Consider the following 72089-nt stretch of genomic DNA (forward strand, 5'->3'; position numbering starts at 1 on the left):
AAAGCCTGAGAGATTGCAGAGGGGAAGGGATCTTGCTGTAAGGGTTATGACTTTTCCAGATCAGGAACACCTCAACTCTGGGATCCGGAATAAATACAGGTCAGACACTGGTCAGGCAAATACAGAGGCCTGAGGTTTAGAGGTGTGATCCCCTTTTTAGGTATACGTCGCTTGGCTTGAGCTAGCACATTAAAAACAGCGGGGGTAGCACAGGCGGTCGCTTGGGCTAGCTGCCAAGTACATAACCTGGGAGTCCGCATGGGCACATTCGTGGGCCGCTAGTCCAAGCCACTGCATGTGCCTCCCCAGCTGTACTACTATTTTTAGCTCAAGCAGAGATAGCATGGTTACCTCTAAGAGCTGGGAATCACACCTGCCAGCTCAAATGTACCCTGTATGAAAGGTACTATTAGGTCTGCAGGAAACTGCTTGATAGTGTTGGTAGTGGGTGGGGTGTGTACTACTGCGGCTTCCCTGTCTCTGGCCTTGATGGTTCAACCTTATCCAATCCAAGTCCATTCAGAATGCTGTTGCTGGTATTGGCTTGTTGTTCTGACCACATCATCCACTTTGCATCATGCCATTGGATCTCCCTTCTCCGACACATTCTTGTATTTACTTTTTAGGCCCTCTGTAGTCTAGTCCCATCCAAGCTGCCATTTCTATCATCTTACAGACATACGAAACCCATCTTAGCTCTGCCAATGTGCCTGCCTCAATTACTGCTTATCTACTTCTCCTACAAGTACTTTCATGCCTTCTCCCATGATGGCCCTTAAGAGTAGGAAACTCTGTCACAATCTGTAAAGCCATCACCTTATCCTCCTTTAAATCATTCCTTGAGACTTGCCTCTGCCACGAAGCCTACCAAAGCTGCCATTTGAAACTGGCTAGGCTTGTGGCAAGATGGGATTCCATCTCTTTATGCAAAGCGTGCTTTTAAAAATGTTCCCTCCTCCCTTTCTTCCTTTGTCTATTCCATCCTCTTGTTGCATCTTGGGTCATGAGGAACAGAGCCTGTGTTTTTTACCACGTTTGCACAATCCCTAGTAGAGTGAGGCCTTGCTCCTTCATTGGGACACGTAGGTGTCGCTGCCATGCAGATAATAATGGTAGTATTGTGCAAAATAGTGAAGAACTGGCACCAGCTGAGTAGTAGCTGAACTCTGTAGGATTCTTTATTTAAAGAATGGATTAATGTATTCATTAATTAATTTATAATCATTATTAAACTATTATTATTAAATACATTATTATTTATTTCTTTAATTTAATTTATTAAACTTTTAGAGATCTGTTGGGCCCATTCCCAACTTTACAGACTTGTCAAGATTTTCAGATGAACTCAGCTCCTTTGTAGGTGCCAGAAGAAGTGACTAGAGCACAACATTTTGGGAGCTGAGATTTTTTTTAATTTTTTTTTAAAATCTGTCCATAAGTGTCACAATGAGAGCTGGTGGGTTCTGAGTACTTCTGAAAAGCTGCCCCTTATTTAGCTGCCTAAATGGGAGCTGATCTTGTGAAAATTGAGCCTCATGTGGAGGAAGAGAGCTTGAGTGTAGCAGAAGGGAATGTACGAGCTAGATGACGTTTTAGATTATATAAATACTTTGTAGGTAAAGGTTTTCTGAGCAATGATCATGTAAGCCTTGAAAACAATTCCTCTCTCATGCCATGATAGACCCTAGTTTCTCTGTATAATTTTCCCCATATATATATATATATATATATATATATATATATATATATATATATATATATATATATATATATATATATATATCCCCAGATTATAAACAGTCTCTCGTGTGGTTTTAGTGTGAAAAGAAAACTGCTTCCCCAGCTACTGAGCACTCTGCTTTGTTATCTCTCTCGCTAGACTCATTTTCACCCATCCCTTCCTGTAATGCTTTCAGACCCCAAACTGCCCCCCACACCCTAGTTCTTTGTCTGTGGGAGGAGGCAGAGTGTGGATTTAGTGATAACTGTGAAGATGAATGTGTTGGATAGCTTTGGTTGCTAATTTATTATTTTAAGTACTTATTGTGCTTTGAAGGCTCCTATAGGATTTAGTCTCCAGCTAAAAGACAAAGATCTAAGGGATGCCTGTATAATTTTCCTCATCCTGTAACAGTACAGTATGTCGTTTTGGCCTAAGTAGATGCATATGTCATAAACCTCACAGAATTTAACTGAATACAAAACATTCCCATTTATACAAATACTTGCATATTTAAGTGAACTTCAGGAAACTAATACACTGAATCTCTCAAGAATCTGAAAGTCGCCTGCTGTTTCCTCAGACTCTGTTCCAAAGGAATTAACTTCCTTTGTCGTAGAGAATTTTTCCATTGCAAGTCACCATTTTATTTTAAACCTAAACAGAATTGAAAGGGGATTTCAGTTTCCAGGGCCGTCAATCTGATGCTTTTCACAAAACACTAAATTACTTTATGGCAAAGGACTAGCTATGTTTTGTCTCAAATTATTGTATTTTCCCATTAATCCAATTAGGTTTTCACATTTAATCAGCTACGTTCTTTTAAAACTAGGAACACGAATTACTGAATATAAGCTTTCAACTCCACTAACGTATTAACATGCAGAACTATATGTTTTCTTGAGGCCAGATTCTACCAGCCTTACTCAGGCTGAGAAGTACCTCGCTCTGTAAGTAGTTTATGGGAGTACTTGTAGAGGAAGATGCAGGTCCAGCACCAAATTTAAATGCGTGATTTATTTCAGTGTAGTCAATGGGACTACTTGAAGCTGAATGTTATGGATGTGCATACATGCTCTGCTGGATCAAGACTTTAAGTACTACTACTGATAAATAAGGGTGTCCGAATCTAATCCTAAATTGGGGCCTGATCGTGTAGCCACTTATTGTTAGTTGTTGTGCCTATTACTCTAAGTATTCCCATTTAAGTTAATGGAACTACTTAGGGTTGCAAGAACTGGAAGGATTAGTCCCTTAAGGTCCCAAACTTGCCAATACTTCCGCATGTGCTTTGCTTTAAGCACATGGGGGCCCTATAACGGAACTAGTTAGGAGTTGGAAATTAAGCATATATGCAAACATTGGCCGAATTGGTCTTTTAATTTGTAGCTACTGGGGAAGCTTGTTAATATACCCATTGTACTGTAATTTCAGATAACTTTTTAAAAACAAAAAGAAAAGGAGTACTTGTGGCACCTTAGAGACTAACAAATTTATTTGAGCATAAGCTTTCGTGAGCTACAGCTCACTTCATCGGATGCATTCCTACGAGTTTTTTCATGAAGTTGATAGATTTCCACTCCATACGGCTAAATTCAGTGCCTTGCATAATGACAGGTTTCAGAGTAGCAGCCGTGTTAGTCTGTATTCGCAAAAAGAAAACGAGGACTTGTGGCACCTTAGAGACTAACAAATTTATTTGAGCATAAACTTTGCATCCGATGAAGTGAGCTGTAGCTCACGAAAGCTTATGCTCAAATAAATTTGTTAGTCTCTAAGGTGCCACAAGTCCTCCTTTTCTTTTTGTGAATACAGACTAACACGGCTGCGACTCTGATACCTTTTTAAAAACAGCAATCATGTCTACTGCAATCCACAAATATTTACTGGAATCAGGGCAGCATATATTAGTAGAAATCAACATGCTTGCCTGATCTAGTACTGTATATTTTTCTGCAGCCAACATATATTTAACTCCCAACCTGCCTTGCCCCCGAATATTGTATGTTTCAACTCAGGTTAGGCATAGGTATGTAAGGTTTATCCTTAATGTGCAAAATTCCCTTACTCCATCTCTTATGAACTGTACTTTCTCTTCCCACTTACACAGATGTGGTTTCTGACAATCACCCTATATATACTTATGCACTCCAATCCCCTCACCATGTATCTTTATCTAGCTAATATTTTCCAGTTACTGAGTCACTGTCTGGCAAAACAACCTGACATACACTGATTTTTCTGCTATAGTCACCATCTCATGGACCTCTGTTAAGTTTCCTTAAAGTTCATAGCCTTCCAGAACCAATATTTTTTATGTTCACTGTTATTTATTTTCACTATCCTCTTTTTTTTTTTTGGCGATGAATATATGTGCATGGCCACCAGTACTTTGTCCCTGATTCCCCATGGACTTGATGCTTGTGTAAATTGGCCAGTTTAGACCAGCTAAGTATCTGTGCCTTTATACAGCTAAGAAATCTACTGAGTTTCCCAGAAGTGTGGGGAAGAGCTGGAAATTGAACCTAGATTTCCAGAATCATAATTGAGTGTCTTAACCACAAGCCCATTCTTCTTCTCTACCTTGTAAATGGTTGCTAAAAAGTGTTTTTCTCATGTCAGAGCATTTTGGGGCTGCTATTCTTTTGAAAGGGGTTCAAGCCAATCTGGTTGTGCTTCTTTCTTAGCAATAATATGAAATGTTCTTTTAAGAAACACTACCCCCCCACCCTGCTTTCAACTTGGAGGGTGGGGGTTTCATCCCCAAGGTAGTAACACAGTAGGCTCTGGAGTTACATCACAGATGAACTTAGCCTACTGCCTTTGTAGTCTTTGCGTTGCTGCCAAATGAATGGTGTTGGTGTGATGACTGTGGCACATGTTTAAAGGGTGCCTGTCCTGAGTTGTAATAAGATACCAGCTTAAATGGAGGCTGCTAATGCCTGTTGAGATCTTTGTATACCAGTTCCATTGTTGCTGCATGAAAATGGCAGTGAATGTGTTTTTCTTTATCACTGTGTGGTCCAAGGCAGATTCTATCAAGAGATATTGCAGGTGATCCCACAGCTGGGGAGCTTGCAGACAACCTGGGGCTCTGCTGTTGCTTAGTTCTTACTATTATCTGATTTGTATTCACAGACTGGAAGCAAACCGTGTTGCTTATGTTTCCATCTTTTCTTATGTGGGTTTCTGTAGCCCAGTCATGACATGCCAGGCATATACTGTTCATTTGGGCTGTGGTATGTGTTTTGTTTATAGCATGTGTCTGTGATTATGCTGAGCTAGGAAATACAAGAGGAGGGCTACACTTGCAGATGTAGAGCGCTTTGAGTTAAACCAGCCTTCGTAGAATGCAGTAGGGAAAACGCTGCAGTCTGTTCACACTGACAGCTGCCAGCGCACTGGCGTGGCCACATTTGCGACACTTGCAGCGGCATTGGGAGCAGTGCATTATGGGCAGCTATCCCACAGAGCACCTCTTCCCATTCTGGTGCTGTGGCTTCTGGGAAGAGGGTGAGGGGTGCGGGGCATTCTGGGTCCTGTCCCAACGCCCCGTGATGCATCGGTTCACATCCCAGCAATCCCTGTGCTTCCGTCCACTTTTGGCGCCATCTTTCAACGTTTTTTGTACTGCGTGCACTGTCTTCCCTTTTGGTCTGCGGGAATGGAGCCCAAACTTCTAAGGAGTATGCTGACGAGTCTCGCCAGCATGTCATGTTTGGCAGTCGAGTTACTCCTTAAGATCCAAACTGACAGTGAGGACTCCAACGATGATATTGATGCGAGTAACACATATGACACGAGATTGCTTGTGGCATTCACGGACATGCTCACCACCGTGGAGCGCCGCTTTTGGGCTCGGGAAACAAGCTCTGAGTGGTGGGATCACATCGTCATGCAAGTCTGGGATGATGAGCAGTGGCTGCAGAACTTTTGGATGAGAAAAGCCACTTTCATGGGACTGTGTGATGAGCTTGCCCCCACCCTGCGGCTCAAGGACATGAGACTGGGAGCTATCCTGACGGTGGAGAAACAGGTGGCTATTGCAATCTGGAGGCTGGCAATTACAGACAGCTACCGATCAGTCACTAACCAGTTTGGAGTGGGGAAGTCGACCTTTGGAATCATGTTGATGCAAGTTTGCAGGGCCATTAATTGCATCCTGCTCAGAAGAACTGTGACTCTGGGTAACGTGCATGACATTGTGGCTGCTTTTGCACAAATGGGTTTCCCTAGTTGCAGAGGGGCGATAGATGGCACACATATTCCAATTCTGGCACCAGCCCACGTAGCCTCCAAGTATGTTAATCAGAAGGGGTATTTCTCTGTGGTTCTGCAGGAGCTTGTGTATCACCATGGGCATTTCATTGACATTAACGCAGGCTGGCCCGGAAGGGGCATGACGCACGCATCTTTCGGAACACTGGCCTGTTCAGGAAGGTGCAAGCCGGAACTTTTTTCCCAGACCAGAAGATCACCATAAGGGAAGTCAGAATGCCCACTGTGATCCATGGAGACACCACTTACCCTTTAATGCCGTGGCTCATGAAACCCTACACAGGGAGCCTTGACAGCAGCAAGGAGCGGTTCAACAACAGGCTGAGCCAGTGCAGAATGACTGTGGAGTGTGCTTTTGGCCGTTTAAAGTGCTGCTGGCGCTCTCTGTATGGGAAGCTGGACCTGGCCGATGACAGCATCCCCGCTGTTATATCCATGTGCTGTACCCTCCATAACGTTTGTGAAGAGAAGGGTGATCGATTAATTCAGGCATGGAAGTTGGAGGGTCAACACCTGGAGGCTGAATTTGAACAGCCAGAGAGCAGGGCTATTAGAGGGGCCCAGCGTGGGGCTGCAAGGATTAGGGATGCCTTGAGGGAGCAATTTAAGGCTGAAAGCCACCGGTAATGTTTGGTGCCGTGCAGTGGTTCCAATGTTAGTAGGAATCTGTGTTTGCTATGCTGACTTGCAGTGCCTGTTGCTTTCCTGGACTAACGTATCTTTTACTTTATGTAATAAATAATAAAGAATGTTTTCAAAGCCAAAAAATCCATTTATTGAAAGGAAAATTCATTTATTGAAAAGAAACACAACCACTTGGGAAACAGAAAGGGCAAGAGGGTGGGGTGGGGAATGGTACAATCACAGATTTGCGAATGTCCTGTTATCATACTCAGCCTTCCTGTCTGGAGTGGTGTGCAATGAGTGCTGCACTTCAGGATGGCTACACTGCATGGTGATGGGGGTTGAGTGCAGTGGGTAAGGGTCGTCGTTTTCAGGGCTAGGTGGTGAAGCCAGAGGTGTTGGAGGCAGCTGGTGGTGATAAGAACCTGGATGTTGGGGAAAGTGGGTTGGAGGTGACATGGGGGCACAAGGGAAAGACTTTTGGGACAAGGGCTGCAGGGGGAGGGGAGGGCGTGGTAATGCTCCGCCTGCATGGCTATGAGTGCCTGGATCAAGTCTGTTTGGTGCCCCATGATGCTTACCAGCTGATCCGTGCTTTGCTGCCGGAGCTCTGTGCTTTTGTGCCGGTGCTCTTCATTCTGCTGGCGGATCCTCCTGAGCTTTTAGATTCTCATTAAGGGACTGCTGCATTACTTCATGCAATATGTCTTTTTTGCTTCTATGTGGCCTCTTCCTAATTCTTTGGAGTCTTTCGGCCAGTGATAAAACGGACGGCTGAGATCTCAAGGTTGCAGCTGTAAAGGCAAAATGCAACACTTAACAGAGGCAGCATTGTTCACACCAAACAGAGTAATGATTCCCCTGTACTTAAGGGCAAGCACAGTCCACACAACAGCATAATATGCCCATCCCAAAGTGAGCGCGCACAACCCACGGGAGCCCCAAAATGGTGAGTGAGCATAGGGTCAAGGGGGACTGATTGTTTCACAGCCGTACTGTCCTCTGGGTTTCTGTGCCTTGGGGAGAGCCAATAGCAGCAGGGGGGCCCTACACTGAACACTGTCCTCACATTTTCCACAGGAGTTCGTCCTGGAAAATATCTCGCTGCTGAGGGTGACCTGGGAAGCAAGGGAAGGTCTTCTACTGCAATGCAGATTCCGCCCTGGCCCATATGCAGCTTGCCTGTGTGCAGCAATGGTCCCCCCACCCCTCATGGCACAGTACATGGACATGTTAGCCTGACTGGGACAAGGACCACAGTGGCTCTCCCGAGAAACCTGCGCAAGCGCATCGCCCACGTTCTGGATGAGACCTTTGAAGAGATTACTGAGGCTGATTACTGCGATGTGAGAGAGCACATCAACGCCCTATTCCACATCTAGGCATGCATGCAGCCCTAACCCTCCTCACCCCAAGAGCCCGCACCAAATAACTTCCTTCCCAAAATAAAAGCCGCTTACCGGGAACCTCCTCTGGTGTTTGTCCTTCCCCAAGCACTGGCTGCCATGACATGCTACCTTCCTCCTGGCTTGAGAACAGCTCCTGGCTGCATGCATCTAGGGATTCCAGGGTGTCTTCCTCCTCCTCAGCACCCTCGCTCCTGCTTTCCTCTTCCTCCTCCTCCTGCCTTGTTGAACTGGGCTCTGAAGTGTCCATGGTGGTCCTCAGAGTGGAGGTGGGGTCTCCCCCAAGTATCGCGTCCAGCTCTTTGTAGGAATGGCAGGTCGCGGGGGCACCACCGGTGGTTTGCCTCGCAGGCTTTGTGGTAGGCATTCTGCAGCCTCTTCACTTTAACCCTGCACTGCAGAGCGTCCCAGTCATGACCCCTTTCCATCATGTCCCTTGATATCGTAATTCCTACGGCTGGAGCACAGCTGGGACTGGACAGCTTCTTCCCTCCAAGCACTGATGGGGATCGCCTGGCGTATCGAGGCATGGTCACCTGCAAAGAGTCACTGAGAGCACTCCATGCCTGGCTGAGCAAACAGGAAGGAGATTTTCAAAACTCCCAGAGAATTAAAAGGGCGGGTCTGCTGGTTGGTCACCTGAGGGCAGGGCAGTAGAGTTCAAAGTGATGACCAGAGTGGCTAGAACAGGCATTGTGGGACACTTCTGGAGGCCGATCAGAGTGCACTAACAGACCAGGGCGTCCACACTGGCGCCGCGGAGTTCCGGTGGGGGCACACCAAACGTTATTTCACTTGCCGAGGTGGAGTACCAGGAGTGCTCTAGCTGCAGCGTCCGGGTGCTCTACGTGCAGTGGTGAGCTGGACCTGGTTCCCACTGGTTCGCTAGAACCGGTTGTTAAATTTAGAAGCCCTTTTAGAACCGGTTGTTCTGCGAGGGACAACCAGTTCTACAAGGGCTTCTAAATTTAACTGGCAAAATGTGGCACCTTAGGTGCCGACTCCATGGTGCTTTAGCACCCAAGGGGAAAATTTGGTGGCTGCAGAGCACCCACCGGTAGCTCCCCGCTCCGCCCCCCCCTGCTTCTCTGCCCCTCCCCAGCAGGTCCCTCTGGCTCTTAGGGGTGGGGTGGGCACCCACTACGGTGGCCCACAAGACCCTCCTGCCTGGTTCTGGCCAGTCAGGGGACAGGGGATGGGGGTCCTGGGGGGGGCGTCAAGGAATGCGGGGGGTTGGATGGGGCAGGAGTCCCAGGGGGCGGGGGTGGGCAACAACCCCCTCGTGGGGTGAGGAGGGAACCAGTTGTTAAGATTTTGGCAGCTCATCACTGTCTATGTGCCTTGCCAGTGGACGTGTCATGAGTTAGGGTGCCTGGGGCTGCTTTAATGCACTCTAACTCGCAAATGTAGCCATGCCCCTTACCAATTGGATGTATGACGAGCCCAAATGATCATAGGTTTTTTCCCCCATCAAAACCTATACTATCTTTCTTCACACCCTCATCTCATTCAGAGATGAGTTTTGTATTCAAATGAACCTTAAAGATAACACCTTCCCTCGCCCCCACTCCCCGGTCTGTCTTCCTTTTAAAAGATTTAGTATTTATGAAAACTGCTAGATTGACACTGCTGGAAAATGAAATCCCTTGTTTATTCAGGGAATGAGCATATTGTGGGCAAAAGTGATACACTCTCTCCTGCAATATGGTTTGACATTGAATGTGGGGGAAACTGAGGTACAAGAACCGATCTTAGCTACTTACATGGCCCTCGTTACCTGAGCATTTGGGTGCTTCATGATTTTTAATGTATTTACTAGGACTGGCTGGAAAACAACAATTTTGTTTTGTAAAAATGTTGAGGTTTTGCAATCTGTTTTCATTCTGATGTGGAATGAAATGGGACCTTTAAAATTTTTTATTTTTGCTAAAAAGCATGAGAGACGCACGCACACAGAGACTGACATTCTCTGTCCCCCTCTTTAGCCTGGTGGCCAGGGCACTTCCTGGGATGTGGGAAACCCAAGTTTTAGTCCTTGCTCTGAATAAGGCAAAGCAAGGACTTAAACCTGACTCTCCTACACTGAGGTGAGTGCCTGCCTTAGCCACCAGGTTATTGGCTACTGTAAGGTGGGTCACCAAATTCCAGCCAGAACATGAGAAGCACTTTAATCAAAACCAGTAGCTTTCCACCAAATGGCATTTTTTCTAGTGCCCAGCTCTAGCATTTATCCTCCCAACATGACTGTGAGGTAATTAAGTACGATAGTCTCCATTTTACAGAACCACAGAGATACTAAGTAGCCCAGACTACACAGGAAGTTGGTGGTAGAGTAGGAATTTGAACCTAGCTCTTCCCAGGCATGGGTTATTGCCTGGTCTACTGGACATCCTTCCTCCCGCTCTGCTGATAAATCGGTCCAAATGCCCAGTATCTTCACTGAGATTACCCTGCCAACAAAAGTGCCAATTGTGGTGATTTTAAAAAAAAAATATAGCACGAAGAAGGCAGCCCAGAGTGATTGGATGCTGGCTGCCTGGGAGTTAGCTAACGTTTTTCAAAGCAGCGTTCTGAAGGTCACATCTGTCATGATGAGCTGTTCTTTAAGCATGTGAAGTTTTGTTTAAAATGTTGTTTTGGATTGCAATAGAGAATCTGTTTGTGTTCTTTTTTTTAAAGCTATTTCATGTGAACTGACCAATGAATTTATCTTGTTGAATAAGCAAAATTTGAAGAAGTAAAATAGGGAAAGTTGATATTTAAATATTTAATGTAATTACAAAACTATAAAAAAGTTAAAATTAAACAGGAAATTTAGAATAGCAAAAATATTTATTTGCCTCCCTGTCCCCCAAATTTCACATGTTGCTCATCATATTGGATTATTTACACTGCAAGCTCTTTAGGGCATGAAATTTTTCTCAGTAGGTGTTTCTACCGTGCCTAGCACAACAGGGCTCTGATCTCAGTTGTGGCATAATACAAATAATAGATGCTGTAATACAAACAATAAGGGTTTGTAAGATGGTTGGGGCAGAGATCATGTCTGTCTCTCTTCATATAGTACGTATCATGACACAGCCCTGATCTTCAGCTGAAATACTGGGTGCTATGATAATGATATAGAAATTAAATAATACATGTTGGAGTTTAATGATCGCCTGAGAAGATAGAAAAGATAGGTAACCACCACCCTCAGAAAAGAACTTGTGTTTGGGGAGCTGACTGTAGCAAAGCAGTAACATTTCCTTGAAGAGCATGTCTCATTGTAGCTATGCTGAGCTAGGAAAGGTCCCCACCATTAACCCATCACAGATTGCAAAATAGGTATAGTTAAGGAAACATTGGTGAACCAGCTTTGTACTTCAAAACCATTTCCAGTCTGTTAGTTATGATGCATCATGCATCAAAACTCCAGGGGTCACACACATTCTGGTCAGTTGTCACATGTAGGCAGGTTGGAGAAGTACTGTTATTCCCTGAGGTCTAGATATTGTGGAGGGAGTCCCTCCTATCTCCTGAGCCACAGAATCTGTTGTCCCTGGCACTTGTGTTTGAGGGCTCCTTGTGCCAGCCCTATCAGAGCCTGTGCAAAGACCAGGGACAGTCTAGCCCCTAATGTACTGTATATGTCTGTGCATAGAATTTCACCAAATCCCAAACCATAGAAAAACAAAATGAAAGATTAACATTACAACTTGAAAAGTGCTTAAAGAGTGACTCAGTGAGTTCTTTCCTGAGTACTTCAAGCCCAAGGGCTATGGAAAACGTCCTATTTATAGCATTAATGCCTTTTTATTGAGTGCTTTATGTCGTTTAATTTAAAAAAGCCACCCACAAGTGATTAAGGAAAATAAGTGAAGAGAAAAGGCCCCGTTTATTTCAAATATGATGAAAATGACTGTAAAATAAAGGCCTACATGAGCACTGGTGAATGATGTCTTTCAAATGAGACCTAAAACCAAGGTCCTGAGTACTTGTGGCTATTAACTACCCCGTGGCATTTTTGCAGAGCGTAGGGGTGTTTCAGCCTGGCATTCTGGCCAAATTCCAGTTTGGGTAATTACATTTCATGTTACCCAAATTCTCCCTGCGGTTACAGCTGGAATACGGCATTCTCTTTTGTTTTCTCTCCCAAGCTGTTGTATAGTGTTGCTGTGTACTGTTAAACAGCTGCTGAGTTCTACCTTGCAGGTGGTTGCATGTCGGTGGTGAAAGAAGTGATCCTTGTGTATAGTTTGCATACCATTTTATAAACTGCTTTTTGGATTCTTTGTGACAAGTGGTACTGTATAAATGCAGGACTATTACCATTTAAGTAACTTCTATCATTTAGCTGGAGGGGAAAATACTACTCTTATACTCTGTCTAGTACACAGAACTGGAATTTAAGAGGTGTAGGAAGAAATAGCCTGTAATGTTGTAGGCGATCATTTAAAGTATATCAGTACTGTTCCTTTGAAAACTGACTACCTATATGAGTCCTGTAAATCAAGAGTATAATTAAGCAGGCACCTCTACTCCACTGCAACAACGAATATTAAATGAGGGATTACCAATTTTACTGCTTCTCCCATAATACTCTCAGTGTCTTTCATAGAATCATAGAATATCAGGGTTCGAAGGGACCTCAGGAGGTCATCTAGTCCAACCCCCTGCTCAAAGCAGGACCAATCCCCAACTAAGTCATCCCAGCCAGGGCTTTGTCAAACCTGACCTTAAAAACTTCAAAAGAAGGAGATTTCACCACCTTTCTCCACCCTTCCTGTCCCTTATAGGTGGACTGCTCGTCCTGAGCTGGGCCACAAAACCACTACTCTCTCCTCATTTGAATCCCTCCTTTTGCCCCATTCATACTGTGGTGCCTTCAGGAAATGAGCCAACAACAACATTTTTGACTTTTATTTTTATCAATATAAACAAAATTCATTACTGTACTGTACAGGTCACTATCCTAGCTGAGTAAACATTAAATCTTCCTATTGTGCCACTGTCCTTGCTCAGTGACACTTGTCTGTTTTGTTGTATTCCTTAATTTAATTGTGGAGACAAGGTGGGTGAATAATATCTTTTATTGGACCAATGTCTGCTGGTGAAAGAGACAAGATTTTGAGCTACACAGAGTTCTTCTTCAGGACCTCTGTGGCTCAAAAGCTTGTTTGTTTCACAAGCAGACGTTGGTCCAATAAAAGATATTACCTCATCCATTGTCTCTCTCTAATATTGTTGGACCAACACAGCTACAACAACACTGCAAAGAACAATGGAAGGTATTTAATTTAATTGTGTCATGTCCGAAACTAGATTGCTGGGGCATGGATCCGGTCATTTTATCAGTAGAGTGAGAACACGATGAGGCACTTAAAATATTTTGTTTGTTTGTTAAAAGTGAACTCTCGCTACTGTGTTTTCTTAATATGCTGTGACATATTAAGCCAACAGACTTAATGTGACCATATTTTCAAAATTATAAAATAGGAAAACTGTTTTGGTGGGTTTTTTTTAGGGTTGTGAAATAGTCCTATGAAAGTACACATAAAAAGGTGTGCCAATGTTGCTATTAACAGCTGTTGATTCAACAGCAACATGGGTATGTTTCTTAGAATGGGGGATTTTTGTCCCAGTAATGGAATGTTCTCAATGAGTGTACTATGAAACACTGAACAAGAGTTGTTAACATTCTCTTTGAACAAAAGAAGAGCGTTAACGGCATCTATACTTATTCAGCTTTTCTGTTCACTCCAAACACCATTCAACACACTGAACACTCACTCCACTGAGTGATTTGTTCCTGCTAAGTGCAGAGCATGTTCTGTTTGGTATAGTGATATGCCTGGAGCAAATGTTGCACTTATGAAAGAACTAACAGCGTTTTGATTGATGAAATGAAAAACTAGACCATTGCAGGTGTCCTGAAAAGTTCCTGGGACACCAAAACATTGAATGTAAAACCAGGACGATCCCAGTAAAACCATGACACAAGGTTACTTTAATCATGGTTACCATTAACCAGAGCTGAATACAGTCTCCAACAGAAAGAAGGCATACATCTCAGGCATCCACTATGAACAGCACAGAACAGAGTGAGAATTGTGGTCTACATCTTTATAGAGGGAATTTGTAGAAGAATAGTCCTGAGTCTTATGGGGATATGCTGAAATGTCTGACTTAAATGAATTAATTACATTTAGCAGACAGCAGAGGATGGATGCACAACAATTTTGATTGATTCTACATGTACTTTTTTGTTGTGCTTGGCAAAAGTGATGGCACAAAATCAAATAAACAATCTTATACACACACTGCAGTGCAAACAAAATAAAATGAACCCCCTGTCCTCTTTTATGTTTAAAAGCTGGACCTTCTGTGCCTCATGTTGCTTTGCTGTAGTGCCCACGAAGTCCAGTAATGGGGTACACCGTAAGAAACCGATGTCCTGGGAAAGGGTTATTTTATTTAGATGCAGTGACTCTGTGTTCTGTATCAGAAGTTCAGCTCTTTCTTTTCTAAATTGCAAAAATGTTTTCTTTCTCAAAGCAACATCTGTTATTTAGCAAGATGCAAATTTCCATAAATAATCCCAGATTTTTGGTGAGTGAAGCTATAAACAACTGTTCCACGTGAAGAAATGCAAGGCCCCCAATTCAGCTGCCTGTTTGCATGCGGAGGGACAGCTGCAACCAAGCAAGGGAGGGAATGCCACCTCTGCAGCATGTGTCCCCTTACCTTAGTCTCCACAGAAGATTCTCTGGGGGTATGTAGAGGGATCCAGCTCTGTAATATTTTGCTCTGGGGCAGGACATAGGTGTTACTTGGGTTTCTCCTATTCCCTCCTGAAAGTTCCCAAGGCAGTCACTTGCCCTGGGTAGCAGAGTGAAGGTATGGGACATGTGGGTGGAAGTAGTCCCTTTCCCATTCCCCCTTGTGGATCACCCAAGAACTGTGAGGTCAGGGTGTAGAGTTGTTAACTTGTCTTGCAGTGGGACAAACCACACACCCTGTTTGGCAACAAGAATAGGAAATGTGTTTAAACACAGTGAGATTCCTTTATAGGTTATTCCTGCAGTCAAGGTCATACAGTCATACAATAGGAGGGTTTTTTAAAGCATCTTTGATTCGCAGGTGGTTTAAAAAATTGTCGTGCAACAAAGAAAGATTTGCAAAGAAATAAACAGCAACGTGTATAGTGCCTCCAGGATCTCTAGCCCATATATCCTGCAAAATTCCCTCCTCTGCTCTGGGCTCCCTCCCGTAAAGATGCTGTGCCTTTAGCATATGAATATATATCTCTAAAAACAATTTCCTTTTTAATAGTTTTGTTTGTTCCCCTTGCCAACATATTTTCTGGCAGACTGTGGTGGCTGTCCCCTTAAACAATAGAAAATGACAAACAAAACCATGCCTTCAGCTAGTTTTATTTTTTTTATTTTTGAAAAAAATTCCGGAAACTTAAATTTCCTTAATGGCTCTCTAAACAAAGACACTAGCCTTTCTGCAGAAGCTGTTTAACAAAGGCTGAACTTCAATATCACTGCTTAAAAAGTTGTAGCATGAGAGAGGATTAATCTAGCTGGCCTGTACTGCTGTTCAAACTGAAGTGAATATTTCCTTATCATATTCCTCATCTTTATTTTTTTTCTCCTTCCCTTGGCTGATAGCTGATGGCTCTAGATACCCTTTCTGCACTCAAAAAGAAAAGGAGTACTTGTGGCACCTTAGAGACTAACAAATGCACTCAGGGTATCTTGTGAAAAATTGTTTTTGTAGCTTAATCTCAATGCTGTTCCCTGGTTCTTCAGTGAATCCGTTCCTTGTATATGGTTGCTGCATTGCCCTACTCCTCTAGGGCCCAATCCTGCTCCTGGCCAATGTGAGTGTTGCCACTTACTTCACTGGGAACCGGAACAGGCTCTTGCATAGTGACTTAAGAATGTGGCTGTGATTAGCCAGGGTCTGTGATCTTTAGTCCGCCACACCAACCGCCTGACATTTAAGATCCTGCTCAATAATTCTGTGTAAGAGAAATCCAGAGCAAACACAATCAAAATACGTTTTGCTTTTGTACAGCCTGACAGCAGACACTGGGCCATCTGAGAGTGATTGCATTTTAAAGGTTAAACTTTTTAATGAGAAAACAAACTTTTCCCACTGTAAGCTGCTGGAGGATCCTCTGATTTTCATTTCTGCTGGCTAAAAGGGAGCTGGGTCAGTGACTTTCAACAATTGATCCTGGGACCTTCTGGTTATTTCCAATCCCAGGTGGCCCCCTCCTGAGTAGATTTTGAATGTTTAGGGAAATGGATAGCTGAGACTTTAGCTCTGCTGCTAAATTTTGTTTGTTTTTATTGTTACACTTTCCTCCGTTTGTCGAGATTGTACACCCTCTGGGGCAAGGTCTGTTTTCTTACCTACTTCTCTCTACAGTGCCCAGCGCAATGGGCCCTGATCTTTGGGGTTTCTAGAGACTGGTGTAATTAAAAGAATAGTAATAATTTGACTCTACTGCAGTTTGTCCTGCCAAGCAAAGAAAATGGTAGATGTAAATCTACTGAACTATAAAAAGGAAATAAATGCCACCATTTAACACACACTAACTTTATACACAAAGGGTCACCTTCTTGTAGCTTTGCCTTTGTTGGGGCTTTTTTTTTCTACCTTCAAAATGGAGAATATAATTTTATCCCTGAAATGTAGGTCACTTTGAATTCAAAGCATCCGACTACACCCACTACTCAGCTACATAGGTGTCCAAGAGACAATAACTGTAAGGACAAAAAGAGAGGCATGCTTTGGATAATGTGGCTCTAAAATCTTTAGAATATGTTGTCAATTTTTAACAGCGGTTCTGTGAAGATAAAAACAGAAAGTCCATCCAATGGAATAATGAATTCTGGGTTCTGTTTCCAGGTTTGCTACAGGCTCACTGTGCACATAGGGGCCTCAGATCAGGTGGGAGTGAGACTGTGTTCTCCTGATTTCCAGTCCAGTGGCCTGTCTCCTAGGCCCTGTTGCCTCTCTACACATTTCTCTCTGCATACACGAGTTTTGTTTTTTCATAGAAATGTTTTGATTTTGGTCCAGTAATGGAGAATGAATGAGTCACTGTGAACCGTCCTGATTCTAAGTTGAACTCCAGTTCCTGCAAAATGCAGGAGTCCATGCTCAGCAACCACAGCTGACAAAAACATTATTGCCATTGGTTAAGTGGGTTGGACAGTGAGATAAGCACTCTAAATATATCTATTACCTTATCAGACATTGAGCAGTGTCTCCTGCCTTTCCACAGAGTGACAAAAAGCCCTCCTTCCATTTCAGTTTTAATTTTCATAAAGTATTAATTTGTTACAATTATTAGTTCTTTGATAAACCTGACATATTGTTAGGAATAATTCTATTGTAAGCAATGGCTGCTTTCCTTTTTTGCTTAGTTGGTGTTCTCCCCCAACCACCCTCCCAAACGCAAAAAATGAAAATCTTAATGAGAAAGGTTGCTCATTTTCTGCAGCATTGGTGGGTCAAATCTGTGTATGATATCACCTGCCAGCATATCTGAGTATCCCATTTAACCTTCCAGCTGCAATTCAAGGCCTAACTTATTAAACCCTAATTGGCATTGGACCTCATTACCTAGGAGAATTCCCTCTCTTGCTGTGCCATACTGACACAGTGGAGATCAGGAGTGGTGATGTCCACTGGATAGAAATGAGAAGGGGCTGCTAGTAGAGTGCTTTGTTTGCAATCCTCAGTTTTGCCTCTTTACTTCCCCCAGCCGCTTGATTTGCCAGAGCCGGGATTTGTTAACCTTCCAGGCATGCTTCCAAGTCCATCTTTTCTATTTCTTTTTTCAGGCTATTGAGGAAAAAACTGTCCAACATATCATAGAATCATAGAATATCAGGGTTGGAAGGGACCTCAGGAGGTCATCTAGTCCAACCCCCTGCTCAAAGCAGGACCAATCCCCAATTAAATCATCCCAGCCAGGGCTTTGTCAAGTCTGACCTTAAAAACTTCTAAGGAAGGAGATTCTACCACCTCCCTAGGTAGCGCATTCCAGTGTTTCACCACCCTCCTAGTGAAAAAAGTTTTTCCTAATATCCAACCTAAACCTCTGCCACTGCAACTTGAGACCATTACTCCTTGTCCTGTCCTCTTCTACCACTGAGAATAGTCTAGAACCATCCTCTCTGGAACCACCTCTCAGGTAGTTGAAAGCAGCTATCAAATCCCCCCTCATTCTTCTCTTCTGCAGACTAAACAATCCCAGTTCCCTCAGCCTCTCCTCATAAGTCATGTGTTCCAGACCCCTAATCATTTTTGTTGCCCTTCGCTGGACTCTCTCCAATTTATCCACATCCTTCTTGTAGTCTGGGGCCCAAAACTGGACACAGTACTCCAGATGAGGCCTCACCAATGTTGAATAGAGGGGGACGATCACGTCCCTCGATCTGCTCGCTATGCCCCTACTTATACATCCCAAAATGCCATTGGCCTTCTTGGCAACAAGGGCACACTGCTGACTCATATCCAGCTTCTCATCCACTGTCACCCCTAGGTCCTTTTCCGCAGAACCGCTGCCTAGCCATTCGGTCCCTAGTCTGTAGCTGTGCATTGGGTTCTTCCGTCCCAAGTGCAGGACCCTGCACTTATCCTTATTGAACCTCATCAGATTTCTTTTGGCCCAATCCTCCAATTTGTCTAGGTCCCTCTGTATCCTATCCCTGCCCTCCAGAGTATCTACCACTCCTCCCAGTTTAGTATCATCCGCAAATTTGCTGAGTGCAATCCACACCATCCTCCAGATCATTTATGAAGATATTGAACAAAACCGGCCCCAGGACTGACCCCTGGGGCACTCCACTTGACACCGGCTGCCAACTAGACAAGGAGCCATTGATCACTACCCATTGAGCCCGACAATCTAGCCAACTTTCTACCCACCTTATAGTGCATTCATCCAGCCCATACTTCTTTAACTTGCTGACAAGAATACTGTGGGAGACCATGTCAAAAGCTTTGCTAAAGTCAAGAAACAATACATCCACTGCTTTCCCTTCATCCACAGAACCAGTAATCTCATCATAGAAGGCGATTAGATTAGTTAGGCATGACCTTCCCTTGGTGAATCCATGCTGACTGTTCCTGATCACTTTCCTCTCATGTAAGTGCTTCAGGATTGATTCTTTGAGGACCTGCTCCATGATTTTTCCAGGGACTGAGGTGAGGCTGACTGGCCTGTAGTTCCCAGGATCCTCCTTCTTCCCTTTTTAAAAGATTGGCACTACATTAGCCTTTTTCCAGTCATCCGGGACTTCCCCGTTCGCCACGAGTTTTCAAAGATAATGGCCAATGGCTCTTGCAATCACAGCCGCCAATTCCTTTAGCACTCTAGGATGTAACTCGTCCGGCCCCATGGACTTGTGCACGTCCAGCTTTTCTAAATAGTCCCTAACCACTTCTTTCTCCACAGAGGGCTGGTCATCTATTCCCCATGTTGTGATGCCCAGCGCAGCAGTCTGGGAGCTGACCTTGTTCGTGAAGACAGAGGCAAAAAAAGCATTGAGTACATTAGCTTTTTCCACATCCTCGGTCACTAGGTTGCCTCCCTCATTCATTAAGGGGCCCAAACTTTCCTTGGCTTTCTTCTTGTTGGCAACATACCTGAAGAAACCCTTCTTGTTACTCTTGACATCTCTCGCTAGCTGCAGCTCCAGGTGCGATTTGGCCCTCCTGATTTCATTCCTACATGCCCGAGCAATATTTTTATACTCTTCCCTGGTCATATGTCCAACCTTCCACTTCTTGTAAGCTTCTTTTTTATGTTTAAGATCCGCTAGGATTTCACTGTTAAGCCAAGCTGGTCGCCTGCCATATTTACTATTCTTTCGACACATCGGGATGGTTTGTCCCTGTAACCTCAACAGGGATTCCTTGAAATACAGCCAGCTCTCCTGGACTCCTTTCCCCTTCATGTTAGTCCCCCAGGGGATCCTACCCATCTGTTCCCTGAGGGAGTCGAAGTCTGCTTTCCTGAAGTCCAGGGTCCGTATCCTGCTGCTTACCTTTCTTCCCTGTGTCAGGATCCTGAACTCAACCAACTCATGGTCACTGCCTCCCAGATTCCCATCCACTTTTGCTTCCCCCACTAATTCTTCCTGGTTTGTGAGCAGCAGGTCAAGAAAAGCTCCCCCCCTAGTTGGCTCCTCTAGCACTTGCACCAGGAAATTGAATGAGAACATGAATATGAATGAGAATCTTTCAGTTCATTTCCATGAGCTTTGGATCAGGCCCCTTGGCCAGAATTTTCAACCTTGGGTGCCTAAAGCCACTTGATTTTCTGAGGTGATGACAATTGTGATTGCTTATCAGCTCTAGAAACAATGGTCCATTTTTGTTTCAGTTCCTAAAGATGGGTTTAGGTGCTTAAGTTTGAATATATTGACCAATCTCATCAGAGAAATACTTCATCTATTGGCAACAAAGTGTGCTCCTCTGTAGGGATCCTAAGTTTAGGAGTTGTTTCAGGGAGATTCTTGGTCAGTTAAGTATATCTGTTTAAAAAAAAAGTCATTGAATGCAATGTTGGTGGTAGGCTTTGTTGCTAAGAATTTAAGTGTCACTGCCCATCTGTGTATCACTAAATGTTTTAGGGCGCTTAGATTCTGCGAGAGTACGGTGGCTGTCCTATCTGCTGAAAGATAAATTCTGGCACCCCACAGGAACAGGTTTCATGTTTGTTTTATTAGCAGAGCTGTAACAGCTAACAGCTTGTGCACTCGTACAGCTTTAGCATTAATATGTCTCCACTACCAACAGTGCTGGGGCTCTCTGATTACAACAGTATGGAGCTCTTAATGAGACACCAATTACCAGTGTTGTTAGCAGATATATAGACTGGAACTGGTGTCAGTGGAAGGATACTCACAGCGATGGTAGCTGTCCCCTTTTGGGGGGTAATCATAGTAATAATTAGCCACTTTCTTGGGGATAGTAAGTGAAGAGTAGTTGGCCACTTTAAGGAAAGGGTATTGCAAGACTTTAAGGTGCAAATAGTGACCTCGGATGGAAGGGGTATAGGTGCATTTATGGCACTTAGTTAGACAAAACTGACATTTGCAAGTACAGATGAGAAAATTGGCTTTAATGCAATAAGATTTATACTTGAATCTTCATCCAATACTTGAGCCATACCAAAATGGACTCTTTCATGAGATCTGAAGATGTTCCAGTCACTTATTCTGAATGGAAAAATGCTATTACATCATAATAGAGCCTATTACAATCGGGTCTGTTATGATGGAAAAAATATTTTCTCATACTGTACTAGTCACTACCATAAGAACAGCTTCTATCTGTTTGAAAATCACAAGTCTTTTGAGAAAGCCATTTCTCTTGAGACTTCCAACCAGTTTTTCCCAGATCATGAGACATGGATAGTTTGGATAACCAAGCTTCTCAGGGTACCTTGTTACCCCCAGTTTGTTGCCATCCAGCAACAGAGAATATTGCTTATGCTTAACTGGTGTGATCATGGCAGGATCTACACGCAGTTTGCTGGTGAGCTCAGGGTCACACTCCAAGCACTTGGAAATAGAGAGTCTCAAGTGAGAAGGTTGGGAACAGACAAAGAAAAGGTTACAGGTTGCTGTTTTCTGTTTGTTTGTTTTTGGTTAAGGAAACAGAACAAAAAGAATGTATAAAATGAGCAAAAAGCAAAAGGGGGTGCAGCATTGGAAAACCAGCCTGAGGCAGCCTTCAGCAAAACAGCCATGAAATGAGAGTTCGCCAAGCAGAAAAGGAATTAGAATTCCAGACATGGACAGAAGAGAAACAGGTAGGAGAGAGCCCTGGAAGCTGAGAACATAAGAATATAAGAATGGCCATGCTGGGTCAGATCGATAGTCCATCTAGCCCGGTATCCTGTCTTCCAACAGTGGCCAGTGCCAGATGCTTCAGAGGGAATAAATAAAATATGGCAATTTTTTGAGTGATCCATGCCCTGTTGTCCAGTCCCAGCTTCTGGCAGTCAAAGGTTAAGGGACACCCAGAGCATGGGGTTGCATCCCTTGACTGTCTTGGCTAATAGCCATTGTTGGACCTATCCTTCATGAACTTACCTAAGTCTTTTTCTTGAACCCAGTTATACTTTTCGCCTTCGCTAGAAGCTGAGAAGCAGAAAGAAGAAGCAGAAATAGCTGCCCATCAGTGAACCATGGAGCTGAAGTCTGAGGGGTGAGAGTATGAATGCAAAATGCTGGAGACAAATACAGAACCCTCAAGCTTCAAGCAATCCTCTCCAAAGAATGCATGGCTGGGACAAACTGTGCCCTACTTACAAGGAAACCAATTGCATTGAGGAATATTTGACTTCCTTAGAAAGAACCTGCAGTGCTCTGAAAGTCAGATAATGACTGTCCTGCTCTCTAAATTGATGGGTAAAGCATTGTAAGTGCCTTTAATAATATGGATGTAAATGAAGCGATGAAATATGATTTTAAATTATCCCTGTTGTTATAAAGGTTTTAAATTACACCAGAGACCTACTGCCTCAGGTCCAGAAATCTTTAAAAAGTTGGTATATTAAATCATGGGGAATTTGTGCATAAAATGGAGGATTATTTGAAAAAGTGGATTAAGAGTAAAGGGGCAACCACCTGGGATAAACTGGTGGATTTAATAGCTGAAGAGCAGTCTTTTGAGGTTTGCACTGAAGAAGTGTGAACCGCAGTGTGAGAGAGAACTTCTGGGTCAGTTGAAGAAGCTGCTGAAATAGCTGACTTGCACACACAAGCAAGGAGAAGAAAACCAAAAGGGAAGGAACTGATTCTGAATTAAATCATGCAAGATGGTGTATATGCTGTTCCCTTGGGCACAGAAGACCTGGTATCACTGTGAATGTTCTGTGGATAAGGGGCTGGATGCTACAGAGAAATGGGTACACTTATTGTTAACAGGCAAGGCAAAGTAAGGTCTGGGATAACCCCAAGGAGATTATTTGGGTAGCTAACAGGCTAGTGGTACTAGGGAACTGACACCCAGTTAAGCACAAGCACTTCTTCCTCTCGTTGGAGGTAAGTGGGGGTGGGGGGTAACAAGGTGTCCCACAGTCCTAGGTACCCAAAGAAACCTCACACAAGCCTTTGAACTTTAGGAAACTTACCCAATCCAACCTTCCGCACTTGTTAGTTTCACTCATCACTGTTCAGAAGCTGTGGAGAGGTAAGGAAGCCATTTGTTTTTATCATCTAGCTAGTGCATACATGAAGAGTCTCTTCGAGTACGGCTTGTATACTGCAAAATGTTCGGAGCTTTGTGCCTCATTCAGCCTAGTATGTTCAAAACAGCTTAAGCACGTCACTGCATCTGTGGTTTGGGATTTATTGTACAATGAAATTGCAAGAGAAAAAGTTATGTGGGTGTAAAAGCAATGGGACTGAATGGCGCCTTGCCAACCCCGGTTAATCTAGGCAGCAGGAGGTTGAGACATCGTGACAACTGCAGGACTGAAGACAGGAGAGGTACTGTGCTGCCTGCACTGATGTAACATGGCTTTGGTTAAGTGCTGATCAGTATTGCTGACATGACTCTTAAACACAACCAGCAGCAATCCAGAGGATCAAAAAGAGGAATTCATGATAGTACAGCATAATTAACAAGGGGCATTTTTTCTTATTTTTTATTTATTTTTGTTCCTAATGTTCTGTTAATGTAATAAAACTGTGGTTGTGGTAGTGAGGGTGAGAGAGTGCCCAAACTCAGCTACAAATACTAAGCTATATATATATATATATATATATAAGATCAATAATTCTCTGCCACGTATGTCTCCTGTCTTTTACTCCCCTGAAAAACATATGGATGCTTAGTTTCATATTCTGTTGCAATGCCGTGCTAGGGACTTCTTTCATGAGCTCTTTCCAAGACACGTTCATACCCCCCCCCCAAAACCCACCCCATCAACAACAATGTAGTCGGAGTTGAGGGTACATTTCTGTTATTTATGTTTAAATATATTTACAGGGATGTGGCAATTATCCTAAAACCAAGTGTTACAAACCCAGAAAATTCAAAGTTAAGGTGAAACTTAAAATAAATCCAAACATATTAAGGCATCAAATGTACAGTTAGGGCACTGACATAACCTTAACTCTGGTCTTCAGTGGCATCATGCAATAACCATATGATTAGGACTAAGGAATTTTAGGGTCTATGGTCCAAGATTTGATTGACTTGATTTTTAAAGAAAGATTTGATCCCCTCTTCCCCATTGTGTCAGCAGCAATCCTGTTAAAAATCAATGGATTTGTGCCTCTTTAATCCAAGACTGAATCTGACCCAACAGGTCAGATTCTCCTTGGTGTAAATTAGGATAGCTCCATTGATGTCAACTGAGAAAATATTTAGAAATAAGGTTGCATGAGGTGCTGCATAATTTGCCATGAAGGAGGACTTGCAAAACTCTTTGTTCACGATAATACACACTTAATGATTTTAAGGCTCCCGTGGGCCCTCTGCCCTTTTCTGAAACGAGGACCCGATTTTAGACATCCTAAACTGTTGCTACTCTGAGAGCACCTAACTCACATCTTGTATTTCCCTCCTGCTCAATGGCAATCTGTACCTGATGTTTGGACTCATTTCAGGGTTTGCCCAGCAGGAAAAATAGTTGCATAATAAATTCTATGTGCTTAAATATGGTGTTACTCCAACAATTTAACTGATCACAAGAGGGGCAGGTGGTCAGTAAAGGTATGGAAGTTCATTTAAATATGGGACAAGAAGACTCCAAAATCATACCACCCTTTTGCTTTTCAGGGAGAATGGCCAGAAGTACGGAATCCATCGGGTGCTGTGAGGCTTAAAGGGTTTTTTTTCATAGATGTACACTTTGCTTTCCAGAGTGAAGTTCTGATTCGCCTTTCACTTATGCTGCTTTAACACAGGTGTAACTGCACTGCACCAGATTCTCAGTTGTGTTCTGTCTGCTTTGCACAGCACCGATGGTTTTTACATTGGCCACAAAAACTTACCAAGTGGCCCAAAGAGGATCAACCCAGTGCAAGTATGATCCTGAGATGTAGAGGTGTGTATGTTGCATAATCTCCTTATGAGACAGGGGAGAAGTGGTTACCACAAAACTTCCTTGGGGTAACTCTTCCGTGCACTATGGCTATTGCAGGCAACTGTAATTGGAGGAAGGCGTGAATGGCATTGTATCCGTACAGAGCAGCACAAGTCAGAGTGCACACAAACGCTGCATATCACCCCCTAATTTCTACTCTCTGCTCAGTGTGAGTACCTAAGGGTCTGGTCTGTTTACACTGATGAAGAGCCTCTTGATTTACGCTAATGCAAATGAGATCAGAATCAGGCCCCATGGCTTTTGTGTTACAAATACATTTGTTTCCTGAATAGGAATTGTAAAACCAATTGTTTATTCTGTCATATGAGTGAAAAATCTCCCCCCGCCCCCAAAATGATTATTTCAAGCGGGCTAATGGCTCAGAATTAAGAGGTTGTATCATACATTAGAAACCACTAAGTTTAAACATTGTATAAACCCTGAAAATAAATAGAAGAATACCAGTATGTTGAAAACCTTTAAGTAGGAGTGGATTTAAAGGGTAACGGACCAAATTCACTTGCTGTAACTCATTGAAGCCAATGAATCTAGTCTAATATATCTGTACTTAAAAGTATGTTTCTCCACAACTTCAGCACTTCCCTCTTACTATCAATGACTTTATTTTTGAGTTCACAAGGTATTAATTTTGTATTTGTAGAACAATAATTGATTCTATGAGATGATTTGGTTATGTCTATTATATAACTTTGGCCAAATTCTCACCTACACTAGTGTGAATTCATGGTAACACCTCTGAACGCAAGAAGTACTTATTGACATGCCTTAATGATGAATATTCCACTGACATATATAGACATCCTGAAATGTTACTTACGTTCACAGAGCCAACAAGAATCCTTGGTATGTGTAACGGCTAGGTATGTGTAACATACTATATGTAGCATACTGTATCATTTCTGAAAAGAGACGGTATAATGCTCAATTGTCTTGGTACCATTAAAATGGACTATTGTCAGCATATGCTCATATCCACCTTATGTAGTAAAGTATTTCCTGACTGTGGTCAGGCAGCCAGCAGCTAGACTTTCCCTGAATTTTACCACAAAATCATGAGCTATAGCAATCTCTGGCAAGTATTAATTCTTCTGCACCTTTGAAGTGACATTAGAAAAAATGGGCCTCATTTGCCATCATTCTGCGCTTGTGTAGCATTTCTCCTCATTTACCCCAGGCCCACAGCTGGCACTGAATTTGGTGCTGGAGTAAAAGACTTCAAACCATACCTTGGCTAACCTAGTCCTTAATACCTGTTTTGTTATTTGTGTTATTTATACACTTTGACACTGTTCTTTCAAATGCCAGGTATCTTTTGGCCCCATCTTTCCCTTTGCTGGAAATAACACAGTTTCCCTGCACAATTTCTCCCCCCCCCCCTCAAATTCTTTGAGCCACAGCAGGGCTATCGGCCAATTTATTTCTAAGCTCCTCTTGTCTGAGGCTCCATCCAGATGCATCCAGAGAGGGGCTCAATCAAAGCAGACAGTGCTGCGATTGAGCGTATTCGCTGTTAGCTGTGAAATGGAAGGGTACTCCCAGGAAAATTCTGCAGATCTCTGTCAGGCTGCTTTGATGAGGCCTGCCAAGGCTGCCCAGACAAACTCACTAATGATATGATTGTCTGTAGCATTTAGGATGGTATAAAGATCAGAAAGAGATAAACACAAACATTTGGTTGGTAATGTAAGGGAGGGGAGGAAGAGAAGAATTTTGATGGCCTAACTGATCTGTCCCTGTTGATATTTACCTTTGTCTTTTTTTATTGAAACGGATTGCTTAATACTTCAGAGAGCATTTTCTTGTCAGAATCATCCAAGAATTGGATGCTGAGTGCAGCGATGCCAGTATTCGTTCTGTCTCTACAAAAAAGTTGCCTTTAGAATGAAAAGCCTAATCTGTGTATGCTTAGTAAATAAGGATCCCATTTATCAGACTGTCACAGTATATTTGGAGGTCTTTAAACTCCAAGCACTATGTACTTTATGTGGATAACTTTCTTTAAAATACAGCCCACATTTATCAGCTAGTGGAAGCAAGAAGCATCACTGGGATTGTCACATATATCTATAGCATAAGAACAGCCATTGTATATTCTACTAGATCTCTCATCATCTGTTATCAGGAACTATTAACATGCACATTTCAAAAGGCTTTGGTAGTCTCTTTTACTTCTGGGAGCTAGACTTTTTGGCCTTTTATCTGCGCTGGACACTAACTGCAAGTTATGTTGAATGAAATATCCATACAAATGGCTAGTTAATTTCTAAGTTCTACTCTGTTTTATAATTGTGAGGAAGGCAAAAGACCCACCAGGCCTCTGCCAATTTGCCTCAGTAGGAAAAATTCCTTCCTGTCCCCCAAAAGCGGCAATAAGTCAGTAGAGAAGTCATGAAAGGGTAATGTAGACTGAACTAACCTCTCATAGCTTAACCTCCCAAGTCAGGTTAAGGCATGTTGTGGAGAATCTCATCTGGACTCATGTGCCTGTTAAATTGGACTGGAAATCTTGTGTGAACAGCCCGCCTCATGAGATTTCCAATAGGTCCTGTTTCTGAAAGGGAAAGGTCTGGGAAAAATAAACACAAAGTCACAAATGTTAGTCTTGTCTCATTGCTCAGGGACTTATATGCAGCATCCCACAAGTATTGGATCGACCTATGTGGTTAAAGGTTTATATGACCTCCTGATGGCATCATTGTATAAAGATGCAGCAAGAATATTATCTGTATATTTGTGCTACCTTACGGTTCCTGCAAATAGGGGTTTGGTGCTGGAGGGCTGCCTGGGCAATATTTCTGGCCCTAGTGTATGAGATCTACCTCATTCTCAATCCTTGGAAAATTGAAGTATTATTGCTGGGTAGAGGCTCCTGCTACCAAGGTGGTTCTCTTCCTTTGTGTTCCTTCTTGTTAAGGGACTTGTTTGGAGGTAGGGAATTTTTGCATCACTGCCATATGTTTACCGTGGTTCTTCAGTGTTTTGTCAGTTGTGTCATATGCATAGGCTGTACCCTTAATTAGCTCAAGACAATCTCACAGCATCACAGGCTTTTGTAATTGTGCAGATCAATTATTGTATTTGTTTCTTAGCAGATCTTTCAGCAGTGCTCTTCTGACATCAAGTTCAGATTGCGGCATGCATGTTTGCTCACCGGCTTTGAGCAAGCCAGGTCATATGAACTCATCCTGCATTCTTTATATTGCCCTCTATAAAGTGGCAGATTGATATTAAACTAGTGCTGCTGATTTGAGACAGGGCTAGGTTTTGACACCTCCTCCTTTAGTATTAGTCTGATGGGTATCTTTGTGCAGACACAGCCCAGTATTTAAATGTTCCACAGTCATGTATTAAATCAATTGGTGATCAGGTGTTTTCTGCAGTGTGAAACCCACTCTCTCTCAAAATCTCTCTCCCTCTCTCCCGAAGTTGTTTTGTTTTGACTGTTCCTTCCTCCTTTCACCTATCTGTGGCCCCAATTCAGGAAAGCACTTATGTCAATCTCTGTTCAAGAAGGACACTTACGCACCTAAGCATGTGTTTAAACCTCAGTGAAATCAATGGAACCTAAGCATAGGCTTAACTTTAAGTGTATGCTTAAGCATCCTTCCTGAACAGGGATGCTGTCCTGAATAGCGGCCTATGTTTGCTCATTTTTTTTGAGGGAGCTCTTTTAGGCAAAGCTATAAGCACTTTGGCTGGATGGATGGGGAGCATATAACTAAAATTACAATTATTTATTATTGGGCCAAACCCTGAGTTCCTGCTCAGATTTACTCACTCCTAACTTGGGCCAAGTCCCATTACAACAGGTTACTATTATTACTGAGAGTAAGGGGACATGCAGGGCATTCCTGGATTGGTATATTCCCTACCTTTGTGGGGCAGGGCAAAAGCTTTGGGATCTAGATCAGAATTTTCTCTCTTGCCCTCGCTGTAGAATGACTTGATCTGTAACCCTCAGTTAACCCCTGAATTTTTTGGAAGTAGGGTTTGAAATCCAGTTCTGGATTCAGATCTTAATTTTGTGAGTTAGGCTAATTTTTAGTTGTTTCCAATACAATATCTTTGTCTGGGTGAAATAAAGGTTCAGTACGGGAATGAAACCAAATGGAAAAAAAAACAACTAAGGCAACATTTAAGAAGATTTTGTCTGTGAGCACTATGGCGAAGAAGCAGAAAGTGCTGTGTCAGTCTGCTCTGCAGAGGACAAAGTTTATATTTATTGTATCTTCACACTTCACTCACTTCACACCCCATTGGCCATGTTTTTGCATTTTCAGCTGTGCTGAATTATTTTTCAAGAGTTTCTGTAGTTTGACTAAACTTGTCTGGCTTGCCCTATCTAGAATCTAAGGTACCAGTACTTACAGTACCAAAGAATGTAGATATGCTACGCCACTCAGACGTGTATGGAAGATTAGTAACACAAAGCATGTTCTATGTAAAAGGACACCAAGTATAATTTGTTTCCAAAATGATCAATCCTGATCACCAACAGGTTGCAGCAATCTTCAAAGCAATTCAGCAGGTAGCAAACGATGTGCCCATGTCACAACACTCAGAGGATGTCAGAAATCCCATGCCTGACACCTTCCTAGGTTTTATGGAAGATATTTTTTGGATGGGAGATAAGATACAGAGACAGGGTTGTAAATACTTTATTCAAGACATAACTGAAATGGGGATTTGTCTTCACTTTCAAAATGATATTGGGTCTTATATTTACAGAAAATACTTCATACAGTGCATACTCACTTACCAAATGTTGGTTGATTGAAATTCCTGCTTAGCCCCAGTTCAGTGGTGTTCTCCTAAATGCACTGGAATCTCCTCTACTGGAGCATGACCCCTTTAAAGCTGGATATTTTGGCTGGCATTCTCTTAGCTGAGCTACAGGGTGGAGAGACAGAGTGAAGCCTTCGCACAGCTTGGCTGTCAGTTTCTCTCCCCTGCACTTCATCCAATACCCCAAATTAAAAAACACAGTAAAAGAACTAAAAAAGAGCCACCGTGGCTTAACAACCATGTAAAAAAAGCAGTGAGAGATAGAAAGGCATCTTTTAAAAAGTGGAAGTCAAATCCTAGTGAGGTAAATAGAAAGGAGCATAAACACTGCCAAATTAAATGTAAAAATGTAATAAGAAAAGCCAAAAAGGAGTTTGAAGAACAGCTAGTCAAAACCTCAGAAGGTAATAACAAAATGTTTTTAAAGTATATCAGAAGCAGGAAGCCTGCTAAACAACCAGTGGGGCCCCTGGACGATCGAGATACAAAAGGAGCACTTAAAGACGATAAAGTCATTGCGGAGAAACTAAATGAATTCTTTGCTTCAGTCTTCGTGGCTGAGGATGTTAGGGAGATTCCCAAACCTGAGCCATCTTTTGTAGGTGACAAATCTGAGGAATTGTCACAGATTGAAGTGACACTAGAGGAGGTTTGGAATTAATTGAGAAACTTAACAGTAACAAGTCACCGGGACCAGATGGCATTCACCTGAGTTCTGAGAGAACTCAAATGTGAAATTGCAGAACTATTAACTATGGTTTGTAACCTGTTCTTTAAACCAGCTACTGTACCCAGTGACTGGAAGATAGCTAATGTAACGCCAATATTTAAGAAAGGCTCTAGAGGTGATCCTGACAATTACAGACCGGTAAGTCTAACGTCAGTACCAGGCAAATTAGTTGAAAGCATAGTAAAGAATAAAATTGTCAGACACCTAGAAGAACATAAATAGTTGCGGAAAAGTCAACATGGTTTCTGTAAAGGGAGATCATGTCATACTAATCTATTAGAGTTCTTTGAGGGGGTCAACAAACATGTGGACAAGGGGGATCCAGTGGACATAGTGTACTTAGATCTACAGAAAGCCTTTGACAAGGTCCCTCACCAAAGGCTCTTTTGTAAATTAAGTTGTCATGGGATAAGAGGGAAGATCCTTTCATGGACTGAGAACTGGTTAAAAGACAGGGAACAAAGGGTAGGAATAAATGGTAAATTTTCAGAATGGAAAGGGGTAACTAGTGGTCTTCCCCAAGGGTCAGTCCTAGGATCAATCCTATTCAACCTATTCATAAATGATCTGGAGAAAGGGATAAACAGGGAGGTGGCAAAGTTTGCAGATGATACTAAACTGCTCAAGATAGTTAAGACCAAAACAGACTGTGAAGAACTTCAAAAAGATCTCACAAAACTAAGTGATTGGGCAACAAAATGGCAAATGAAATTCAATGTGGATAAATGTAAAGCAATGCACATTGGAAAAAATAACCCCAACTATACATAAAATATGATGGGGGCTAATTTAGCTACAACTAATCAGGAGCAAGGTCTTGGAGTCATCGTGGATAGTTCTCTGAAGACGTCCATGCAGTATGCAGTGGCAGTCAAAAAAGCAAATGGGATGTTAGGAATCATTAAAAAAGAGACAGAGAATAAGACAGAGAATATCTTATTGCCCTTATATAAATCCATGGTATGCCCACATCTTGAATACTGCGTACAGATGTGGTTCCCTCATCTCAAAAAAGATATACTGGCATTAGAAAAGGTTCAGAAAAGGGCAACTAAAATGATTAGGGGTTTGGAACGGGTCCCATATGAGGAGAGATTAAAGAGGCTAGGACTTTTCAGCTTGGAAAAGAGGAGACTAGGGGGGATATGATAGAAGTATATAAAATCATGAGTGGTGTGGAGAAAGTGAATAAGGAAAAGTTATTTACTTGTTCCCATAATATAAGAACTAGGGGCCACCAAATGAAATTAATGGGTAGCAGGTTTAAAACAAATAAAAGGAAGTTCTTCTTCACACAGCGCACAGTCAACCTGTGCAACTCCTTGCCTGAGGAGGTTGTGAAGGCTAGGACTATAACAGGGTTTAAAAGAGAACGGATAAATTCATGGAGGTTAAGTCCATTAATGGCTATTAGCCAGGATGGGTAAGAAATGGTGTCCCTACCCTCTGTTTGTCAGAGGGTGGAGATGGATGGCAGGAGAGAGATCACTTGATCATTACCTGTTAGGTTCACTCCTCCGGGGGCACCTGGCATCGGCCACTGTCGGAAGACAGGATACTGGGCTGGATGGACCTTTGGTCTGACCCAGTATGGCCATTCTTATGTTAACCACATTTATTTCAGGATTTGGATATTGTCCAAGACCTTTCAATAGTGTAATGGCCAAATTTTGCCATCTGATGTGTGTAGACGGCTATGTTGAAACCTCGTTCAATAAAATACTTAAGCAAATGGCTAAATATAAGTACATGAATAGTTTCACTGAAATCAATGGGACTTCTTGTGCTTGGATACTTTGCTGAAAGGGGGCCCCAAACATTTTCTTTTGCAATATATGGTAGCATTCACAGTTACCACAAAACATGTGCATGCATGTCTTCATAGAGATTCTACTCTAAACACTACTCTATACCCGCTACACTTTTACTGTCTATTAATATATAACTTCTAATTTTGATATGAAATGAAATGTAGTACTGCACATGGAAGGAGGGAAGGAAAAAAGTGCATTAAAATAATTTTCAATCTGAGCTTTGCTGCTGCAAATGTTCCGCCCGAAGGCAAATAACTCCCAGTACTGTGGATTTCTAAAAACCTTGAGCACATCCTGAGATACTTGTATTGAAGCTAAATAATATGCACAAGTGATAGTCAAGAATCTAGAATGCTGAAGTGCTGCTGCTAAGATTTGTGATTTATCTGTAGAGATTTCTTACCAGTTTTTTATCTCCAGAGGGCATTTTATGTGAATCTAAGTTATTTAGTGTACCATATTAGATCCAATTGAATGAAGTAAGCAGGTTGTAGAAAGCAATCAGAATGGCTAATATAGGGACAAATCTGCAGGCAGAAGTTCCATTTGAATCAATACAAGTTTTGCTTAAAGTCTGAATAAGGACAGTCAGAGTTGGCCTTATTTTAGTAATTCTGATTGCTTTCTAAGACCTGCCCATGTTAATCAGATAGATATAGCAAGTTAGAGAGATTGTTCATAGGAAATGACATTTATGGTATATGTGAAAAGTCAGTAGGAAGTAAATTATAAATCACTCACACACCAACTCCAAGGTCTATATTATGACACTGAAAGGCACATGTTAGCGGTGGTGGTATAGAGGGGAACCACACCCGGAGAATGGCTGGCAGAATTCTACTGGAGTAGGGTCCAAGGGGGCAGAATCATAAAGCCCCGAGGGGCTCTGGGGAGCTCATGCAGGAGTGGCACCTGTCATGCTCTTTATGAGTCTACAGCACATGTTCTACCCAGCTTTGGCCTTGTACCACCCATCAGGACTGCAGGAGGGTGTGGAGTGGGTCATGGCCATTAACCAGAACCTCGTCAGCGTGTCTAGCTATTAATACCACCTCTTTGCACGCCGTGGGTGAAATTTACTCTTTGCAAAGAGACATGGCGGGAGGGGAGGACACCGCGAAGTCTGTGTGACAATCTAGTCCCACTTAAGAATTATTTTGAGGTATCAGGCTGGTGCCCAGACCTTGTGCTGGCTCTCTGCCAGTGTTCTCCCTGAAAAGCATCAGCTTCTTTCTGAGCCTGCTTTGTGCGTGATGCCTTTGAAGCTCTCATGGGACATGAGGACAAAGCCATGACAAGCTGGCATTTATTAAATTCATTTTCATAAAAGTCTCCTCACTGGCATGTTTTGACTTTAACATTTCAAATCTCCCTGTTAGGGCTGGTCAAACATCTTTCATCCAAACTTTTTTTTGGGGGGTGGGGGGGAAACTGGATTTTTGACTAACTTTTTTTTTTTCTTCCAAGAAATGTCACCTGATGTCTATGGAAAATTTCAGTTTCCTGTTGTGAACCTGAAAACCCCCAAAGCGTGTTTTTTGTTTGAAAAATCAGTTTGGTTTTTTTTACTAAGTGAAAATATTCTGGAACCCCCCCCCAAAACCCCCCCCAAACAAACAAAAAAGACCAAACCCCCAAACAAACAAACAAAAATAATAAAAATCCTCATTTTCTTACCAGTGCTACGATCTGTGTTTTTAATAAGAGACTGATTGCCTGGTTTCCTGGTTGATTTGACAGCTCAGCTAGAGAGAGGTGTTTTGCCTTTGATACACTAGTAGCACTGCTATTATGGGTTGTTGTCTTATTAGCGATCTAGTCCCGGTGGAGACAAATTCCAACTCAGCTGGAAGTGACTATACAGAGACTGGAAAAAACCTTCAATCTTGAACTCACAATAAGACACATGCACCTTTTTGTGTGCTTCTTTTTTTAAAAACCATTCTTCTTTTCCACAACAAAACATTAATTTTAATAATTAAAAACTGTACTTAATGTTCCAAGCTCAAATTCCCATTTATTTTTGCCAATGTAACCAAAGCAATGTGGACATCACTCGGTCATCAATATGTGCTCATTTTAAAACTGTGGGAAAAGTGTGGGGAAATGATGGGTCCTAAATACGCTTTTGACAAAATTAACCATACTGTGGGTGGTACTTCTAAGTTATTTTAAAAAATTGTTAACAAATATGGACAAAATTGATATGAAAAAATAACCCCAATGTTAAAATAATCTCTCTCACTGTTGTACCCAGGCACACTGCAGTAAGTTTAAAGTGAACCCATGTCTTCTTAGCAGTCTTCATTCCAACGAATGTAAAAAACAAGTAAGGTCACCGAAGCATCTGATGTACTTGATTATTACTTCAGTAGGAAGCACAGGGGATCAATCTTCAGCTCAAAATTAATGGAAAAAGACAAAGGCCCATACTGTGGCTTTGAAAACATTGACCATGTTTGGAAGAGGATGTACAGAGGATACACAGCCATGGGAGTCCCTGGGGGAATTTTGACTGACTCAGTCAGCATTCCTCTTGAGTCTATGGGGGTCCATGTGTGGGGATAGGAGTTTTGACTCTGTTTGAAAGATGCAGTCTTTCTCTACCCATCCCTCAACCCCTTATTGCACTAGGTCTGTTTGATGGTGCTAATGAGGGATCAAGAGGGGAAGTGTGGGCCTAAGGGGGAAAGTTAGATGCCTTCCTTTCTCATAAGCAGAGATTTTGCACATTAAAACAAACACACCAAAACACCTTCTCTGAGTAACTGAGGAGAAGTTATGTTGTGATTTCTCAGTTACTGAGACCTTTTCCTGTTTTCTTTTGCACTACATTATGCGACATACCTTTAGCTGAGCCTCTCGCTTGCTCATGTTTGGGCTGGCACTTGGGCAGGGAGACTTCTAGAAAAGGGACAGTGCTTCTCAGCCTTCCTAACATGATTAGCGTTGGAGTGAAGTGCACACCGTCTGGGATGGCTTGGTGGGGAGCATCAGCAATATGGCATTTAGCAGGTGTTGCATAGTTAGAGTAGAATCTAATGAGAATCATCAACACACTTGAAAGCTTTTTAACTCCATACAGGATTTGCAGGAGCTGTTGATAGGAAACAGTAGTGACCCAACTGACAGTTAAAGAGATGAAAGGAAGCCCTTTGGATTAAATGAGATTTAGGAAATAAAAGGATTAGAGCTGCACAAAAACTAGATTTAGGGGTTTATTTAACCAGTGCAATGTGGCATGATGGGATGTGGGACATCAAAAAAGAAATGAGGGAGAAAATAAAAAGACAAATGCAGGCGGCAGTAAGGAGGCAAAGAATCAGCACGTCATCCCCCCCCAAACCCTTCACAAATCTTCTTATAATTGAAAATGGCACACACACACATACACAAAGAGAGAGAGAGAGAGAGAGAGGTTTTCATCAGCAATTCTGGCTTCTTCACACAGCAACAAGAAGTGTTACAATGATAAAATACCTTCTGTGATGGGACTGTCAGCTCAACTCCTTGCCAAAGGAGAGGAGAACCTGTTTGGAGCCAACTCATCATTTTAGATGAGGTATTTGGCTGAAGGTAACGTTTTAGATTTATGTGAAAAGTATTGCTTTCACATCCATAATTCACTGAGCTTTCAAAGGTGAAAACAGAAGAACTGTTCTTGTTTTACAGCTCTGTGGAGATGACGAATCAAGTTGAGTAAAAGGTAGAAAGTAGAAATTGGGAGTTAACTTCTGCTCTCAGATGCATGTGTCAGTGGGAGCTAGGCATGTACACTGGAGAGCAGAGTTTGGCTCCAGTAGAGATCACTTCTAACTGTAACAGTTACCTGCAAATTAAAAGGCAGAATTATTAGGTTTACCAGAGCTCACCTGTTTGACTTAGTGCTAAAACATTTACAGATGACTCCTTCAACCATTTACCAACTCTCTTGCCCTAAAACCTTTTCAAAGCATTTGGATAAGATCAATTATTTGTTCACTTAGGGCCTGATCCAAAGTCCACTGAAGTCAATGGAGACTGCTGTTGGCTTCAGCTGGCTTTGGATCAGGCCCATAAGGAGATTTGGGCTGGAAGTTGTGAATGCTCTTGGCAGCTTGCAGTTGACATCTGAAGAATATACCACCTTTCCTGCCTTAAAACAGCTGTCATGTTACAAGGCACCAACATGATGATGAATCTCTAAAATGTGATTGAGGATCAGAGGCAATCTGGAATTTTGTCATTGGCAGAAATGCTCTATAAACTGGTTCCTATAAGATTTAAAACTCATGAGTATCTTTTATTCCAAACTCAAACAAAAGAGTCTCAGAGGCTTGAAAAGGTTTGGGTCCCTTTTCTTCATTGTATTTAATTTTGGTGTACTTCGGTGCATGTGATCTGAGCTGGGACTGGAAAAAGTACTAAATATTGTTGTAGTGGAATTTGCAGTGCATCCAAAACCAGGAAGTACCAGAAATCTCAGAAGGACAGAGACCTCTTCTAAGATTCCTGCACCTTTGACTAAAGATTTTTATAAAGTAGCAACTTCTCTACTGGAACTGGACGGAGGTTACTGAATAGCTGTCAGGTTTAAACAATTTTTAGTCACTAACAGTGTGAGCTGGATTTTAACTGACAATCCCAGTATCCTACTAGCTTTGTTATCCGCTGCCAGTTCTCCTAAACCAGGGGTTCTAAAATGCCATTGCACCACGACCCCCTTCTGACAACAAAAATGGCTACATGACCCCAGAAGGGGACCAAAGCCTTAACCTGCTCAAGCCTTGCCACCCTGGGTGGAGGGTGGGATCAAAGCCAAAGCCCAACTGCCCCGGGGGAAGCTTTGGCCCCAGACAGTGGGGCTCAAGCTTTGGGTTTGGCCGCTGGCCCCAGAAAGTCTAAGCCAGCCCTAGTGAGCCCATTAGAACGGGGTCCCGACCCACTTTGGGTCCCGACCCGCAGTTTGAGAACCTCTGTCCTAAACCATCCAGTTGCTGCTGACGCAGCCTATAGGATTACATTGAATGGATGAATGAAAAATCCACCCTCAGAGTGTTACCAAATATCTTGTTTATTATAGCCTGGAAGTGAGAGACATGTGGTGGGTGAATGACTCTTGTTTACTAGACTCAAGTAGTCACATGTTCAGAAATACGAGTAAAAATGAGACCATTAAGAAAATGTATGTTTCTTCTTACCTCTGGTTTCTTAACTCTCTTTAAAGTGGTTTTCTCTTTCAGCGGGTGCCTGTGGTTTTAAACCTAGAAAACTCTTCAACCTCATCTGCACGCATTTTGACGTGCAGCTTGGAAAGAGGTGAGACTGTAAACCTGACTTCACCTTTCTTGGCTGGTTTTGCTAGCAGAAGTCATATATCAAGGTGATTTCTTCATTTCTTCTACATAGAGTTCTGGGAGCCAGGGGGAAATGGAATGCCAAAATCATAATTCAGATGTGCTGCTTTTCTGTTTTAAGCCATTGAATGAAAGGTCTACTGCAGGCAGCCTCACATCCACATGAGTAAGGTCAGGTCAAGGTGTGACAGTCTCCCAGATTTCTGTTTCACTAGATTTTAGTCAGCTTTGATGGAGAAAGCAGCATTTCTGTGACCTCTCCTTTTGGGATCTTTCTAAAGCAGAGCAGCAGGCTAACAAAAAAGACCTAGTGCTGGAAAGACGGAGTGGTTGCCTCAAGAGCTTTGGAGGTTCACTCCGAATCAGCATCCAAATATTCTGAGGCTCTCCCATTAACAGCAGTAACATTCAAACTTAATACTGATTTACAGTGTAATATTCTGCTGCCATGTAATGCAGTTGTTTGCTTGCCTGGGAATAACCTGTAGGCAGGAGCTTATGTACCTGAGAAACTATTCTAATTAGAGAGACTAAAGCAAGAATTTACTTGTAATAGCTACAGATGCTAAAAGAATTGCACCACAACTTCTTCTTCAACACTTACCTGAATGACTGGCCATCGCGATCGTTTGCGTTTTGTCCGTTCCTCTGAGGCCTCAACGGCCTGAGAGTCCAACGTGGAGACAGGCTTGATGAACCCGTATAATAGGGGGTCTGCCTCTGGGCTGCCTCCACCCCTTCGCTGCTGAAATTTTATCTTGGAGAACCTTGAAAACGATGGTTAACACAAGCAGCGATGATGCAGGACAGCAGCTGCACCTAGCTACCTGAGGTGAAGGAAGTCGCTGAGAAAGACTCAACAGCTCAGGCCGCATAGCATGAAGCCAGTACTGGTAGACCAGGAAAAGGTTTGTGTTACTGAGCCTCCGTCTCATCCCAGTGGGACTAGGTATTCTTTGGGACAATCATTAGCTCTTGTAACCACAACTGACAATAGCATTTCTCCAACATCTAACTGCCTACATTTTCAAAACTTCTAAGGCTGTCTGTAATAGCACTACTTGATGACTCCTAATAATATTGCACAGAGTAACATGCTCTTAGCTGGAGCATGAGAACACAGTGCAGAAACCTAAGAACTGCAGAGGTGTGTTTACCTCCGACACATTGTGTGTCCCTTACCTTACTGTGAAGGAACCTGAGTATCTTAAAAACCTCACTACCAAAAAAAGCATACAATTGCTGAGCTGCAGGAACTGCCAATAGTTACCGCTTATCAACCATTTTCTTTGTGGGGAGGAGGAACTGGCCAAGAAAAAGAAATGTATTAGACTATGATATATATGCACCACAGAATTTTTTTTTGAGTGAATACCAAAAATAATAATGAACACCTATCCAGCTGTCAATGCAAAACCTGAAAAATCAAATGCTTTTGCAACATTAATGTGTGCATTATAACAGGTGATGGGAGCATCACATCTGGAAGCCTTCAGGACGATTCATACCCTTTTATCTTTCTAATTCTGTGGGGATTTGGCACCTCTGTGTGACGAAATTCAAATATTGGCTGCAGTTATATGGCTGAGCACGTAACACAGCAGATGGAGAGACAGGGCTGTGTGTGCATCCGTAGCTTTTTCAATGGGCAGTCTCAAGCTTTTTGCTAAGAAGACGAGGATTCAGACGAATTTTTGACAATCATCCAGAAGTTGTGTCTCAGAAGTATATCTCCCCAGAAATGTCCGTAGGGAACACAGACCTGCCTTTTCCTTAGCCAGTCATAGAGATGGTAGCAACAGCCAAGTGCTGAAATATCAGAAAATTACAGAGAGGCCAATGCTAAAATATCCTGGGCCAGTTTTAATGGGTTGCAATGTTTTTTAAGCACTTTGTTTGGAAAAATGGTTTGGCACAATCCCTTCAGCTTTAGCAGTTATGAGAACGGATAGTCCTGAAATATGGACACAGACACTTTAAAAACATGCTCTTTCAATCTTCAGTATTAAAGAAACACCTGGGTTTCACACTGGTTCTGCCTGCAACCAATCCTTCCTTTTCATAAAATCTTAATGGTTATGGAGGAAAAATCCCTTTTAAATTTTCTCGTCCATCCCCTGACAATGCAGGCTTGTGCCCTGCAGTATATTTTATATTATTTTTCCCAGTGTAATTAAAAATCTCAAACAATGGGATTTCCACCATTATCTCTGAGAGACTATTTCTCACACTAGCAGATAAATATTTCTGACATTGTCTAAATTTTTGCCTTTCTTAATGTTGTCATTATTTCTAGTTATTCCCCTTTTATCATGCTAAATTTATCCCCACTCCTTGCCATTAATGGTCTGCGAGCATCTGTCAGAAGTAAATACACGTCCCCTCAGTTATTACTTAGCAAAGCTATACATAACAGTATTTAGTTTTTTTAGTTTTTCCCCATAGAGCAAAAGAGTACCCCCTGCCCCACCCCCCACCAGCTGCTTCTTATTTTGTTTGCTCTTCTCTGGATTGCTTCCAATTTGTCTCCATCTCTCCAGAACTGACTGAAGTATTCTGGGGGGAGTGATTTAGTCAGAATAATCTTCTGTTTATTATTTGTATTGCAGTATCTCCCAGAGGCGAGGGCTCCACTGTGCTAGGGGCTGTATGACAAAAAAGATGGTCCTTGCCCCGGAAAGCTTAGTGCTTCTTCAAACAGATCATAAAAAACATTAACCTACAGCCAAAAATAGTCATCACCAAAAACAGCCTCCAACCTGGCAACCATCATCAGGTGGAAGAGTTTCCCTTCTCCTTCTCAATTCACTTATCTCTCTCCCTTTGCAATAATCTTTGAAACATTTTCAGTGACTTAAATCTCCCTTTCTGTTGTCTTTGAGGCTATGAGTCTGCTGTTTGAGCCTTAGTTTGGCTGAGTGGACCCTTTTCTGTGGCTTTAGTTTCCTGTCAGAGTCCATTCAATAGAATATGGATCGACACACTATCACTAACAGCAATTTCTTGGTGAAATTGGTAAAAATTATGCAGAGAATTTGAGGCACTGTGTTAATAGTGGTATGTATGTTACAGCACCATTGTAACAGTGAACTGGCACTGTATACCAGTAAGGACATTTAAATGGAACTTGGGTACTTGGAAATGGAAGAGAGATGGCAGCTTCTTTGAAAAACCAATGAACTGCAAGTAAAAAGGAAATTATTTAGCATTCCCAGACTTTCATAGAGAAGCCAAGCTGGAAAGATTCTACCTGTCCACAGGACTGGGGTGAAAGTGGGAGGCTGTAAAACAAATTGAGGGAAAATTTTGAATCAGGCAACCAGTGTGTGAACACAAATGAGGAGCGTAAATGGTGACTAAGCCTCTGACGAGGCTAAACTAATTAAAAGAAAACAGTGGAAACAATTTTAGTTTTGCACTCTTATGACATCATTAAAATAGGAGAGGGGGAATGCAGTAGGGAGGCGAATGGGAGAGATAGGGATTGCAAAATGAAAACCACAACATAGTTTAAACTTACTTGTAAAAGAAACCATACAACAAAAATCCAGTACTCTGGAACAGACAAGTATAGGTGGAGGCAAACAACAAGATGGTATGAAAAGGACTGTACTCTATTGAGAGACTGTCACTTCTCTCACTGAATTCAGATACAAGTGTATGATTAAAGTTCATAGTTATCAGCGGCTCAAAGTGAACTATTCACTTTGACAGAGGCTGTGCAGAAAGAAAACCCTGTCACTGACACGTCAGGCTATATTTTCAAATAGTTAGGAGTTTGCTCTTTGTAATCCTGAAAATTTAGAAACTCACAATTTACTCTTTCAGAGGTCACAGATGCTCACGTGGTTAATGATTGCTATTAAAAGGCCAACAGTTATCAAACCATGATATCTGAGATACTGGAGCTATTTCCTCCATTTAGAATAGTGAGAGGGCCACTAATGCAAGTCCCCACAAGCAAAAATGATGTTTGAACAGTAAGTAGGAAAGAACGTGGAAAAATGTTTAGGATAAAAATTCAATTTTCTATAGCAAAATTCAGCATTTAGCTGTCTTTTATGGCCTCTTCACTGAATGCCTGAAAGTAATGAATAAGTATAATGCACCTTTGTCTAAAACAATCATGGCTGAATCAGAATCTTTTAGCTAAAAATTGTTAAAGTAAAAGTTGTTCTTTACATTTTTTGTCAATTCCATATGTAGTACTGTATATGATTTCAATTTTAGGCTCAGCATTTGTTCCAGCCTTCAGCAATGTGTCTCACAGATGTGTTTTAATGTATTTCTTTTACAACGGTAAGGAATCTACTGCATCCAGTCATTTCTGTGTCTGTCTTTTTTCTGGTGTGTTTTTTTTAAAACCAGGATAGCCTTATTCTTAACTTTACCAGTAAAAAAATAAACTCAAACTTGTCAAATTTGCTCTTTGAGGTATAACTGCCATCACTGCTGGTGAAATACTTGATGGAAATACTGCTTACTTGACAGTGTGTTAGAACCATTTTTTAGCATAGAACTAATATTAATGTACAACTTATCTTTAAGTCTTCAGCTTTGTGAGTGTTCAACCAGCACATTATCTGTAGAATATAGCTTGTGTAATCACATTCTAAAAATAGTGAACCTGCCGTTTTTCTTCACTAGATTTCCTGAAGATAACTTCTGAAATGAATGTTTTCCTTTGGTAAGTTTAGCTTACAGACGCAAAGTGCACTTTTTTCCATTTGCATCACTAATCCATTATTTTTAAAATGTGCTGAATTATCTGTACTTGCAAATTTTCACTTGTACATGAAAATATACCAAACAACTTTTCTTGGCTAAATGCTTTGAAAAGATGTCACTATGTCTGAATGAAGGTTTTCAGATAAATCTATATTTGAAGGGAGACTATGACAGGTCTTGAAATAATAAATATTACATCTAAATCATGATTGAAAAAAGAACTGTCATGATACATCACCAAAAATTCTATTTGAATCAGAACCGTTTGGCTAACTTTTACTTCTTTAAAATTTCACATTCTCTTTTCCCCTGCCCCCATCAAAAATGACTTGGCTGCTTTGTCCATCGCTGGGTCTGGATTTTGGGACTTGCCAAACAGATCCAGAAGGAAGATATAAGAACCATGCAGCAGGCAGATGAAGGGATAATCTGCCCCCCACGTTAGGTCTTATCTTGGTATCTCATAGAGATTGGCTCAAACCTGAAGCACAAGGCACCTTCCAAAAATTTGTTGTAATTAATTATAACTGTTGATATTCTTGATATCCATATAAATATCCAGTCCTATTTTGAATCTTGTTGAGGCTTTGGCCTCAACTTTCTGTGGCAATGAGTTACACAGTTTAATCCCATGTTGTATGACAAGGTATTACCTTTATCGATTTTTGAATTTCCCATCTTTTAATTTCATTGAATTTCCCCTTGTTCTGTTTTTATGACACAGGGAGAACAGATGTTCCCAATCTTCCTTTTCTAGACCAGACATTAAATTGAAAAGCATGTAGTGGGTAGGTCAAACAATTTGTGTTGAAAATTCCTTTTGACATGAAGCATTTTTTCATGAAAAACTCAGTATTCTGCGAAATAGATATATATTTTTTACTGAAAAACTGAATGTTTGAAAAGAGAAAAGTTTTCATTTTTTGCCAAAAATCAAAATATTTTTGCCAAAAACTCAAGTATTTTGATTTGGATATGGTGCCTCATGAGAGGTGTAGTTCAGTTACCTCAGATCCTCATTCTCCTCTATAGGCCAGGCTCCCCAGATGAACTTCATTTCCCATGAGGCACTGCAGCAATATTTCTAAATCAAAACATATTGGATTTTAATTTGTCTCTGCAAAGTTAAAATTTTCTGTTTGGGTGGGGGCAAGGGAGGGAGTGGAGGAAGTGAATCTTTTCAATCAACAGTAGCATACACCTCTAGTTCCTTTAGTTAAGATTAGCTGCTGTTAAAATTCAGTGTATTCTCCAAGGTCTTGTTCAGTGCATTACAATCGCTAATCATAAGCGTTACAATTTTCACAGAAGTGCTAGAACCATTTTACCACCAATTAGCTGGCAGGAAAATTCACGGAGTCCTTCAGAGAGCAAAGCTTTCATGAAGTACAAATCCAAGGCATTTGTTGGCTTTTGCAAAAACTTGGCATCAAGCTAACTGTTTTAAGTCCAAGAGTAATTTTCAGTACTTCAGTATATAAAATCAGCCCTCTAGTTTCTTATAAATACTGTCACCGAAATAGAACTGTGAAAAGACAGTTTTTTATATCAAAAGTGGAAAATGAAAGTGCTTGATGCAGATGTGCACAAGATCAAAGTTCTGTACAATTGTGTATTTTCCAAATTAGTTATGGACTTCAAAATTGGTCCACTTCACCTAAATTGCACAAATGTATGATTTTTTTTGTATGGAAGTTGTCCCCTTCAAGTGAAAGAGTCAACTTATCTGCAAATGTTGGGCCCATATTGAGCTATTTTTTAAGTTTCGTGTCAAAATTATTCCCACCCTCAACTTTTTGCAGAAAAAAGTGGTGTGATATCTTCCAAAGTGAAATGGTGACAAATTTTGTGAGAAATTTCACAGAAAAAATTTCACTGTTTCCTCCAGCTCTGCTGCTGAGGAAGCCAGATAAGAGTCTGGCATTAGAGAGGGAAGGCAAACTGTTTTGGATTTTTTTTACTGTTTTATTTTTAAATTTTAATCCTGAGTAGGATTCTAGATCAATTTCATGCCCCTTAAAAATAGAAAAATGGAGAGTGTTTCTGATCTCACTTAATTCTGGTGTAAATCAAGAATAACTTAACTCCATCAAAGTCAATGGAAGTACACTGACGTAAATCCAGTGGGTATGAGATCAGAATCAAAGCCTTTAACTTGTTTTTATTCTACACACCCAACTCCTAGTGACAGCATGAGAACTGTCCGTGTAGATAAAGAACAATATTGGAGTAATTCAAATTTTAAATCCTATTTAACTTTGATAAATGTCAATGTTACCATTGGCTTTCAAATCCCTTTACCTATAAGACTGTATAAATATCACAGAACTCTAGTCCATGGCAGTTTTGTTTCAGATCTCTAACCTGGCATTTACCATTCTTCACTAAAGCTTTTATTAGAATTAGATGGGTTCTAACAGCTTGATCCTGCACCCATAGGTAAGGTTGCCATTGACTTCAGAGGGGCAGGATCAGGCACTAAATGCTTATGAAATCTTTTTTTTTTTTAATGGTATCTTGGTATGGCAAATGTGAGGTGTTCATTTATTGATAACTAATGGTAAGGATGGCTTTAGCTAACCACGTGGGTAGTAGATCTATGGGATTGTGTTTCGATTTTGTACAGGATTCAGATGCCATGACAATGGATGCAGAATAAATCCACATATACAGAGACAATAATATCCAAATGCCTCAGAAACATACATTATTTTTTCCAGACAACTCCCCTATGTGGTAAAGTAGTAGTATTATAGTCCATACATCACAGATGAGGAAAGAGGTTAGCAGATTTGCCCAGGTATCACATGGGTTGTCTGTCAGAACAGGAAATTGAACCCAGATCTCCGGGGTCCTAGTCTAGTGCCTTAATCATAAAAACCATCCTTCTTTATTCTAGGCTTTTGGTTTTTCAGACAACAGGCACCTGCTTCTCCCCTGCCTTACATCTATAGTATATTCATTTACACTTGTGCAAAGTGAGTGCAAAGGGGCATAAAGTTCTACCAGATCAGAATGGTAGTAGTTTACACTCACTGTGCACACTCTTCACACAAGTATCAATAGTGACAAAGGGTACAAGATGGCAGGACCAAGCCTAAGGTCTTTGCTCTTCTAGATATGAGTTAACCTGTAGTGGTCTTCCCTGGCTGTGAGCTTATTAAACACACTTATATGGCCAGGGTTCTGGAATGGCTGAGGAGAGATCTAGAGCTATTTCTTGTGCTTCTGATTCAGCAACATGCATTACAAATTACAGGACATCAGACATTAATTGCATTATTAAGATGAGCATTTTCATGTAGAGTTTTTGGTTTAAGAAGAGATTTTGTGATTTATATATTCTTTTTTGATTTTTATCTTATTGCTTTGATTAGCCATTTTTCTCCTTCCTCTGAAACATTCATAAGTTACAGTTAATTGGCAATAAGTCTTCTGAAAGCTGCATTTTATATTTCAGCTCCATTTCTGTCAGGCTATTCTACAGCAAGTTATGATCTGAGCCACTGAATCTTTAGTTATATACTGCAAGATGCCCAAAAGAAGTTTGTTTTATTAAAGGTAAATCATGAACATAATTATCTGCATAAAACTAGATGTATTCACGGACATACATGTAACTGGGATAGCCATTTGTCCATGTAGCATTCAGTGTAGCTAATTTAAAGTTCTATACATCACTATCTACTTGGCAATCACAGTTGAGATTAAAAGGCTTTATGGTTTTACTTTTTTTTTTTTTCCCAACGGTCTGGAGCCATGAGAAAACCTGCCATGCAGATGTGATCACACAAAAAGCAGCAGCCTCTACTCCCAACAACAGAGTTTAAGTGATTGTGGTGAGGTAGTGAGCAAGTTTTAACCCCTTGCTGTTCACGTCTCCTGTTAAGAAAGGGATAACGGTTCTGATACCTTTTCCAATCGTTGGGTAACTTTACACAGGATCTCCCTAGCACGCAAATGCAGTCACTTCTCAGATGCAGGCAAAAATCATATTTTACACTTCCATAGCACTTTTCATCCTGAAAGATTCTAGAGTGCATTAAAAATTTCATTCTAACAACACCTCTGAAATTTAACTATATTTGGGAAGGAGGTTAGCAGCAAACTGGTCCATAGCACTCCGCAGAGCAGAATAGGAAGGGAATGTTTTAGGAATGGAGACTTGGGCAAACCCTTTTTCTGAGGAAAAAGTATCATAGAATATTTAACAACTTCCCAGAGCAGAATGGGTCACACAGTGGACTGCTTTGTGCTACAGTTCAGGGCCACTGCACCTGTACTTCCCTTTCATAATACAATGACGGCACCCACATTAGGCTCCCGGCTCCTCAGCCATCACCTTTTTTGGGCAGACACTGGTGTGTCTCTCTTTCTTGACTTGGGTTATTCCAGGCTGCACAGTTCCCTGCCTACACCATGAGTTCCCAGCAAGTCAGACTGCCTAAACAGGATGCTTTGCTTCCTCCTTAGAGGCTATAAGCAGCATAATTGGACTTAGTTAAGTTACCACACAGACCTTTTCTGATCAAGCACATTTATTCTGAAGGTGAAAGCCTTACAGAGAAACATTAAAAACAATAAAAGAACCTGCACACATGGTAATAAGCTTAACAGAGATCATTCCAACTCCAACGAGGACAATGGCAGGTGATCAGTTCTTCAAGCCCCACCGAAGGAGTTTTTCTGTGCTTACAAGTTCATAACAAGCTCAGAACAAGCACATCCATGAATCTGTGAGTCACTCCTGTATACAGTTTGGGCCTTTGATCTTGGGACTCTGGCAACATGTAATAAGCAGACAGGGCATAGCTTCAAAGGGCTGGGTTTTGTGCAATGCTGGAGGTGGGGGTGGGGGGTGGATATCTATCTCCTCCTAGATATTTCCCAGCAAATCAACTTCACATGTATTGTCCCAGAAGTTCATTCTTGTTCAACATAATCCTTTGATCATCCATGCCCACAATAATACATAACCTTTGCATGTAATACAATGAACTCCACAGCTATTTAAATTTAATTCTGTAAGATCTCCTAAAGCCACTAGAGGAAATTGCCATAAATGCCACAATTTCAATTTAATTTTTCTACCTCAAAAAGATGGAATGGTGAATTTGACACTGCTGATTCCAAGCCATGGCTTTGCGTGTTTCACTACGCCCCCTCTAGGTTCTTGTCTGCACTGTATTCTGATATCAGTTTCAATAACAGGAGGCTATCAGTATTACCACCTGCCCGAGCATTTTCAAGTCATGAGTCAGGCCCCAAAATAATCATGACATTGGTTTAAAAATAACGAGACATTACATTTTTTTCCCCCTCTCTGGTTTTTGAATCATTCGGATTCATGTTTTCAAGCTTTTCTCCACAACCATGAGCGCTAGAAGGAAAAAAAAAGTTAAAGTAAGCTACGAGTCCATTGTAATCTTATGACTGTGTCTCCAAGACCCGTGATTCCATCACAAGAGTTGGCAACACTGCCAGGGTACCCAAGCTGGCACTATTAACAAGCATTAAAGCATTTAAAAAGAAACAGGGGAGGATCCAAGTTGTCAGCTTTACAGTTGCACAGTAGCTGGAAATTTCCCGGACCTACCATGAATACTTACTAAAACCCCATACTGCAGGTGGGCAACGTTCATTCCTAGCATTACTTCATTGAAGTCACTGGAGTTCCACCAAACCTAAATTTGGCCCAGTGGAGAAAGCCACATGCTAAACCCTGGCAAGTCTCCCAATGATATATATGTTGGGTTAAAAAGACCCCCAAACTCAGTGTTAGAGATCTATAATTCATGTCTTTAAATAAGTTTCAGTTTGTCTAGGAAGCCTATGTAAGAAGAGAAATTAGGATGAGCAGAAATCTCAGGTAACCATGCTCAAGTTCTGTATTTGCACGACACCGGGAATACTAGCTTCCAAAGACTACCCCAGGTATGGGAGGTAAGTAGCTCAGTCCCCTTGCTCATTCAGTCCTTGGTTTCTCTGCTGAGGCTGCAAAAAGATGGCTAATTAGTGCCAGCTGAGATAGTCTCCCGCCTGCCCCTCCACTTGCCCTTCACACTTTCTTTGTGGTTGAAGGGGCAGCAACTTTTCCAGGTCCTGCTAATTTTTTAAGACAACCGGTGGATGAGTGATTGGCCAATCCCAAAAGATTCCGAAGTTCAGTTTGGAGAAGCAGATGCTTCTCCAAAGTTTATTCACATTATGTGATGTTCTTTGATCTGGAAATTGGCCTAGAATTCTAACAAGGGCGAGCTTCCTCAGGAGTTTTCTTAGGTTTCTTAGTTTTAGCCAGGTCAAAAATATTGCAAGAATAGCTATTTTAATGTTATTCAAATACTCTGCTTCAGATCCTAGGGAAAACCAGGTAGCACAGGTTTCAGAGTAGCACAGAAACACAAGAAAATAAAAGCTCTAACCTCAAAAGGTTCTGTTTGTGTTTTAGGGGAAAGTTCTGGTTCCATTTGTCCTTATCCTTTGTATACCTCTGATTTGTACATTGGGCCATAAATCTATAGCACCTTTGAATCTCTATCATTATAAGAAGATGTCATCTGTTATTCCTCAGTTACGAGATAAATACGATTCTCTGAAACCTACAGTACTTGAGACCAACAGGCAGACTTTACTTTTAATGAGCCAAATGCTCCCTTCCTACACCTTCTCCCAAAGCCTGAATATATGTGCCTTTGGGAAAGGGATTTAAGAGGGCTGCTGGGGACACAACCCTACCCCAAAGAGAGTTGGTATAAAGTTGATCTCGTGAGTTGTAATGGCACCTGGGGTCCTCTATGCTTTACACTGGTTTGATGAAGGAGATGAGGTTTTCTGCCTCTGTCTGCTGGCAGAGCCACTGACTTCTCGGGTTATGTCTATGCAGCAACTAGCTAGCATGGGCCAGCTACAGGTGTCTGACTTAGGCTTGCATGCTGTAGGGCTGTTTCCTTGCTGTGTAGATTTCCAGACTTGGGCTGAAGACTCGGGCCTTGAGACCCTGCGTGGTGCCATGGGCCAGCCATGGGTTTTTCTTTGCCGTGTAGACATACCCTTGGTGTTCCAACACTCCCTGTGCTGTTGTGGAGATCTGCATTACAGCACACAGTTCTGTTGCACCCAGTCCTTTTCCACTGCCTACCTCCTCTGTGCAGTAAAATCATGGCGGTTACACTCTATTTAGGTCCTGTTGTCCCAGCACTGGACATGAGGAGGCTGCATTTGAGCAAATATAAATTGTTTAAGATTGGAAGGGCTTTGTTCCCCCGTCTGTCTGTTGTTAGGCCTTCACTTGTGTTCTGGCAGCCAGTTTCTTGCTGCTAGACTGGTTGGCTTTGGTTTCACAGGAAGAATGTGGAAGACCTTTTTTTAAAAAAAAAAATAAAAGGTGTTGGGATTTGCGCTGAGCATCTCTGGAATTCCTAACACATGGCTTTTGTAGTCCTGTAGACAAAAATGTGAACATGGTTTATAGTCCATCCCTCAGGGGAAGAGAAGAGGGGAGCCACACACCAGTGGGGGCAGAGCAGCTTGCACAAGGGGCAGGGAAAGAAGTCGTTCTCCTACGCACAAAGGAGAAGGAATGCATTTGATGCATTTCAGAGATTCCATGTTCCATGCAAATCAGCCTCTTGCCAAAAAGTAAAAATAAACTCCCTCTTTCCCCCTCCTTCCTGGCAGATTTTTTTTCAAAATAAAAATGCATATTGATTTCAACACATTTCTCCTCTAGTATTAGCCTCCAAACATTTCTCTTTAAAGACAGCTTTCTGAACTTCTGTTCAGGTTCCAGATAATCATCTCATGGGGAAAAATGTGCAAACAATTGTGTAGAGAAACAAGTCTGCATTTCAGGTGTTTTACAATCTCTTTTTTCTCTCCTGTTTTTGTTTGTGGGGACATATGCATGCAAACCTGTTCTTTGCCTCTGAGGGGGCTAATCTGGCTCGTGCTGCTTGTTCCCCAGGTGAAATAACATAACTCTCTGTTGCATTATAATAATCTCCACAGCAAAGGAAGATGCTGTCACAAGCAAAGGATTCTAACTTCTAACCCCGGTGTTGCCAACTCGCACAATTTTATCACCAGCCTCATGATATTTGATGTTTATCTTAGGGTAGGTTGACACAGCAGCTGGGCGTGAACCTCCCAGACGAGGCAGATAGACTTGTGCTAGCTAGTCTCAAGCTAGCGCACTAAGTATAGCAGTGTGCATGTTGCAGCTCGGGCTGCAGCTCAGGCTCTCAAGCCCACCTGATCCCCGGGTCTCAGCTCAGATGTCCAGCTCCTGGAGTCATTGGATGACAGTGGCAGCTCTGATTTGATTTAAAAGAAAAGTACTTATCTAGTCTTTATGGCGGTGGGGAAAAGCTTGCAAATGTCACTCGAGTAAACTTCAAGGGTTTAAAATAAGAAAGCCAGCAGGAACAGGAGAGGGAGATGTTCCAGGGCACAATGGGGCTACTCTGGCAGCAAACATAAATGCTGCAGATTCTTGTGGACCTACAGGTTCAACAATCATGGGCTTGCCTCCCTTTGCAATCCATGGAGAACTCCATTACAGCACCCTCTACATCTCCCCTCAACATTCCTCGTGGCATCAAGGGCTGCATCCTTACTCCTATCACTCCGTCCTGGGGGACATTAAGGACAACCACAGCTTCATGTACACTGACCTGTAAAAGCCACAGTTGCTGTATGTGTAAATGTGCAAAATGGACATGAATGTTCTTTCCCTGTGTTACATTCTGTTCCATTAATTTATTATTTTTTTATCATATTTTCTTTTAAATTGCACAGATTTTTCTTTGCACTGGTTTTGTTACTGAATAAAATGCCTAGCAGTTCTGAAAGCAGCCACTTACTTGTTAGTACACTGCTTGACATAACTCAAAGGATCAGTGACATGGTGTTCTAATCATAAATGTACAGCAAGCACTGTAAAATTAATAGGTGCAAGTGTTATGTTCATAGATGTGCACCACGCACCATACAATTCCTAACAGGCCCCCAAACAACAGGCCATGTAGAGCATGGTACACCACAATGCGTTATTGTGGCTCACTGTTCGAGTGCTCTTTTAAAGCCTTCCTGAGCCATATATGTCCACACTGAGCTCTTCTAATAGCCCTTGTGCCTGGCTGTTCAAACTCAACAGGCAGCCACTCCACCTCTGCCCTCCGACCCAGCAGCAACTCTCCCCCCCTTTGCTTCACAAACGTTATGCAGGACACAGCAGGCAGCTATAACCATTCGGATGGGTTTTTTTCCACTGAGATCCAATCTTGTGAGTAAACAATGCCAGTGCATCTTCAATCGACCAAAAGCACATTCACTGTCATTCTGCACCTGCTGAGCTTGCAGTAGAAGCTTTCCTTGGGGCTGTTGAGGTATATGCCTTCATGAGCCAGGGGAGCAAAGGGTAGGCTGGGTACCCCAAGATTACTATTGGCACATCAATATTGTATGGTAATTTGCCAGTTGGGAAAGAAAGTTCCTGCTTGTAGCTTTCTTTTTTCTTAAAGATGTGCGTATCATGCACCTCCCTGGCCAGCCAACACGGATGGTGGTGAAGTGTCCCTAGTGATCCACCAATGCTTGCATAACTATGGAAAACTGTCTGTTGATGTACTCTGTGGCAAGGTGATCTGACGCCAAAATAGGAATATGCATGCTGTCTATTCCTCCACCACAGTTCAGGAACCCCATTGCTGCAGATCCATCCACTATGTCCTTCACATTGCAGAGAGTCACAATCCTGCGTAGCAGGAGACGATGCATGGCACTGCACACTTGCATGCCAATGCCCCCCACAGTGGATTTTCCAACTCCAAAATGATTTCCCATTGACCAGTAGCAATCTGGCATTGCAAGTTTCCATAGAGTGATCACCACTCACTTCTCCACTGTCAGTGCAGCTCTCATATTGGTGTCCATATGCTGGAGGACTGCCGTGAGCTCAGCACACAGATCCAGAAATGTGGCCTTGTGCATCCGAATGTTCTGCAGCCACTATTCATCATCCTAAGCCTGCATTATGATGTGATCCCAAGAGTTGGTGCTTGTGTCTCAGGCCCAGACAGTTGCTCCATGAATGTCACCAACTACCTTGAATTGGTTCTTGCTATATCCTGCAGCAATCTGTCCTCCAAGAAAACATCATGTTCCCCACTGATTTGGTTCTTCGTATGGCTCTGCAAATACCAGACGGTTGTAAGTACTGTGCTTGCAATAGTAATAGTGAGGAGCTGTGCAGGCACCGTGCTTCTGTCAGAGATGGACACCAAGGAAGGCTGCATGGATTTGTGGGATTTTTAAAGTAGGCTAAAAAATTATGGGCTATAGATGACCTTATGGGATGGAGACAATTGGATGTTGGGAGGTTGACCCCTTTCTCCAAGTCACCCCTTGTGTAACTTGTTTTTGTCCCATCCTGCATTGCCAATACTTCTCAAAAGACAAGATGCTGGAAAGTGGTGGGTTGCATGCTGGGATACCCATCTACATAAGTGCGCCTGGTGAGTACATGCAGTGCAGATATAAGGAGACAAGTATTTATGCGAACAAGTGATATACTCACTGTGATAGCTTTATGCCCATGTAACTTGCATGGACCCAAGTTTTTAGTGTAGACATTGCCTAAAGTGGGCAGGCAGGAATGTTGGGTAAAATGTCCGGGGACAAAAGTACCTTCATGGAGAGAAAATGTGGGGGCTCCTGGGCTCTTTAAGGTTGCGGAGGAAGGCACACGAAGAACCAACGGCCGGAAATGGAAACCAGACGGATTAGAAATAGGACAATTGAAATTAGAAATTTGGCACCAGTTTTTAACAGTGAGGGTGATTAGCCATCAGAGAAAACTGTCAAGGGAAGTGGTGGATTCTCCATCTCTTGATGTCTTCGGATAATGATTGGATGCTTTTCTGGATGATATGCTTTAGTCAAACCCAAATCAGTGGGCTCAATCTGGGTGAAATTTAATAGCCTGTGATAAATAGGAGATCAGATTAGATGACATAATGGTCCCTTCTGGCCTTAAACTCTGTGAATTCTGAGCTTTTATAGGCAATTTTCTTGTTAGGGAGATATTTGACCTTCCCTGGGTGATTATTTGAAGCAGTTTAAATTAATAAAAAGCAAAGCTCACACCAACCTTATTCAATAGTTTCTTTGTTCTGAAAATAGCTGTAAAGCAGCTAATAGCGGACCAGAATTATATGAAGCATTGTGTCAGGGGTCGGGGTGATAAACGTGTACATGGACTGTGGAGATGACTTTTCCATCTACCTTCCCCTTTGATCACAGGTGTGTTCTTTCATTCCACTTCACTAACCAAATAAATGAACTTCTAAAACGAGAAATGGCTTGAAAGCTGAAATAAAAGGACCTAGTGTCCAGGCCAATGCTAAGGGAGAGGAGAGAGCAGTGGGTATAAATTATACAGATTTCACAGTGTGGTACTGGCAGCACAATTTCCTACAAAGGAGATAATCTTTCCTCATGATTCATTCAGCCAACGAGAGGCACACATTTGGCCAAAGAAAGAAAAAGACACACACAAAATTACATGCTTGAAGGATCTCTGTGAAGATCTATAGTTCAGCAAATTTAACATTTAGAGGAAGAAAGATATTGTATATCCTGCCTATGGTACGGTGACAGCATTGTGCTCTGAGGGCAGGCAACCCAGATTCCTGACTGTTATTGGGTTTCCCTCTCAAGCTGGGCTGGCATAGCCCTCTACTGTAGACACTGCGTAGGCTGACAGAAGACGTTTTTCTGCTGGTGTATGGACACCACTTCCCCAAATGATATTAGCTGTGTTGACTGAAGCTCTCTTCTGTCGGCATAGCTACATCTTCACTGGGGCTTTGGTTGGCATAACTGTGTTGCTAGGGGGTGTTTTTCCCTCCCATACCTGTGACCAACAAAGCTATGGCAGTGTAAGTTTTTAAGTGCAGACCAAGCCTCAGAAAGTATAGGGTAACATCATATTTTTCCCTTGGGGCTTCACAATGGTGTCCAGCCTGCTATTTCATGGCATGATATAGGGTTGGGCCTTGGAGGCTGCAGCTTACCCCATCCCTCTGGCTGATGGAAGAGTGCTTTTGTAAGCCACATTAGGAGAAATTGGAGAATGTAGTATTATCTGCCATTGTTACGGTAGACGGCAGCATGGTGGAGTGAGCATGGGACTGGGAGAGAGGACCTCCTAAGTTCTAGTCATGGCTCTGATACTGCTTACCTGTGTCTTATCTCAGTGATTCTCAGCCTGGGGCCCCCTAGGGGTCTGTGAGCAGGTTTCACAGGGTCCACCAAGCAGGGCCAGCATTAAACTCGCTGGGGCTCAGGGCAGAAAGCTGAAGCCCCACCACATGGGTCTGAAGCCCGGGGCCCTGAGCCCCGCCATCTGCGGCTGAAGCTGAAGCCTGAGCAATGTAACTTTGTGGAGCGGGGGGACTGTGGTGCAAGGCCCCAGGCAATTACCCTACTTGTCGCCTTCTAATGCCAGCCCTAGCTTTTGTACGCAGAAAACCAGTTATTGTGGCACAGGTGGGCCAGGGAGTTTTTATAGCATGGCGGGAGGGGGGAGGGGGGAGGAAGACTCAGAATGAAAAAGGTTGTGAACCCGTGCTCTGTGCCTCCAGTCAGTCACCTGTAAAATGGGAATGATATTACATATTTTCTGCACTGGGGGAGTTAGCAGAGTTTAATTGTACAGAATGATTGTACTGTGCTTTGAACATGTAATGTGCTATATCATTTTTAAGTGTTGTTATTTTTGTGTATAGTACTTGAGTTACTTTTACCATGGAAATAGAAAGAAAAAAAGGGTGTGTGTTCCTTTCACAAAAGCACAGCAATAATCCTTTTAAGTACAGTTTCACTAAGAGGGTAGTGAAACACTGGAATGCGTTACCTAGGGAGGTGGTAGAATCTCCTTCCTTAGAGGTTTTTAAGGTCAGGCTTGACAAAGCCCTGGCTGGGATGATTTAACTGGGAATTGGTCCTGCTTTGAGCAGGGGGTTGGACTAGATGACCTTCTGGGGTCCCTTCCAACCCTTATATTCTATGATTCTATGATTCTACAGAGATTTTTGACTGTACAATAAAATTAAATAAGGAGAGCTGTGGACTCACCTGCCATATTCTACTCTATTTGTGGCTTTGCTACTAGAATCAATGTACCCTGGACTGGACTGAATTCTCTAAGTTTTCAGATAGCTACTGCAATTTATGCACACTTAGTGTGGCTTTTCTAATCGTATCATCTCACATGTACAATATCAAGGGGAATTAAATTAGGCAAATAAGCGGTACTGAAGGTCTAAGTGAAACTTCTCAAAGTCCCAGGATAATTTGTAGAGCTAAAAGGTACTACTTGAGATCATTATCAGATAACCCTTGTAAGCATTTTCTAAACATTGTTGTGAACACTTTTCAAATTGGATTTTGGTGTTTGAAGAATGATTATGAAAACGAAGCATATAAAATAGAGACGCTGAAGCATTTTTACGATGTAAAAAGGCTTCAAAACATTTTCTAATTTAGCCAGATCCTGTAGGTCAGGCTCAGTGCCTAAATCATAATGTGCACTGTAAATCTCAATGCAAACATTGGGCTCAGCACAATGTATTTAGTCACCAGCTGTCAAACCCTCCTAGCTCACATACAGTCTGGGCTTTGCAAGTTCAGAGAAACCAGTTATGCTGCAATGCACTGTTTGCAGAGACCATGGTAAATCAACATTTCAGTAGAGCTGGTATATAAATCAGGGAACAGTATATTCCTTTGAGACTCAAACCTGTGCAGGAAAATCCACTCCAAAACCAGACTAGCAGGGACGCTGATTTATGATTAATTGAATGTCCAAATTCCATTTTCAAGATCTGAAATACCAGAATTGTATAAGTACCTAGGAGACAATCTTCTGGGTTTTCACTGCCATCATACTGTTTGTTCATTCCTTTCTTTATGTTTTTACATATCTATATATGAGTGGGAAAATATTTGGATGCTGAAGTTAGTTACTGAATAAATATCAACAACAATATTGTACTGTAGGGCTGCACATGAGTGCTAAAACATATGCTTTTATCCTTCCAGTGCTCCCTCCCATTGCTGTTTGTACCACCTGCTATCCACTCTACACTATCCCTGGCCTCCCAGCTAGGTACTGGATCCTCAGCTGGGATAAATCAAGTTAGATCCATTGACATCTATGGAGCAATGCCAATTTACACCAGTTGCACATCTGATGTTCAAAGCATATCTTGATTGCTTTGTTTTCCCAGGGGGAAATACTCTGCCTGTCCTATTGCTATAATTTACTTGATGATGAAGAAATACTTTCCATTCCAACAGTAACTCAGGAAGATGTTAAACAGATGCTACTAAAGCTACACATTTTTAAACAGCAGGTCTGGATAATTTGCATCAAAGAGTTTTAAAAGAGCTGGCCGAGGAGCTCTTTGGGTCATTAATGCTGACTTTCAATAACTCTTGGAACACTAGAGAAGTTACAGAAGACTGGAAGAAAGTTAATATTGTGCCAATATTTTAAAAGAGTAAATGGCCATCATTCTGTCATCGATCTCTGACAGAATAAGGGAGTGGCTGACAAGGGACTCAATTAATAAAGAATTATAGGAGGGTAATATCATTAAGGTCAATCAGCATGTGTTTTTGAAAAATAGATGCTCCAGACTAACTTGATTTTTTTTATCATGACAAGTTTGGTTGATAAAGGTAACAGTAAAAAGAAAAGGAGTACTTGTGGCACCTTACAGACTAACAAATGTATTTGAGCATAAGCTTTCGTGAGCTACAGCTCACATCATCGGATGCATTCAGTGGAAAATACAGTGGGGAGATTTATATACATAGAGAACATGAAACAATGGGTGTTACCATACACGCTGTAACGAGAGTGATCATTTAAGGTGAGCTATTACCAGCAGAAGAGCAGGGGGTAAAAAACCTTTTGTAGTGATAATCAAGGTGGACCATTTCCAGCTGAGGAACAGTGGGGGGTGGGCAGTGGGGGGAAATAAACATGGGGAGAGGATGTTGATCAGGTGTTTCCGCAATTTCTTTGAGGGCATGTGGCAAAAGATGTCAGCATAGTCTGTGTGCTATGTAGATTGTAATGGATTTTTTACCTTCAGTCCTTTTGGTATGATGTCCATCTGTTTGCATTTGGAAAGGAAGATGATGTCTGTCTGTATCTGTACGAGTTTTTTCATGAAGTTGATACTACACAGACTATGCTGACAGCTTGTGCCACATGCTCTCAAAGAAACTGCGGAACCACCTGATCAACATCCTTACCCCATGTTTATTCCCCACCCCCCACTGTTCCTCAGCTGGAAATGATCCACCTTGATTATCACTACAAAAGGTTTTTTAACAACCCCCCCCCCCGCTCTCCTGCTGATAATAGCTCACCTTACCTGTTCACTCTCGTTACAGTGTGTATGGTAACACCCATTGTTTCATGTTCTCTATGTATATAAATCTCCCAACTGTATTTTCCACTGAATGCTTCCGATGAAGTGAGCTGTAGCTCACGAAAGCTTATGCTCAAATAAATTTGTTAGTCTCTAAGGCGCCACAAGTACTCCTTTTCTTTTTGCAAATACAGATGAATACGGCTGCTACTCTGAAAGGTAACAGTGTTGAGGTAATATACTTAGACTTCTGTCAGACATTTGACTTGGTGCTGTATGACTTTTTGAGTAAGACACTAGAATGATACAAAACTAACATGGCACATATTAAATAGATTGAAAAGTGGTTAACTTACAGGTCTGACAATATAATTGTAAATAGGGAATCATTGTCTAGAAGGTGTGTTTCTAGTGGGGTCCTGCAGAGACTGGATCTTGGCCCTACGCTATTTAACATTTTTATCAATGACCTGGAAAAAAACATAAAATCTGATAAAATTTGCAGATGACACAAAAAATAGGGAAATGGTAACTAAGAAAGAGGATAGGTCACTGTTACAGAGTAATCTGAATTACTTGGTAAACTAGGTGCAAATAAATACTATATGTTTTAATATGACCAAATGTACATATTACTTACATATTATAAAGAATGTGGGGCCATACCTACAGTATGGGGGACTCAATCCTGAGAATCAATGACTTTGAAAAGGACATGGAGGTTATGGTGGATTGTGATGGGTTTTTCCAATAAGACCTTCATGGCCCCCTGCTGGAGGCTCTACAGTCCCATTATATTCCACCCCAGGAAGGAGCCACAGAGGTGGGTTCTCCAGGTCTGTCTAGAAAGGCTTCATGGAAGCAGCCAATCAGAGGCTGGCAGGCTCAGATAAAAGGAACTGCAGGGGCTAAGCAGGTCAGTTCCTGGGTGAGATCAGAGAAGCAAGGAAGGATGATTTGCTCTGGCCAGAGGTGTTTGATAGGCTGATTTACTGGCCCTGGGAATGAAAGGACCTGAAAACTGTAACCCTAAGGTAATAGGTGAAAGGAAAGGGGCTATGTGGGGAAAAGGCCCATGTGGGACAAGGCACAGGGAATTGTAGCAGTGAACTCGAGGCAGAGATATATGGCTGCTGTGTATAGGGTCCCTGAACTGGGACCTGGAGTAGTGAGTGGGCCTGGGTCCCCCAACCAGCCAGTGTTGGAGAGGCCTAAGCCCTAGAAAGGGGATAGGTCTAGTTTAAAAAGACCAAGAAAAGGGACTAGATCTAAAGGGCTCAGAAACAGGGTCTGTAGACCTTGGTGAGGACAGATAGTTTTGTTGGACTTTCCCTACCCAAGAAGTTGTTCATACATTTTACTGTGTGACTTGGCTAGAGGGCTGAGCTCTGAAGACCTACTGAGCAAGGTTGTCAACCTATAGGAGGCACTAACTGTGTGTGTGTGTGAAATTGCAACACTGCACCCCAGGTGAGTGCATCTGGCACAACCTGGTACCAGAAGTGGGGCCTTTTTGGACCAGCTCCTGAAACTAGGGGAAGATGGAGGAATTGAAAAGAGCTGTAGCCCTGCAGCAGCACAGATCCGCTGAAACTCAGCGGGTGCTAGTTGAAGGCCAACAAGGAGCCTGGCAGCCACAACAGATGTGGACACCAAAACTCCTGCACCTGTTTCTGGGGAGGACTGGGTCTGCGAAGCAGATCCGAGTGTTGCTTCAGCTGCGCAGTGAGGCTCATAGAGATTGGAGGGAGGTGCACTTGGAACTGCAACAGCAGCTAGCTAAGCTAGAGGACCAGCAGCAGGACCTGTTACAGATCCTGCAGGAAACAAGTGTCAGCAGTTACAGGTACCACCAGTCAGACGAGGGATCTGGTGGGCTGGAGGCCTGAGACCCAGCCAAGGAGGTGTTATAGTTAAGAAGAAGAACGTGCCCTGGGGTCAACTGCGGGGAAAAAAATTGAGTTACTGCGATGAACTGTGGGAAGAGCCACAGAAACTCCTCCAGGGCCTAAAAGATGTGAGTCCTCGCTGAGGATATGCTATGCCTGGGTGATCTGAACACATTACAAGGACCTGCCCCTATGTAAATGGTGGTAGTAAGAGTCACTCTTGGCAATAGGGCATGAGAGAGGTACTGCAAGGGCCTCGAGATATTATGCCCAGAATCAAGGCAAGGGCGGGGGTGATATGTGTTGCCATGCAGGGTAGCAGGGCAGTGAAACGATATTCTCCTCATAAAAGAAATTAATGGCAGCAAGATAAAAAGAAGAGACCCCAGGATCAGGCAAACCAGGGATAGTCAAAGGAGTGATATAGAAAGGGTGAACTAGAAAGCGTGGGGATAACCCAAAGTGGAATACACAGCCACTCAAAAGACCTATGTGGTAGGGGATGGGGAGAAATTGGGGGACAAGGTTATTACCCCAGAAGAAAAGCTGGTCAACTTTGGGGTGAATACAAGGGCCCCAGAGAAGGCTGACTCTGCAGTCTTGGTAACACCCAAAAGATAAGACCCCAAAAAACAAGAGACCAGGCAAAGACCATGCTCTGTAGCGGGGAAGCTGCTGAAAAGCATCGCAGGGGGCACTCCAGGAGAAGGATCAGTTGCTCCTGGAGGTGTGCCAGCTAAAAAATGTTGAAGTAATGAAGCTTGTGCTCTCGTGAAGGCACAGAATGTAGACCTTACTTAGGAGGGTGGGGGAAGGGTCAGAGCAAGGTTTTAGAAGGTAATATGTCACGAGTAGGCTGGTCCTCTGAGGTAAGCTGGGCTCAGCCTTACTCATGACTTAGCAACTATCCCTCAGCCTCCCATGAATGGTAAAGTAAAGGCTAATTAGTGACCCTAGATGAATATAATGCGGCCTAATTAGAAACTGACCTGATGTGTCATGTTCCCCACCTGGGGTGAGATGGATTAATCGCCCTAAATTGAAGAGGTGGACCTAGGCCTTAAATAGAACGGAGAGCTCAGCAGAGTGAAGACCCTGAGAAACTTGGAGAACTTGTAGCAGTCTCGACCCTGGTAATATCTCTTAATGGACCAACTTCTGCTGGTGAGAGAGATAAGCTTTCAAGCTACATGGAGCTCTTCTTCAGGTCTGGGAAAGGTACTGTCTTGACATTACAGAAGACTCTCACCAATGAATAACTCAGCTCTTCAGAAGTGGTTATGAGCCAATATTGGACATTGATAGATGTACCTAGATTATATACCATGCTCAATGTTTAACTTCCTTTGAGAGAAATAGGAAGCGGCCCTCATGGGAATAAATGGAACATTCACTTATTGCAACTCAGTGCTTCAGAAACTTATGGCTCATGTGAAATCCTTCCTGTTAAATAGCTGTGATTAAAAGGTCAGGTTATGGCCCTATGAGCCTTTGTTGCTTTGCAATGGGGTGGGGAAGGAGACCAGATTTTTAAGACTTTTTTTTTTAAAAAAAAAGCCACCTAAAGAAATGGCCATCTAAATCCCTGAGGCATTTTTTTCAAAAATGCCAACAATATAGGCTTTGGAACAGATTTTTTTTTTAATGGCATTTAGATGCCTAAAGACACAGATACCTATTGACAGTCACACAACCAAGGCATTTTGAAAAATCTAGCTCCTATTGATTTTTATGGAAGTTTCAAGAGATCCTATCAGATGCCCACTGGAATTTTCAATCTGCATCTTTAGGCACTTAAATACTTTTATAATGCCCCAAGCCTACTATGGCTGGGACAGATTTTCAAAGATACCACAAGGATTTGGACATCCATTTCTTGAGATGGCTTTTAAAATCTTAGCCAGAAGGATTAATGCATCTGAGGGGCACTGGAGGAAGACTATTGGGAACTGGTTTTTCTACACTTGCTGCATCTTTAGAAAGGAGTAGCCTGCACTCTCCTGCAGGCACCCTCAGTGTGCAGAGAAGGTAGGGTGATGGCCTCACCAAAAGCCACCCACCTACACTGACCAGTAAACTATCCTTTGTGCTCATGAGCCCAGCCAATCAAATTATTGCTGCTTTGTGTGCCAGTGGGCGGAGGAGAGTTTCATTCAAGTTTTGAAGAGGTGTGTAGTTTTGTTGGGAGTATATTAGTACCTAGAGGCCTCAACTGAGATCAGAGCCCCATCGTGGTAGGCACTATGCAAACACAGTGAGAGCCCTCTGTAGAGCTTATAGTCTCAATAGACAAGACAAGGAGACAGTGGGAGAAGAAACAGAGGCACCAAGGAAGGAAATGACTTCCCTAAATTCATACAACGGGTAAGTGATCGAGCCAGGACTAGAACACAGGTCTCCTTGTCTGCTCGTGCTATAACCACTGAGTAATCTAAATATTGCCCATGTGTAAGATGCATTCTATAAGCACAATCTAGTGCTATGTTCACAAAAAGCAACAGCTTTAAAACTGTTTTGGTTATAAATTAATGTTGTTTAACAGTTGTAATTTAATTAAAATATGTATTTTTTTCTATGCTTAATGTCCCCTAAAAACATGTGCCACTTCTGTTTTTCTTTGTTGGAGACAGACACCATGGTGATCTGTAGTCTCCTGGCTTGTTTTCCTGCCTTTCATGAATGTGACCCAGAACAGGAGTTGTCTGTCGTAGGAGTACCAGCAGGGGCTCACAGGAAGTCTTGCGAGTACTCTCCCTGAACACTCCAGCACAGAGAATCTGTACTTAACACATCAGTTAAGAGGTGACAGGCTCATGCCACACAAATCACTACAGCTGTTGCCTCTTGGCTTCCAATTTCAAAGTCTCCAGCTTTCCTGAAAATGCAGTTAATGTTTTACTTTTGGATTCTAAGAAACTATACAGTTCCCCAAGAGCTTTGGAGGTCAAGCTTTCATCTGGCTGCCTTAAGGAATCAGACTAGCTCCCCCACCTTTCTTTTTTTCTGGAGATTGTAGAAGACCATAAAATGTTTTGATAAATTAAGCAGGAAAAATCTTCATCACCCATAAAACACAGAAGGTAATAATCCCAATTTAGCTTTCAAATACCTATCAAATAATTCACAGTTAATAAACATTAGAGATGCCTAATCTATGTTCCCATCAAGTAAATCTTCCAGCTTTGTGTTTAATGTTTGTGTACAGGATGACTGACTGGTTGTAACCATTGTAAAAAGTATTCTTAAATTCAAGTTTCCACCCTAATTCAGAATGTTTGAACTGGTTCAGATAAAAGAACTGACCTGAATCTTTGCCCAAAATATGGACTAGACTCAAATCTTTTTAAAGTTTGATGAAATTTGTTTTTTTTGTTAATGTTTTTACTCTGGAGCTGTGAGAATCTTGTCTGAGAGTGAGTTTTATGGCAAAGCTGGAAAGCTTGCAAACTTGAGAGTTTTTGAGCAAGTCTGAGCTGTGTTTTGAGAACCTTGCCAACAAGGTGGCTTGGGTGGAAACCATGTGAAACGTGTGGTTTCTGTTGAAACCAAAGAAAAACTTCATTGTCTCTGCTGGTTTTCTCACTGAGATTTTGAGTGTTTGCTGGAAATGGACATCTGAATGGTGATTGTGTTTTTGAACCAGCTGAAATCGGGAAATATTAGAAATCTTGCAAGCATCCAAATCAAACTTTTTGGAAACACTCAAGCTCTCCGGTTGTTAATATACTTTATTAATATCTCCCCCACTAGCACTTTGCCACAACTTGTGCCCTACACTACCTACATACAGCTAAAAGTCCAAGTTAAGGTGAAACAAATGCAAGATTTTTTTTCTCTCTCTCTTGGGGGGCCTATCTGACCAGAAGACTTCAGGGAGCCTTACAGTTTACCTTCTCCTGGGTCCCCCCCCTTAAGCCCATCTATCAAAGCTGAAACCAAATAAACAATCACACACAAATGTAAAATTAACAACAATACTTTCTTCCCTAAGAGAAAAGGGAAGGAAGGAGAGGGGGATGGATTAAAACTCTGGAGATTCGGAATAAAACACATGCGCGCACACACGCAGTAAAACAAAGGTGGTATTTTAACTTTTTCCAGGTGCTAGGGTTGTAGAGGCTGCGGACTCCGGGTTGACGGTGGACATCAGCAGTATGGCACAGACAGGTAGGTAGACGTATCTTAGACCCCCCACCCCAATGCCACTTTGCCCCTCATCTGCCTTTATAGGAGCCTGTTGCTTAGCAACAACAGATTTCCAACAAGAACCTAACACAAAATGGAGGTTACCTTGTTCTTTTTCCAAATCAAGATGGCCTCTTAATACACAAACTTTAAACCCAACTTCCATCACTAATTTGGCAAGATTAAACAGGGTTTAAAATGAAACTAACAAAGGCATATAAGGTCAGAGATCTAGCTATGTTGGAGTCCAGTTTTCTCTTTACACTATCACAATGCTTGGAGTGGGAGGGGGTTGCCTTCCTCTGTAGCAAAGGGTGCAGTTTAATTGTTAGTATCATCTGGGTATATCTCACTTAATTCCCTCAGGCATTGCTGCACTTCAGTTCCTCCTGTTCTCTGCCTGTGGCACACAATAGTTTAGTGTCCTAAGGGCTGTAGTACTTGGGTCTCTGTAGTTGTCAGCAGGGCCTTCTCAATGAAGGCCTCCAACATTATTTGCGAGGGACAAGTTTAGCAGTCTACACAGCAAGCTTTTGACTGGTAGCCTGCCATAATCATATAACCAATAATGAAATTAAACAGTCATGGCCTGTGTGGGTTTTTTTTAAAAGGTGCTACACAACTGCATCTTCCATTTGAAGTTTAATTTCATTATGGAATGGATGTTTGTGGCAGAGTTGATGGTGCTTTGAGTTCAAGGAGCCCTCCTCCCCTCAACACAGGCATTTTATGGAAAGCATAATGGTGGTAGACTCTAGATATAACTAAGTAAAGGTGAGATGGGACTTGGGCATCTAATTTGCTTAAGCCCTTTTGAAAATCCTGCCCTAAATAAATCAAACCTTCCTGGTCTTCTATATGAGTAGATTAATTAGAATGTTAATGACTCTATCTCTTGTGAGACGGACACTAAAATTCTATGACTTGGCAACTACCAATGAAAGGTCAGTGAACCATGTTTGTGAGCTTATTATTTAGAGTTGAGTGCTAGAAACCGCACTAATTTTAAAAATGTAAGCATTACAAACTATTAGGTAACCGTATATGATTCTCCCCGAAGGGATTACTATAAAGGTTTGAATTGCATTTTTCTGCAGATACTGTTCTAAATTCACTATTCCTATATGCACTTTTGTTTGTGCACATCCATTTAGACGGAGTCTTTATTTTTAAAAACCATTGAATTACTTTGGGAAAAAATGACGGGTTTCAGAGTAGCAGCCATGTTAGTCTGTATTCACAAATAAAAAGGAGTACTTGTGGCACCTTAGAGAAAAACAAATTCATTTGAGCATAAGCTTTCGTGAGCTACAGCTCACTTCATCGGATGCATTCAGTGGAAAATACAGTGGGGAGATTTATATACACAGAGAACATGAAACAATGGGTGTTACCATCTGATAGTGTGGCTGATGTGATTAGGCCCTATCAGAGGCTCATTCACCTGCACATCTACCAATGTGATATATGCCATCATGTGCCAGCAATGCCCCTCTGCCATGTACATTGGTCAAACTGGACAGTCTCTACGTAAAAGAATAAATGGACACAAATCAGATGCTAAGAATTATAACATTCAAAAACCAGTCGGAGAACACTTCAATCTCTTTGGTCACTCGATTACAGACCTAAAAGTTGCAATTCTTCAACAAAAAAAAAACTTCAAAAACAGACTCCAAGGAGAGACTGCTGAATTGGAATTAATTTGCAAACTGGATGCAATTAACTTAGGCTTGAATAGAGACTGGGAGTGGATGTGTCATTACACAAAGTAAAACTATTTCCCCATGTTTATTTCCCTCCCCCCCGCTGTTCCTCAGACGTTCTTGTCAACTGCTGGAAATGGCCCACCTTGATTATCACTACAAAAAGCCCCCCCCCACTCTCCTGCTGGTAATAGCTCACCTTAAGTGATCACTCTGGTTACAGTGTGTATGGTAACACCCATTGTTTCATGTTCTCTATGTATATAAATCTCCCCACTGTATTTTCCACTGAATGCATCCGATGAAGTGAGCTGTAGCTCACGAAAGCTTATGCTCAAATGAATTGGTTTGTCTCTAAGGTGTCACAAGTACTCCTTTTCTTTTGGGAAAAAATGTATCACAGATGTTCAGAAAAGTTAGTATTGCAGCAGTGTGGTGAGGGACTGTAGGTTAAGACCTTTTGCATCCTCTAATATAGCTGGTGTCCTTGTAATGTTTCCAGTGATCCTGGGTCATTTAATCTAGACAGAATACAGGACAGCATGCTGCTTTCTAACTGTGGATAATGCTCCTAAAATTCTCCTTTCTCAACTTTGTGGGATCAAAAGGTGAAGAATTGCATTAAACAATTAACTCAAACAATGTGTTGGAAAAAGGAGAAAAATTAGTGGTAGAAAGAAAGGAAAATCAGAGTAACATAGCTGACCTTTTCCTAAAACTTCTGTTCAAAATAATGCACCAAAGAGAGAGTAGGATTAAAAGAATAATAACTATTAAAGTTGGCAGTGCATTGAGGTTTCGCCTTCAACTTTGTGTGTCATGTTGGAGTTGTATTGTCAGTGACTGATGGAGGGTCTAATTCTGTGCCCATTGAGGTCCATGGCAAATCATGGACTTCAATGGCCTTGGATACCATTATCTGTCCTAGGGACTTCAACAGTGCTGGCATATGGTGGTGATGAGCACAAAATAAATACCTTCATAGTTGGGTCGTTAAACAGAATCAGATCCATAGACTGTATGCGCCTTTGAGTAAGGATATCTCCCTCTCTTTGTGCTGCATATCCATGGCCCTAATTAACATAACATGGGTGAATATGATTAAAAGCACACAATTAGAAAACCTATGTATTAATCTGGTGTGCCAATAGCATTAGATTTACATCTTTGGCTCCATGTTTCTTTATCCAGAATATTCTTTGATTAAAAATATCATCTCTTTGCAGCAGTAAGTTCCATAAGTAACTTTTTACACAATTTGTATTTTTTTGCTTGTATTAGCTTATTTATTTAGCCTCTTTAACTGAATGCTCTCTTGTTCATGTAAGTCAGGCACCCCTATTTATACACTTATACTACAAGATCTAGGCCAGGGATTGCCAATAGGCAGACTGCAGACCAAATTTGGACTGTCTGATACTTTTGAACAGACTTAAACTTTTTATTTACTTATTACTATTTTATTGTGGTGTGGAAAAATGTTTCTCTGAAGTCTGGACCTTGACTATACCTTGACCAAGAAATTTGGATCTTGACAAAAAATAATTGATTATCCCGATCTATGCCATTCATTGTTCTAGATACCTTTTTATCATATCCCCCTTATTTGAAGAGAGTGGGGTGACTTAGAGGAGACCATCTTTGTCAGAACAAGGACTGTAAAATTGTGTTCTCTATTAATAGAGATGGGCTCAAGCGTCAAGGTTTGGTTCTGAATCTGAACTTCCCCAAAGTCTGGGAATGACTAGACCTGGGTTCTGGTTCAGGCTCCTCTCTAAATACTAAAATGAGAGAGTGAATGTGTGTATTGGATTAACTGGGGGTACACACACTCTTTGCTACAGTAAGTATTCCAAATTACTATGGGCTTTCTTTTCTGTTTCATCCTGAAATGATTAGTTTTGAATTCTGAGGTTTTAAACTAAAAATATAATGAGAGGTTACTGAGACGTTTGGAATAGACCATAGAAATGTCTCCTTCCCTGATGCCTGCTGTATAATGAAAAAAGAGGAGGAAGAGTCCCAAGCCAGAAAATTTTTTGTGTAGATTGCACTTCTGAAGACACAGGATGAAATCCTGGTTTCATTGAAGTCAATTAAACTCCCACTGACTTCAGTGAGATCAGGATATCCTTCACAACCTTTTGCCCTTTTTGTTACATAACCTTCAATTGGAGTTTGGCTATTGGAGCTCCAGACTGTGTCTCTGGGGGCCTTACTAAAACTGTTACAGCTAAGATGACTATCTGGCCCAATTGCCAACATTCTTGGAATCAGGGCTAGGGGACAGAAGGAACTAGAAATTCCTGCTGGGGCTAATAGAGAGGGTTCTGCATGAGATGATTCAGACAAGCAGCCCACTGGACCAGTGACCGACCAAGGCTGCATAGGTCTAGCCAGGGGACAGCCTGACTGTACACACAGAGTTTAGTTTTCAGTTTGGAAGCTGGGAGAGAGAAAGCACAGCTCTGGGAACCCCTGCTAAACTGCTTAAGGCAGTTTTAGCACTGATGTGAGAGTCTAGCTGTGTGGATCAAGTAGTTCCAGCACTGTAGTGATCAGCATCCAGCAGAGACAGAGATTTGGCCCAGCACTGGCTACTAAGAGCTATCCAAGACCACAGGAGGATTCCAGACCAGAGAAACCAGTGAGCCTGATTCACGTCAGGAGAGGACACTATCCCACCCAGGTGCAAAGAAAGTAAGGGTTGTTTAAGCCTGCCACAGCACTGCAACATCTCAGGACACTGAACCACAGCTGTCTTATCTGCCTTGGGAAGGTGCCAGGGAGGGAGTTGTGATTGGAAGAGTTTGAGGGTTTAGGATGCAAAGAATTGACTTATTTATAAATACTAATGAATTATTGGTTAACATTAATCCCTCCCTTCCCCAGAACTTATTTTCCTGTTCCCAACGCAGTCACTCCTTCTGTTATGCTGTTGCTTTGGATACATCCTTCCTTTTGCTGGGGTTTGTTTTATGTACCTTATTGTCACCTGTATACTGGGCTTTCACACTGCTTGACAGTTAACAATATTGTTTTTCCTCCTCAAAGCACAGTGCACCTGTGTGTATGGCACAGTGAAGAGTCACTTTGAGTTGAGGCACCAGGTGCTAGAAAAGAACCCAGGTCCCCGTCCACTCAGGGAGTGGGGAGAAGCTGCCCCAAGTATTAGTGCTGTAATAATAAGCACCAGGGAAGAGAAGAGTGGAGGCTTAAACCATGCCTTGGGGAATTAGTTAAATAGTTGATGATTTAATATGATCTTTAATCCTTGTGCATTTTCCCCTAGTAAGGCCTACATCATAACTGTAGTGGAAAAAAGAGAACTTGGTGTCATAAGGTTGTCTAATAATGCCAAGTAATTCCTTTGAATTGCAGGTTTCATGTCTCGTGAAGGGTTTGAAAAAAGGATGGCTAGAAAACTTCCATTAACTTGTAGCTATCACAAAATGAAGCCCATGGTAGTTTGACTGCATCTTGTGGGACTCCTCTGTTTTCTTATATAAAATAAATGCTTGTTACCATTTTCATAGAAATTTAGGGCTGGAAGGGACCTCGAGGTCATCTAGTCCATTTCCTTGCATTGAGGCAGGATTAAGGATTTTAGGGGCTCTTATTTTCATCTGAAACCCAGACATATCAACGCACATTGCTCTTTGCTTTTGAAGAAACTGCTTTATGTGATACATAAACAACTAGTCAAAACCTGTGGATCTGGTTCCTGAAAGCAGCATTTCTACTGAGATATATGGTCCAGATTCTCACTTTTTGGTGAGCACACGACAAAGGGGGACCTGCAAAGGAGCTGACTAGAGCTGTTCCTAAGCCTCGGAATCAGGGAACTGCAAAGTACACCAGCTGGTAATGGCTTACAAAGAGCCATCTGCCAGCATGGAAAATCCTCATGAGGGGAGAGCTGTCCCCTCGGCATGGCCAGAGTGACACAAAGGGGCTGGATCACAGTTTGGGATCTGCCCCGTGAATTTAGAATTGTATCTTGTGTAACTTAGTTGAACAGTCAGAGAAATTGCAGTAGAAAAACCTTCCCCTCTTTTGTTTTTTCACTTCCTTCCTTGTACTTAACTTGAATTAGTGTTCAACAAATAACAGTGTGTGGAGTTTCTTGTTTTCAGAGACATAAGGAGAAGTTGAGTTATCCTAACTAGTCACTTAAATGTAGGGTGATCAGATGGTCCAATTTTATAGGGACAGTCCCAATTTTGGGGTCTTTTTCTTATATAGGCTCCTATTACCTCCCCCACCCTGATTTTTTTCACACTTGTTGTCTGGCCACCCTACTTAAATGTCAGTATCTGACATTTTCCAGATCTCAAACAAAATACATAATGAGTACACTGTGGTTGCTATCAGTGTTCATTTTTTAGATCCCATTTCCCCCTAACCTCATACCGTTATTTCTGTAAATATGGGAGCCATACAGAGGTCCTAATTTATTTTTAAATCAGGACTGGATTAAGGTGGTGTCACTTCAGGCCTGGGTCTACAGACCCAACTCACGTGATTACATCAGAATCTTTTTTTATTTAAAAAGCAAAGTTTCTAGCCCAACCAGTAATGGAAAACTTTGAAAACTTGACCCAGGTATAACTGAGGCAGAGAGACCCTGAAACAATAGCTCTGAGGGGTGTGAGCTGCATCATTCATTTGAATGTAGTGTTAACTGTGAGGTGGGGGTCACACCCCACCATCCCAGGAGAGGATGCTGTGACAGGAGGAGAAGTGTATTGTGCCTGCCCCACCCACCCATCAGATACATTCTGGTTGTGGGGTAGGTACTGGGAGGGGCCAGGGCTGTCTCTCTGGGATGGTGGGAGAGGAGAAAGGGCCCACTCTTCTTTCTAGAAGAGGGAGGGGCCCCTTCCCCTGCATAGAGTTTAGGGAGAGGAAGGAGGAGAGAGGACCCCATGCCACTGCCTTCCTAGGACAGGAGGGGACTCTCTGCCCTTCCAAGTAGGGGGTGGAGCAACTTTGTGTTATGCCTAGAGCCCTGTAGTGCCTTAAGTGTAGGCATGACCGTAATCTACTCCTGCTTTATTGAAAATTAACAGAATAACCCTTTGATTTAGCCTTCAAGTAGCCAGTCCAGCAGCTTGTTTGTGTTGAGAGGTCACAAAATGGGGCATGTTCTGCTCTTTTACACCCTCCCAGGCTAACTGAAGTTGTCTCTAGCTAACTTTTTTTTTTTTTTGCAATATGCATTACTGTGGTACATGAGCAATTGCATGCAAATTGATGGAATGCAGTAGGAGTAAATGACAGCAGAATTTTGCCCGGTGTTTTCTATGGGTATTTAATACTCTGAAAACTAAGAAGCGGTCCCAGACACTTGGTTTTTAGTGCAATTTGGATTTTTTTGTTGGCTTTCACTACTAGCTCTCTCAGAACCCACATTTGATGTTTCTCAGACACTTTCCTGGCAGACGCACTGCTGAGAATTGTTCCGAGTTCTGCTTTTCCTTGACCTATTCTAATGGGGGTTATTGGATTTTTAGAGGGTGAGGACTCTGGCCCCCAATGAGGTTTTTAGTTACTCTGACTTATTTATGGGCTGTTTGTATGAAACACCTGATTTAAAAATAAAAATGACTACATTTCATGAAAATGAATGTGGAGCATCAAATTTTAATCGTACAAACCCAGACTGATACTCTGCTCATACTGTGTGATACTCTACTCTGCAAATAGTCCTACTGAAATCGATGGGATTGCTCAAGGAATAAGGTACTATTTAGAGTGAGTAAGGATGGCAGAATCTGGCTCATGGTATCCAGATATTTGAACAGATTGAGGTAGAAGTTACATCCTATCTAATTTGTCAATATACTGTATTGGTACATCACACCACTTTGATTTCTGCTCTAGGAGGGATGAAATTGTGGCTTTCATTCAACAGTTTTTTGGCAGGCACCAGAATGTGCACTGCATTGTTGTTTGATAAAGCAGGATTTGGCATCTGACTTAAGGTGAGCAATTTTATAACATTATCCAGAATGGGTTTCCTAGTATGACATACTCCCTTGGGAATGTTTCCAAAACATCTGCTCTGAAGTTTCTTATTGAAATGTGATTGTAGTCTGTGAAAACTAACAGACTATCTTCACAAACAGCTTCATTATCCTATAAAAACTGATAATTAATGTATCACAGACTACTGTTCCAAAGTCCAGGTCATTAGTTAAATAACAATCTGCTCTCAGATTGTCTTTCTTTCAAGGGTTCTAACATACATTCCAAATGCTAATTAAAGCCCATCACAAACCTGAGGGGAGTTTCTGTCA

This window comes from Caretta caretta, chromosome 2, assembly GCF_965140235.1.
Source record: "Caretta caretta isolate rCarCar2 chromosome 2, rCarCar1.hap1, whole genome shotgun sequence".
NCBI classification, from domain to species: Eukaryota; Metazoa; Chordata; order Testudines; family Cheloniidae; genus Caretta; species Caretta caretta.